Source organism: Lytechinus pictus, chromosome 5, assembly GCF_037042905.1.
Source record: "Lytechinus pictus isolate F3 Inbred chromosome 5, Lp3.0, whole genome shotgun sequence".
Taxonomy (NCBI): domain Eukaryota; kingdom Metazoa; phylum Echinodermata; class Echinoidea; order Temnopleuroida; family Toxopneustidae; genus Lytechinus; species Lytechinus pictus.
In genome coordinates, this window is record NC_087249.1 from 30546450 (window position 1) to 30617504 (window position 71055).

General features: G+C 36.0%; 3 protein-coding genes across 3 annotated transcripts; 2 read left to right on the top strand and 1 right to left on the bottom strand.

Annotated features, from left to right (window-relative positions):
- Window positions 1–25346: 25346 nt before the first annotated feature.
- Window positions 25347–44451, top strand: LOC129262124 (uncharacterized). Its single transcript, XM_064100228.1, has 10 exons — window positions 25347–25600; window positions 31870–32006; window positions 32675–32770; window positions 34276–34421; window positions 36811–36898; window positions 37321–37522; window positions 39427–39593; window positions 39866–40031; window positions 41031–41149; window positions 43374–44451. The coding sequence occupies exons 1-10, from the start codon at window positions 25408–25410 to the stop codon at window positions 43686–43688; spliced, it is 1629 nt and encodes a 542-aa protein (XP_063956298.1). The 5' UTR covers window positions 25347–25407; the 3' UTR covers window positions 43689–44451.
- Window positions 44452–47359: 2908 nt separating this feature from the next.
- LOC129262123 (uncharacterized) lies at window positions 47360–54779 on the top strand. Its single transcript, XM_064100227.1, has 2 exons — window positions 47360–48140; window positions 50994–54779. The coding sequence occupies exons 1-2, from the start codon at window positions 47375–47377 to the stop codon at window positions 52082–52084; spliced, it is 1857 nt and encodes a 618-aa protein (XP_063956297.1). The 5' UTR covers window positions 47360–47374; the 3' UTR covers window positions 52085–54779.
- A 1103-nt stretch (window positions 54780–55882) lies between these two features.
- Window positions 55883–60603, bottom strand: LOC129260302 (galanin receptor type 1-like). The gene has a single exon (XM_064100229.1). It carries the CDS (start codon window positions 59895–59897, stop codon window positions 58716–58718), a length of 1182 nt encoding a protein of 393 aa, XP_063956299.1. The 5' UTR covers window positions 59898–60603; the 3' UTR covers window positions 55883–58715.
- Between the last annotated feature and the right edge of the window lie 10452 nt (window positions 60604–71055).

The following is a 71055-nucleotide window of genomic DNA, read 5'->3' on the forward strand; positions in this document are numbered from 1 at the left end:
TTATATCATGAGAACAGGAATAAATCCTTCATATCTACTCAGAACAATTGAAACCAAATCAATGAAATCAAGTCAATCTTGCAAAACCAAAGATGAACATGTAGCCTACATTATATGCGACCCCTACTCAACTTGTATGTATGAGTAGACTTTGTTAATAGTAAAACAAATTTCTTGTTTCTTTATGTCAAAATTCAAAAGTGTTTTAGAGGGCAGTTTTCAAGAAAGTAAAGGAACTCTGAACTTATTAGGCTGAATCTCAACATGATAGATTTTTGCCAGGATGGGTTATAACCATGGATCCTATACTAGAAAAAGCCTGTTCAGACATTCTGAGTAGCAGTGTTGTAGTGCCTTGATGCTCGGCCTTGGCCTTAAGGCGCCTTAAGGCCTACTTTTTCAAAGCCTTGGCCTTGAACATTCAAGCCTTGGCCTTGAGAGGGCCTTGGCCTTGGCCTTGAGGATTTTGAGCCTTGAAATTTCAAGGCATTTTCAAGGCTTTTTCAAGGCTTTTTCAAGGCATTTTTTTTTGGTACTTTCATTTGTTTTTAAATAAGTAATTATAAATGTTACTATGATATTTGTAATTGTTCTGTATATTTAATGGCACTACTTCCAGTCAGCAGTAGTAAGTGTACTAGCAGTGCCATAAATTGTGATTATCACCATCATCAAGAATTATCATCATTATTATTCATGTATGTGACAAAGAAAACAGTAATGATGAAAAAGAGCATTATTTATTGGTACCGTGTTGTAATCATGACTAATGATGATAATGATAGTAATAATCATTATGATAAAGATTACAGTGATTTGATGACAGGAATAATTCTGACAGATCTGACAGCAAATTTTGACAACAATTTTCATAAAGAATAATAACAAGGACTTTCATTGTATTATTTCCTTTGGCCAAGAAGAATGTTTTAAGTATTAATGATATTCTGAAAAGATTTGGTAAACTTGAAGACAATCTTCAATTTTGTCATATCCAAATGGGTTATGTCAATGGCATGATGAACCAAAAGTTTTGAGAGGCCAAGCATGGCATATATATAGAGCAAAATTTCTGCCAAAAAAAAGTTGAAAGCAATTGAAGTGAGCGAGCGAGCGAGCAAAATTTTTTACCCTCTTACTATAAAAAAAGCTAATTTTTGTGATAGATTGTGACAATATGTTAAGAAAATAATATCACATTTACTCCTTTAATCCATATTTTATTGTTCGAAATAGACACCAGAAATGAAATACTCCTAAAATTTGTTTTGCTCAATTGATCGTGGGCCCGGCAGCCGCTGTGCAGCGCCAGATCGACGAGGCTCTATCTCTTTAATTATTGAACGCCAAACAGGGTAGCAGCAACTCCCATCTTTAAACGTCTTTTGGTCTGACGCGGCCGGGGTTTGAACCCCCGACCTCGCGGTTGTGAGACGGACGCTCTACCAACTGAGTCAACACACCGGTTACCTTTCCTTTTTTCCTTTTCTAAATTTATTCTTGGTGGTGGAACTTCTCTCTCTTTTTTGAGGGGGGAGAGGGGGTTCTGATATTTGTAAAGAGATGAGAAAGTGGAATATAACTTTATTTTGTTAGTATTCTTTATTCCGGTTTTTGAGGTAAAATAAGTGTAGAAGATACAAGAAATGAAAATTGAAATTTAAAAAGGGGCTGTGAGCAGGAAAAAAACATGAAAACGGACACGAGTCCTAAAAGTGACTCATTTTCAGGTCAGCATTTGAAAATTTCAACTTGTGCTCTCTTACCCCCCCCCCCCAAAAAAAAAAATCCTTGTAGGAAAAAATGCCCCTTTTCCAAAATCGGAAATACTCTTTTTTCCAAATGAAATGTGCCCTTTTAAAATAAAATACCTTTTTTTTTAAATAGTAAATTATAATACATTTTAGGTTTGAAAATCGCAAAATTTTGGATCGCGCTTGCATCATTTATTGTTTAGTACAGTATTAATCCTATTCATGGTTACAAATATGTTTAGAATTTTCAGGTTAGAATATCACAAATTTTTGGTTCGCGTTCTGCACTTGCATCAATTATTGTTAGGTACATGTAAGGTACTCAATATGTTCCTGTTTACAAAAAAATGTTTAGAATATCCAATTTTCAGGTTGGAATATCACAAATTTTTGAGCTCGCGCTCTGCGCTCGCATTATTTGATCGGTGAGTTATGTATCATATTTATGAGTCACTAAACATGCTAAATGCAGTCCTTAACAGCTTACTTTGCGGACCTGTCAGTATATTAAAAATTTCAGCTCGCGCTTAATTATTAGTTAGATGCACTCAATGTCAAAAAGTTTTTGCTTATGATTCGCGCTGGCAACATCTCGCAAGGATGTCCTTTTAAAAGTGATTAGCCCTGTAATTGACCAAACATCAAGTTTTTCAACTTCAAAATTGAATTTTTTAAAACCAATAAATCCAAATATCTGTCTTATCAATGAGAAATCACTAAAAAGGCTTTGGTCAACTTAATTTCCACAAAATACACAACTACTTCACGTAGTTGATAATCTCATTTTGAAAACATCTGTTTGCACCAAATGCCAATTTTAAAATATAAGTACCCTTTTTGGTTTTGACCCCCCCCCCCCGAACAAAATACGTTCTGCCGCCCCTGTCCCAGGGAGTGGAGAAAGACATACGTTGAAAACGGGCATGCCAGGATCAGATGACCGTGGTAATAATAATTATTGCAATGTAAATCACATAAAAAAATAATAAATTATAATAATAATTCAATAATAAAATAATAATTATATGTACAAAGGTAACTATATTATTATTTTAAATTAATCTACCATGAAATTATTTTTTTTTTCATGTACAAAAGTCAAAATTTTTGCTCGCTCAGTTCGCTCGCTCTCACCTATTAAAGTTTGAAATGCCTTGGCCTTGGCCTTGGCCTTGAGGTTTTCAGGCCTTGGCCTTGGCCTTGGGTTTCCATGCCTTGGCCTCAGCCTTGGGTATTGAAGCCTTGGCCTTGGGTATTAAAGCCTTGGCCTTGGCCTTGGCCTTGGAGGTTTATGCCTTGACTACAACACTGCTGAGTAGGATTGTGCTTCATTCAGCCAGTTCACTGAAAAAGGTTCAGTAATTAAGTACATGTACATTTATTTTAAAATATGTATGAATGTTCTTGGCAAAGGGCACTAACATGACTAAATCATAACAACTATACATTTTAGTGCCCTTTGCCAAAATGATTTATGTTTGTACATTTTTAAGTGAATATTTTGAATTGAGTACAATAAAAGTAAAAATCGGCAACGTCCCTGCTTACCCAATACACCGATATTTTAACATTTCTATTCCTTTACATGTTCCTGTATTCAAATAAATAGGCCGACACAGTAGTATAAGGGAACCCGTTTTCTTATTTTAGCAAAACTGCTGCTAAAATACTAGTTTTCCAGTTTATTGTAAACGAAATCATTTAAATCAACTTGCAAGTTTGTCAAAACTTTGCAAGCCAATGCTTTGAAACAGTCAAATAGTTCCAACTATGGCTCAAAGAAGAACTTAAAGGAATTGTCCAGGCTGGAGAAATTATGATACATGTATCAATAAATAAAGTAAAATTCACAGAGTAAAATACTGAAATTTGATCAAAATCGGATAACAAATAACAAAGTTATTGAATTTTAAAGATTTCTTTTCGATTATTCCGGTAAAACATTTCTAGGCATGTCTTCATGAATATCCGTTAGTTGGGCTTATGATGGCATATCTCCACTTGTTCTTTTGATTATGATTATGTGAAATTAGGTTTATTAAAAAGGAATTTACCAAGAACTAAAAACAATTGAATTGGCAACTAATTAAGTACATTAGTTATTTATTGCCGCAACTTATTTCATCATAATCGAGACACATTATTTACACATGTATAAAAAAAAATGAAACAATTATGATTTCATGTTATAAGAAAAAGGAAAGAGGGGATGTGACATCATTAACCCACCAAATGAACATTCATGACGATGTAAATATAACTGTTTTCACAAAATACTGATAAACTTTAAAATACAATAACTTTGTTATTTGTCATCCAATTTTGGTGAAATTTTCATCATTTTACTCTATTTATTTAGATCTGAATATTTTCAGCCCGGTCCATTCCTTTAAGGTTGATACAAACAAAAATAAATGCAGTCGGTCAAAGCTTTGAAAGCCAATGCTTTGAAACAGTCGTTCCAACTGTGGCTCAAAGAACATGCAACTTGGGGTTAAAACAAACAAAAGATAAATGCAGTTTTCTTTAACATGTATGATCTTCAATCCTTGACCTGAAAATAAAATTTAAAAAATATATCTCTTTGGAGAACTTCAATCTCTGAGTCATGGAATTCTTCCAAATAAACTGATCCTCATTAAATACCAAGAGCTTTGAAAATGAGCACCAACTTTGCATGTTTGCAGCATTAGCTGTACCAAGACAGTTCCTTTGAACCAATAAGTAGAAGCTCTCTACATGTACTTTAGACACAGCAGAAAATGTCAGCTTCTTTATGGCTTTAATATTTTCTATAAATTATATTTTGACTGGATTTGATTATGAAATAGTTAAGAATAATTTTGGTGGTGAAATGCATAATTTTAAAATTGATGTCAGTGTGAAGGGTTATATTTTGGGTGTTTGCACTTTGTTAAAAAAAATTTGTTAGAAAAAATCAGATTGAAATTTTTAAAAATCTGATTTAAATCAAATAGATCCGAGGTTTATATAAAAAAATTGCCAACATTTTCATTCAGCATACTTTTGAGTTTGAAAGTACCTGATTATCACATACATTATGGCTGGCATAAAAACACTTTTAATACAAAGGTGAACAAATGTTGCTGGGCATGACAACTTACACAAGGCTAATTAAGGCTAATTAATATCAAACTGAGCTAACATAACAGTAAAACAGGTTGAATACAGTAGCATGGAGAAGTGACTACAAATACAAGGTCCAATCAAGAAACTATGGTTAGAAGTTAATTCCAAACAGGAACAAAATAAAACATAGCTATCCTGTTTGATTAAAAGTATGATAGTTTACAAACTTACAATCGTGAAATTTAAGATTTTCATTTTGTAAACTATCATATTTAATATTTAAGTTCTGAATTTTATGAGAATGGTGTTTTTGAGTTTGATATTTTGGGTTTTAAGTACCATATGATAAATGTTTTAAGGAATACTGGTTTAATTTACAAACTTAAGCTTAGTTTGCTTCATAAAAATCTGATAACTTTATACCATTCCATGATTTTCTCTTATTTAAAATATTGCAATACCAATGTAACCTCATATGAATTGGACTCAATATTCAAAAGAAATGTTTAAGAATAATTACCTATTCTAATAGCACCATCCGCACCTTTATTTAATAAGCGAGATCTCACAATATGTATCTATAAGTTCAAGAAGAGGTAGTTGTTACCCATGTAGTTTTCAGATCTTTTTCAATGCAATAATCAAGTTCATAACCATAATACCCGTTCTTCCAATAAATTTCATTTATGATCTATTAGGTCTATAGTCACGAAGCTGAGTTATGTAGGTCCCAAACAATGGAATGAGATTCCCCAAATAATAACTAATTCACAATTTATATATTCTTTTAGAAAACAGTATTCAAATTTTCTAGTAAATTATTATTAATTCTCACACATGATATCAATGCATACTTGTAACGTATCTACCCCCCTCAACTCGTGTTTTTTTTCTCCTTTTTATATACACTATTAACTATAATGATATGATATTCTGTTTTGTATTAATGTTGTTTTGTTTTTACTATGTTTTGGCGAGCCTCACATGTTTCTTATTACCTTCATGGGAAGCCACGCAATTTATTTTTATTATCTAATCACATTATTTGATGTTTCCTTGTATTTTTATCCTATTTGCGAAATAAAGATTGAATTGAATTGAATATATATATAGAGCTATGATAAAACCATCCACTATTTTGGGCCATGGAGCAAGGTTTTGGCCATACATGCAGCTGCTCAGTGGAATGTCATATGTAAACACTGTCTGATGGCCTGAGCGAGGGTATTACATAATAACCCTGCTCATGGCTCTGTTGTTAAAGTAGGGGATTATCTATACTCCTCAGTGGTCATAAAATTTGGTTTACAGACAGATGAAGTTATCCAATGAAAGCTCTCTGAAATTTTGGGTGGGTGGGACTTATTTTGACCGTGGGAACAAGATTTCCAAAGAAGAAGCAGACTCTGAAATGGCTCGCTTCGCTCGCCCTTTCAGGCTGGTTTCGCAAACCAGCTGCAGATCCCACTTCACGAGCCATTCAGAGTCTGCATAGCAGACTAAGGTATACTGACCTAACAGAGGCATTTTAAAGGACAGTGCCATATTAAACAGATATGTATTTCACTGATCACATGATGCGAGCGCGAAGCGCGAGCTTAAATTGTTTATATTCAGATCTAAAAAGGGACGTTATAAGCAATTTTTTTGTAATCATGACACGTACCTGTCTCGCTAAACAAACAATGCGAGTGCGAAGCGCGAGATGAAATTTTTGTGTATTGACCCCAAGCAGGGACATTTTAAGGACTCTATTTTAGGAATCCATTAAAAGTATACATATCTCGCCATAGTCATCTAATGCGAGTGCCAAGCGCTTGCTGATTTTGTTAGAATCATATACATCTAAACACATGAAGCACTTGTAGTCATTGTAATCCTGATTATCATACGCATCTCACTAATCAGATATTGCGAGCGCGAGATGAAAATTGAGGAAATTCAGACCTGAAGAGGGGCATTCAAAGTCTTGTTTGTAGGAATTAACGAAGACCATGCGTATTTCACTAACCAAATGATGCGAGCGCGAAGCGCAAGCTGAAATTTTTTTATATTCAGATCAGAAAAAGGGACATTTTAAGAACTGATTTTAGGAATTCATGAAGAGCAGACATATCTCACCAATCCACTAATGCGAACGTAAGCACGGACAGGAAATGTTTTATATCAAGAACTTAAAATGGGGCAATCACTGTTAGTATTCATGAAAAAGAAGCATATGTCACTACATCAAACAATAATGAAATAAGTGCGAGGAAATATACTTGGAGTATACTGACTTGAAAACGGGAGGTTTTAGTATAACAGGATTATGTATCTCGTTAAACAGACAATGCGAGCACCAGGAACAATGAAGACATAGGCCCTGAGCAAATTAGGTTTCATGAAGTTATTAATTTTTTAATGTAATATAATATAACATAATTATAATATAATATTATAATGAACAATAATTTCTTCTTTCCCACGAGGTTTCTCTCCCTTTCTCTCTCTTTTTCTCCTTTTCCCGGTTTTTTCCCCAGCCGATTGGGCCGGGGGGGGGGGGGGGGGCACGCCCCCCCCTCCGTAGTTACGCCACTGGTGTACTGCATGGTACACATGAATCTTGAATCATCGTTGTATTGATGATTGCAATCATCGGACCTTTCACACGCTCACTCGAAACTGTGATTTGAATTCAAATTCCCGAGCGAAGGCGATATGTGTCCTTTGTGACTTGTCAATCAAAGCACTCGATATGATGAGTGCATGACAATTGTATTATCTACGAAAGTGCTTAATTAAAAGGACACGTAAGCTCCGCCCCACCCCCCCCCCCCAACAACAAAAAAGATGTTTTGGAGGTCAAGCCTTTCACACTTAGATTCGTACCGTAATTTAAGTGAAAATTATTAAATTAACTGGAATTCACTTCCGGAGTAGAATTTGAATTTGTGACTATAAGATTAGCGTTCGTAATTCTAGTTTGGTTTCACATGTGCTATAGTATAAATATTCTATTCCGAGACGCATTGTAAGTATTATTATTACCCCGACTTCGAGCTCGAGCTGCCTTTCAGCGCTCATGCATTCAAGGAATTAATCCTGCCGGGCCCCATTCACCTCACCTTCGTCGAGTGCAGCACAATGTGGATAAATTTCTTGCTGAAAGAAATTACGCCATGTGGGATTCGAACCCACGACCCTCTGTTTCAAAGTCAGAAGATCACCGAATCACTGAATAAAGAAATTAATTTAAATAAGACCGAGTTTCTAATAAGAATGCATACTCCTCTGCTATTGGAAGAAAAACTAGAAAAACTGTAATGTGCAAAACTCCACTCTAAAATAACCAGACTTTAAAAACTACAGCAGATCGCATTAATAAATTGCTTCACACAGCCACATCACTCCTGATATGGAAGACCTCCACTGGTGATAGGATCGTATAATTTTCAAAAGTCTACTTCTGGTTTATAATACCGGTATCATCAATGGGTCCGCACCCGACAACAAATCTCTATCGATCATCCCAAATATTGGACATATTCCAATCCCCCTGAGTACTGGTCTAAAAATCCCAGGAAAAATCCCGGGGCGATCGAGCGCTAGCCTTTGCTCATATGCGCGGACCAGCCCCACATGCAGTCCTGTGGAATTCACTACCACAGGAGCTGAAGGACTCAAACTCAAATTCAATTCAATTCATTTATTTTCTCTTTCAATCTTTTTACATTCACAATGATAGTTCAATATACATATTTGCAAAATATAACATTTAAATCATTTTTATAATACAATAATACCATGAAATCGTAAGAGAATTAGGAGACCAACTAAAAAGCAGAGCTTGTAGGGTGAAGGCCCCCTTTTATAAGTATATTTTATGAATAAAACATGAGTTAAAATAAATAAAAAACAATATAAACAAACAAATAAAAATAAATAATAATAAAAATAATTGATTCAGTATACACTGTATACAGAAATCATGAAACGATCAAACATATATACAAATAGAAATTAATAAACAAATTTACATATCAAGTTCTGAATTACATTACTTTGGGGAAAAACGATAATCTAATATGAATTTAGAAAATATTTTTTAAGTTTTCCTTTCAAATTTTGTATTGAATTACATTGTATAATATCCTTTGAAAAAGAATTCCATAATTTTGGACCAGTAAAAACAAATGTCTACTGTGCAAACGATGTTCTATTCAGAGGTAAATGAAAGGAACTCGCCTGGCGTGTGAAGTGCTTATGAATTATTGTATCATTTTTTTTTCAAACATATCATAAAAAGGTAACGGTAATTGTTTATTGATAAACTTGTACATTAGCTGTCCGAGTTGAAAAGAATATAAATCTGGAACCTTTAAGACTTTATTTCTCAAAAACAGAATATTTGTATGTGCCCTGAATTCTGCATGACTAATAATACAAATCACTCTTTCTTGTAATATAAAAAGTCTATAAATTTGAGAATTCGCTGCGTTAGCCCATGCAACAACTTCGTAATTCAAGTACGGTAAAATTAACGTTGAATATAATGATAACAAGATATGATTGCTCTTCTCTATACAGGCACCTTGAGCATTTAATCAAAATGGAAAAGACACTATATGGATTATTATTAAAAAGTTGCGATCGAGCGAGCGAAGCAAGCAAGCAAGCAAAAATTTCGATATTTTTATTACAAAAACAAAATCCAAGTTTGTGATAGATTTTGACATATTCAGAAAATGATAAATTTCAACCTTATCTTTTCTTTTCTTTTACCTTTTCTTTTCTCTTTTTTCCTAGTCATGAATCCTTTTTTGGGGGGGCATGCAAAACTATAGAGCCCCCCATATTCCCCCCCCCCCCCATCTGTACGCCGGTATTTGCGTGAGGCGTGGTGTTCATATCGAACGCCCCCACAATTAATTTCCACGGCCAAGTAAAAAAGGGGGAGGAATGAGAAAATGAGAAAAGGAAAAGGGTGAAATCAAATTGCAAAATCTATTCCAAAATCGATGATCTCTACGCTGGGTCCGGCACCGGCCGGCCGAACGCTTGGTCACAGCGCCGGCGCGGGCCCGGCCGGCCGGCTGGAGGTAGTTCTCGCGATCACGAGTGGTTTTGTGTGAACTGCTATCGCTAGCTAGCTCAATAAATAATGGCTGCGGATTGTCAGAAAACAAAAATACTCCTTCACTGTGCGTATGACATGTGGATAGAGCACAGGAAAGCATACGGGAGTAAACTGGATAATGCAGCAATGGAAAGTCAGAGTTTGAATGAAAAGTTCGCCTTTCATCTGCTGGAGCTTCATACACTTTGCAATTCGTGTTTCGGACCGCCAGGCGAGTCGGTCAGCAGCGGGCCGAGATTGTGCCCGGCTGCGCCGGCTCCATCAGCAGAGGTTGACTCTGATATGCGCGTACCGGCGATGAACATGGACAGGGAGCTAGATCTAGAGTCGCCAGGTTCTATTCTGGAGCCATCCATATCGTCCAAATGCAGATCAAGCATCAACCCTCATTCTGCTTCCGCATCAGTTAGACAAAGGTAATTCACTGAGGCGTATGGGGGAAAAATAATATTAAGATGGCCAAAATAGCGATCTCGTGCGCTTACTAGTACTAGTAGTAGTACTAGTAATTAGTAACCTAACCTAGGCTAGTACCTATATAAAACTAAGGCTAAGCGTCATTTTTTGTAGCGAACTGCTTGTAACTAAATGTAAGTTGTATTTGTTCTATACACCGGTAGGGCCTATATACAATTACAAAGGGGGAAATAGTACTAGTGAACTAGTTCGCTATTTTCCGGATCTCCTCTATATATATACGAGGGGGAAATTGTAGCGAACTAGTTCGCTATTTTTCGGATCTCCTCTATACATATAGTAACGAGGGGGAAATTGTAGCGAACTAGTTCGCTATTTTTCGGATCTCTAGATATATATACGAGGGGGCATTGTAGCAAACTAGTTCGCTATTTTTCAGATCTCCTCTATATACGAGGGCCGGGGGCATGGTAGCGAACTAGTTCGCTATTTTCCGGATCTCCTCCAGGCTCTACATATATAAGTGGGGGAAATTGTAGCAAATTAGTTTCGCAATTTCTCGGATCTCCTCTACACATATACGAGGGGGCATTGTAGCGAACTAGTTCGCTTTTTTTCAGATCTCTATACACTGTATTATATACACGAGGGGGAATTGTAGCGAACTACCGGTAGTTCGCTATTTTTCGGATCTCCTCTACATACTGTATACAAGAGGGAATTGTTGCGAACTAGTTCGCAATTTCTCATCTCTCTTTATATTATAGAGCGTGTCATACTGTAGCGAACTAGTTTGCTATTTTTCGGATCTCCTCTACATATATACGAGGGGGCATTGTAGCGAACTAGTTCGCAAGTTTTGTGATGTCCTCTACATATAAACGAGGGGGGAATCGTTGCAAACTAGTTCACAATTTTTTTGATCTCCTCTACATATACAAGGGGGAATTGTTGCCAACTATTTTGCTATTTACGGAGGGGAGGGGAAAGAGAAAAAGAAGGGAGAGGAGGGGAAAGGGGAAAAAGAGGAAAGGAAAAAGAAGAGAGTACTGGGGAAGAAGAGGAGGAAAGGCAACGTTCTCGCTACCACGCGTCACGGTTGGCGGGCGCCGCCAACCCTGAAAATTTTCAGGGCAAATCCGCCAACCGTGAACTTCCCCGACAACCGTGGCCGACAACTGTAAAGCAGGCCTAGATCTACACAAAAACTGAATAATATATTTAAAAATAAATCTGCTTTTCAGATCTTAAAATAAACTTGTCGATTATTTCGTCCACGATTTCTTCCCGGCATTTCTTTGACTCACTCACTACTACTAGTGCGCTAAATACGATACGACCACGACTCGAGGCCCAATCTCTTTTGTGGGAAGCGCGAAGATGTTTACTTCGCATTTGCGTATCGCATTGCTCACATTATTTACGTCTTTAAAATGGTAGTAAATACGCTCAAAAACAAGTGAGGGGAGAGGGGTATCGTGGGTTACTGGCTTGGGCAATGTAATTTAGATTATTACGAATTTCAGTTGATATTGTCACTTATTATGTCAAAAATAAAGTGTGTCAAAATTACTATCAAAATTCGATCGAAATATAGTTTCATCTCGTCCCAGGCCCCAGCCTTTATAGCTATACATCTACATGAATTCATTGAATGCATTTCTGATGACACTGCCGTAGAGCGAATTGAGAAAACTATTCAAAGATCACATTAATAATGACAAAGCCAATGGAATGGATTGATATAATGTCCAACTCATTTACTTACATCAAAATGATTTATTCACATTTAAATTCCGATTTTCGTACGTGATTCAATAGATTTCGATAGAAGTACACATTCAACAAAGTGGAATTGGCAATTCATTCACAGATATTCGTTTCAAGTACGAATTATTGAAGTTGATATGTCTGAACGTTTTAGAGGATATCGGATATGTATATCGTTTTTTCACGCCCACAATGAGTTGCTAGTATAATTTGAATATCGTTGGATGAATTTTTCAAGTTCACTTATGTCTTTATGTTTTATATCGGAATTGTGCTTTTAATATATGAGTTATATCTTGACAACGTCGTTAGCCTAATTATACTGCGAGTGGATGATATTTATGAAATGAGTTGGAATGTGAACGAGACGCCCCAAAGCCGATGGCACGTGATCTAATTAGTATTCACTTTCTGGGTTGAGCCAATCATTGTGCTTGAAAACGGGGTTCCCCGAATTCCCGCCCTTGGAATGTGTCCCACATGTGTGACCTGTTAACCTGTTGTTTGAGTGCGAATCAGCTGATTTCGTGACCTCAAAAACTCTTCATGGTGTTTACGCTGGATGGGGGCTATAAAATTAAGAAGATCTTTCTCTTTTATTCATTTTTAATAAACTGTTCGTGATTTTCAAACTACACCTATAGTGATATTGTGATGTAATTTATTGAATCACGTACCTCGATCATCCCACTCATGGTGGAAGAAAATATTTTTTAAATTCACCAAAAGATACATGTAAAGAAAGATTATTCGGCCGTCATAATCGGTAGAAGTATAGACACGTCTATAAAAATGTATTCGCTTCGAATATTGACTTCTTCACCAATCCCACACACACGATCTCAACACCCCTTTGTCATTGTCTACGCCACGACCCCTCCCCTATCGCTGTCTCCCTTCGACCATCCTACAACCCCACCCCTCTTCCTCTCTTTCACACACGCTGTATTTGTAGGCCTACATAATGTATTATGTAAAAATAGAAATCTTATTTCCTGTCAATTAACCTATACTTTCAAAACATTTTAAATCGCAGTTAAGAACAACAAATTCGTAATATTAGAGTATTATGAATGACTAAAAATATTTCTCACGCTCGTGATGAAGCACAGCACATTCATTATTTCATAGGTGAGTAACGAACAATACAAATGAACACAGCAATAATTGACAGTGATAAAAGAATCTCGATTGGAAATTATTATTATAAACATCATCAACAGAAGTCTTATGAGAGTTATAGTTTCAGTGAGTTTCGAATAAACCAAACAAAAAACCATGCAAATTATATAAGTTGGGGACCCCGTCTCATGAATACCGATGCCCATTATTTGGAAGCCTCGGAAGAAAACTTCCGAGGCTTCCAAATAATACCTCGGTCACATTTGCTCTACAGCGAGTCGAGAACAGCCGTTTTATTAATTTTTATTCAAACCACCTATATTCAGCTGGTACAAAAAATGTTAAAACGGCTGTTTTCGACTCGCCGTACGGCCGCCGTAGACATGTGACCGAGGTATAAAGTCGGAACAATCTTTGGATTTAGTAAGGGCGTGACGCAGCGCAAGCTCAAAGGGCTACGCATGCGGTCCGTAGATGAAGTCGGGCATTGTCATAAGAAACAACACGCATTCACAAAATTAATCGCACTTTCTAAGGATGTAGCGATATCGATCTGAACATTGGAAAGTATGGAGTTAATTTATCGATGTAAATAATCTATAACTGTAAGTATAAAATGAGATTAACTTCAATTTTTAAGTTATCAGTAACTAATTGCCTTTCTGCTTCAATCGCAATTCGCGCAACCGTTACGGCTGTGTGGCCGGAGAAGCATTAAATAGACATAAAATGTGGTGCATTTAGCAGCAATCTAAGCTCGTCGATATTGATATTTTCGATAGCTACCGCGCTTTGCGCGGGAGGGGGGACACCCCCCTCCCGAACCCTCCCCCCGTGCGTGCTTCGCACGCACCGAGGCCGCTGCGCGGCTAACGTCTCTTCGCGCCGCCAAGCGTCAGAGTGAACCTGGCGAGAACGTTGAGGAAAGGGGAAAGAGGAGGAAAGAGGAGGAGAGGAGAACAGGAAAAGAGGACGGGGGAGGAGAAAGAGGAAAAGAAGAGAGAGGAAGGAAGAGGAAAAGAAGAGGAAGGAGGGGAGGGGAAAGAAGTAAAGTAGGGAGAGGAGGGGGAAAGACCCGGGGAAAGAGGAAAGGGGAGGAGAGGGGATCGTGGAGGAAATGAAGGGGGAGGACGGGGAAAGACGTAAAAGAGGAAAGAGGGGAGGGGAAAGAAGGAAGAGGACTCCTATAAAGTTTTCCCCATAATATTATTACTACAAGCCATGGGCGGAAATCCCAGGGGGGACGTGTCCCCCCTACCAAAAATAGTAGGGGGGACACAATATCAAATGTCCCCCCTACTATTTTTGGTCTTTTATGATGGAAAAAAATGCATCATTCACATTCGAAATAATACATGTCTTTTGAACTAAATGACCTTACATTTTGGGTGAAAACTTTTTTTTTGCTTGTCAAATTTTCCAGAGTGAATAAAATAAGATGAGGGGAAGACTTGGAAAATAAAAAGAATCTTTCATGTCACTATATAAAATTTTCGGTCGCGCTTCGCGCTCGCATTGCCTGTTAGGTGATTGTTCAATATGGATCTTAAATATCAAGTTTGGAAGTCAATATACATTACACATTTCACCTCGGAAATCGAACTTTCATTATTTTGTGTGATTTACAAACTGATTTTTAAAAGGTGCTCTGTTAAAATTATAGCTTTATGGTCTGAATATTGAAATTTTCTGCTCGTGCTGAGCGCTTGCAAATTTCGATTTATTAAGTACCTATTATTTTGCGCTCGCATTAATGGTTAAAAAAAATATTTTAAGTGATGCATTCTATTCAGAATTACAAAAGTGCTTGAAATGTCCAGTTTTCAGGCCATAATATCATCAGATTCCCCCCCCCCCCTCATTAGGCATTAATAAATAAGATATTAATTTAATGATTAAATTGTCCCTTTTGTTTCATCTCGCGCTTAGCAAGAGGGATAGTAAGATAGTCATCATTTTCATATGACATGTCCTAAGGATGTCCCAGTCCTATGTCAAAACTCAAATAATAATGAAAAATATCAGCTCTTTATTAAGTGCGATCCATATCCACCTCACGATTTTCCTACAAAGTGCTTGAAATAAATAGCTGAAATTAACTTTTTTTTTTCAGATTGGAATATCATATAGTTTAAGCTCGCGCTTCGCGCTCGCTCTGATTTTTCATAATAAAAGATGTGTAGAATGCCTAGATTCTAGGTCTGAATATGAAACACGCCCGCGCATGTTTATTCAGATACTCAACTTGTTCTATATTTAAATCGTTATCCAGTTTCAGATCACAATATCAAAAACTCTGCTCGCGCTTTGTGCTCGCATTATTAATGTAGGAAGATCCCCTATTACTCATTCTTTTCATGATTTACAAAATATGAATAGAGTGTGCCGTTTTTAGGTCTAAATCTTGATTTTTTTTCCGCTCGCGCTTCGCGCTCGCATCAATTGTTTAATTATATACCTATCTGTTTGAATTACAAAAAGTGCTTAGAATTTTCATCCCTTAGGTAAAAATGTCAAAAAAATTCAACTCGCGCTTCGCACTCGCATTATTTAATTGTTGAAATATGTAACGTCTTCATGGCTAACTACAAGCAGTCTGTAACAGGTACCTTATCCATCAGTTCATTTCTGCTAGCGCTTCACGTTCGTAGTAATTATTCATTTACATACACATCTTTTTCAGGATAGCAAACATTGCCCAGAATGTTCAAAATTTTAGGAAAAAATACATAAAATTTCCCACACAAAAAAATTGCTCGCACTTCGCGCTCGCATTATATAAATAAGGATTATGATATTATATATGATTGATTGATTGATTGATTGATTGATTGATTGATTGATTTTATTCGTCAAGAATATCACAGGAGATTACAATGAAATTGAGGAAATACCTTGACAGGATAGCCCATGAAAGCCGAAAGGCTTATTTCCAATGGGGTCCTATAGTTAGTATAAAACATTAACATATTGTAACAAAAAATATAAACTACGACAAGTACTGGAATATTGGGGGAAAAAAATAAAATACATACAAACATATCCATCAGTCATATAATTTGCAAACATCTGAAGCAAGCAATAATCTTCCTAATATGTGAAACAAGATTATTTTTTAACATACCCTAATGTATACATTATCTACAATACTAGAAACCAACTGTACAAAATGTGTTATTTTACTGGTAATGCTGTTCTCGGGCAGCTTCCAGTTTTAGGTGATTTTTTAATGCACTCTTAAATTGACAAAATAATTTAACATCTTTTATTTTATCAGGAAGAGCATTCCAAGATTGGATGCCATTAAAATAAAAAGTGTTTCCAATATGTCCTTCACGTTTTGGTAATACGAAGTTAAAATTACTATTATGAGTATCGTACCTATGGATATTTGATACCCGGGTGAAATTATTTGCTATATAATGATCTAATTTATCCGAATAGAATATTTTATGCACGTGGTGTAATACTAATTGTTGTGACCTGTGATCTACATGAAGCAATCCTGCCTTTTCAAGTTCATTATATCCGACATGTGCTCTTGGTCCTAAAACATTTATATATCTCACAATTTTATTTTGAATTATTCTTAGCTTTTTCTTATCCGTAACACCCAGACTACCGTACCAAGCCGCATTAGCATAGTCGAATAAACATTGTATTAACGCAAAGCATAAAATACGTCTAGACTTCATATTCAAACAGGTTTGATATCTATACAAAAATTTCAAGCGTGAATTAGCCTTTTTGGCGATTGAGTCTACCAAACCCGTCCATGATAGGTTACTTGTTAAATTAATTCCCAAATATCTTACTGAATCTTTTCTTTCAATTACCTGATTATTATATGAAACTTTGAAATCGTGTGTATATCTTAACTTTCGTTTAGAACAAAATAAAATGCTTTCCGTTTTCCCAACGTGTAAACTAAGCTTGTTGTCAGACATCCATTCGATGCAATTAGCCAAATCAGCACTAAGTTTTTTATCAATTATCTTGGGATTTGTATCCGAATATAGCAAGACACTATCATCAGCATATAAAATTAATTTAGATTCGTTAATACAAGTACACATATCATTGATGTAAGACATAAAAAGAATGGGGCCTAAAATGCTTCCTTGAGGGACTCCGCATTTAATAGGCAGTGAATCAGAAAGAACCGTCTGCATGGTAACTACCTGATGACGGTTAGATAAATATTATCTAAACCATGTCACACATGCAGAGTCTAAACCCATCACTTCTAATTTCTTTAAAAGTATGCTATGATTTACAGTATCAAAGGCTTTTTGTAAGTCTAGGAGAACCATTCCAACCATGCGCCCATGTGAAATTTCATTCCTGATAAAATCTGTTAAATGTATTAAACAAGTCTCAGTGGAATATCCGTTACGAAAGCCGGACTGAAATTTATATATTAGGTTGGTTTCTTGGAAGTATTTCTCCACTTGAGCATGAACAGATTTTTCCAAAATCTTCGACACTACACTTAATACACTTATTGGCCTATAATTACTAACGTCAGTTTTATCTTTCTTTTTATGTAGCGGGGTAACTTTTGCGAATTTCATATCATCAGGAAAGGTAGAAGACATAAGAGATAAATTAATAACATAATTCAAAGGTTTGTACAAATTTCTTGCCCCATCTTTTAAAAATCTTGCAGGTATCATATCTAAACCAGTACTTTTTGATATTTTCAACCTATTTAGTTCATCTAAAACAAATTTTTCTGTAACAGGGGAAAAATGAAAACTACCTTTTGAAATACCCTTTTCTTCATAAAACTTTTGAAATTGGTCACTTTCTGCATGAAATTTGTTTGTATTTACTGGTAATTTACAAACTAACTTGTCGGCCACAGTTGTAAAATAACGATTAAACTCATTTGCAATTTTAGCCTTATCGTGACTTAATTCACCTTGCACATTAATAACTGTTTTTGATCAGATTTCCCTTTACTTTTTAGACCTAAACCTTTCAAATTCTTCCACAATTTTCTAGAGTCATGTTTGTTTTCTTCGATTTGTTCTTGAAAGTATTCGGTTTTGGCACTTCTTACCTTCCTTTGAACTAAATTCCTTAAAACTTTATATTTCCTTTCAAGGTCTAAATTGCCAATATTCCTTTTCATATTTTTGTAGGCTACATTTCTCTCTTTAATTAAAACAATAATTTCATGGTTCATCCATTTTTCAGTTGATTGCTGAATTCTTACCTCTTTCAGAGGTGCGCTCATATCTATAATTGACAAGAATATAGATTTAAAATTTGCCCAAGCCATATTTACATCTTTACATTCAGTTACCTTGGACCAGTCTGATCGGGATAAATTTAAGTTGAAATTATCTACATTATAACCTTTTAAGCTCCTGATGGACACAGTTCTGTGGTGCCCAAATACGGGCCTGACAATCTTTCTTGAACAATAAATCAATAAATGATCACTTATACCTAGGTCAATAACACCACTTTGACTAATATGCTCTTCTTTACTACATAATATGTGATCTATCAGGGAGGAAGATGTCTGAGTTGTACGTGTGGGCAGCTTTACAAGTTGGCTTAAACCACTTAAATTTATTCATAAGAATAAAGCTAAGAAACGACTATTAGGACTATCCCTTCAAAGAAACCAAAAATCATCTTCGAGCGGCCGATCGGGGAGAATATGGCCGAAAATAAAATCCGCCCCCCCCCCCCCCTATTGGCGAAGGCTGGATCCGCCCCTGCTTAACAAGTACCTTTTCGATCACTTCAAATTAAACGTATGTAAACATTTTCTGGCTGCACTTTGCACTCGCATTATTAATGTAAGGAAGACCTCCAATTACTCATCCTTTTCATGACAGAACATGCATGAATACATGTAGAGCGTTTCGTTCTTAGGTCTAAATCTCAAAATTTTCCGCTCGCGCTCCGCATCAATTGTTTAGTTATATACCTATTATGTTTAAGTTACACAAAGTGCTTATAATTTCCATTCCTTAGATAAAAATTTCAAAAAATGTTAGCTCGCGCTTCGCACTCGCATTATTTGATTGTTGAAATATGTAACGTCTTCATGGCTAACTGCAAGCAGTCTTTAACATGTACCTTTTCCATCAGATCATTTCTGCTCGCACTTCGCGTTCGTAGTACTTATTTATTTGCATACACATCTTTTTCGGGATAACAAACATTGCCCAGAATGTTAAAATTTTAGGAAAAAATACGTAAAATCCCCCCCCCCCCCTAAAAAAAAAAAAAAAAAATTTGCTCGCACTTCGCGCTCGCATTATATAAATATTGATTATGATATTATATATTTATGTTCTGATTTTTCATAATAAAAGATGTGTAGAATGCCTAGATTCTAGGTCTGAATATGAAACACGCCCGCGCATGTTTATTCAGATACTCAACTTGTTCTATATTTAAATCGTTATCCAGTTTCAGATCACAATATCAAAAACTCTGCTCGCGCTTTGTGCTCGCATTATTAATGTAGGAAGATCCCCTATTACTCATTCTTTTCATGATTTACAAAATATGAATAGAGTGTGCCGTTTTTAGGTCTAAATCTTGATTTTTTTTCCGCTCGCGCTTCGCGCTCGCATCAATTGTTTAATTATATACCTATCTGTTTGAATTACAAAAAGTGCTTAGAATTTTCATCCCTTAGGTAAAAATGTCAAAAAAATTCAACTCGCGCTTCGCACTCGCATTATTTAATTGTTGAAATATGTAACGTCTTCATGGCTAACTACAAGCAGTCTGTAACAGGTACCTTATCCATCAGTTCATTTCTGCTAGCGCTTCGCGTTCGTAGTACTTATTTATTTGCATACACATCTTTTTCGGGATAACAAACATTGCCCAGAATGTTAAAATTTTAGGAAAAAATACGTAAAATCCCCCCCCCCCCTAAAAAAAAAAAAAAAAAATTTGCTCGCACTTCGCGCTCGCATTATATAAATATTGATTATGATATTATATATTTATGTTGATTTATAAGAATAAAGCTAAAAAGTGACCACGAAGACTACCCCTTTAATGAAACAAACAAAAATCATCATCGAGCGGCCAATCGGGGATTAAAATATGGCTGAACCCCCCCCCCCCTATTGGCGAAGGCTGGATCCGCCCCTGTGGTCCCCCCTACCTTTCGGGACAGATTTCCGCCCATGCTACAAGCAGGTCCTTGAGCAATATTACCTTTAAGCTTGTTTAATTAATCAACTATACAAACATTGCTCCAAGTACGTGAAAGGTGAATTATATTTTATTTTTAAGCAATTAAATTTAAAAAAGTAGTTTAACAATTTGACACTAAACAGGCCAGACCTTTTGACTCACATCACAGATGGGGGGGGGGGGGAATTTCGGCCACGGGTCAACCAAAAACTCTGAAATTGTGTACGTACTTGGAGTTAGTTAAACGTGCTGACAAAATTGCAATGCTGAAAATGAAAGCATTCATGTAAATTATGCATATTTATGTTAATAATTGCATATTTTATTTGTCATTATAACTGATAAGTTAAGACTATTTGGAGCTTTCAAATTGTTTTGATATTGTTGTAGAAATATTCAATATAATCCTGAATAAAGAACGAAATTCTCATTTATTTCTTTGTTAGCTCATCCGGCCTGATTCAAAGGGCCCGATGAGACCAAATGGGTAAGCACTATATAGGTACCAATCCTACAGGGGGAGCTCATGAATATTCATATCTCTGTACGTGCCGGCGTGCGTAATGCCCCTTTAAATGCTTTCCCCACACACCCTCAAATGTACAGCGAGATATGCAAGAAAATAGTAAATGAAACACTATCAAATAGAAGATCAGTAAAACATTGTACAAATTTATTTATTATATAAAATACATAAACCAATATCAACATTTTTTAAACCACAATTCAGAACTGTGAGCCTCCTCATCAAGCCCATCAATGAAATGTAAACAATTAAAGTATAAAAGCATAACAGATATATCAGCAATCGAATATGGCACCAATCCAGCTAAAGATAGGCACCAAACCTGTGGATTTTCACTTTCAGCCTATCAAAATAATGTAAACATTATATATAGTACTGCATAACAGATAGGCCTATCACACAACTTAACAAATATGGCACCAATACAGCCAAAACCTGTCGATTTTCACTTTGAAGCCTTCACAATAATGTAGCTTTGGAAATAATATGGGATGTAGATCTTACACGAAAATATGGCACCAATCCTGTAGATTTTCATTTTCAGACCTTCACAATAATGTAAAATTTGGAAATATTACTGGATTTTACAGATCTTACATAAAAATATGCAAATATGGCACAAATATGGCACCAATCCAGCAATATATAGGCACCAATCCTGCAGATTTTACCTTTCAGCCCTTCACAATAGTGTAAAATTGGGAAATATTACTGGATAACAGATCTTGCATCCAAATATGGTACCAATCCAGCAATATATAGGCACCGAGCCTGTCAATTTTCACTTTCAGCCCTTCACAGAGAGTTTGGGAAAATGCGCGCGCTCGAAAGATAGTGTGAACACACATCGACGAAGTTATGAATATTCATGACTGGCTGCAGGATTGGTACCCCTATTCAGTGCGTATAAAAAAACCGGGACAGATTTGAAAAGTCTATAAAATTTGTGTTTGAAGTTATGATCTTTATATTTTGGTGTCAATAGGTGCGCTCAAGTCTTATCCTTCAAATGCCATTAAAATAATATAGTTTTGTTCATGCTTGAGCGAACACGGAATGTTTTTGTATGGGGTTTAAAAAGAGACTTGCGCCAAAATGGCATAAAGTGAGAAATATGACGGTCGGACTTCTTGCTAATCAGCAGACTTCCCCTAAACCTTTTCAATATCTGTGCCATAATTTTCGAATTATGCTGTCAAAATTCATTTCCAAATCTTCTTATTTGCTTGAATAGAGCTGTTGTTCCTTTTTAATATGTTTTCTTTTAGCTTTGAATATTCCTTCTTTAGGCAAGAAATTTTTTTAAACCGAAGTATGGGAGAGCGTGTTTTTTTTTCAATTCCTTTCACTGTGTGTTACAAAGGTTATGGTGCCTTGTACAGTGGCATACTGATGGGTGGAGGCTCGGGGTGACCCCCCCCCCCCCCAAATAAAAATAATAAAATAAATAAAAAATAAAAAATAAATAAATAAAAAATCATGACCAAGAAAAAAAAAGTGGAAAGGAAAATAACAGAAAACATAGAAATTGAAATGTGATATCATTTACTGAATATTAATTTTTATGTCAAAATCACAAAATTGGAAAAGTGGAAATTTTTGCTTGCTCACTTCCCAACTTTTTAATACATTTTACCCAATCTGCCATATCTTGCTCCTTCAAAATTGACTCAATACACCATTGCCATTGAAAGACATGAACCCTTTCCTGTTTGTCCTGTCAAGCACATAATTAAACTTGATGAAGGATTCGATAACCCCTTGAAAATATGATTCATGTCTTTTATAGGTACCATAATTTTGTTTCACATACCAGTAATAAAAGGATTTGAATAATTACAAATTCTCCCAATTAATAATGCAAATCTTCTTTACTTAGGTTGACAAAAAGTCTTCTTTTCTTACTTATGAAGGAAAATTCACAGGTAAAAGAAGTTTAAATGAAAAACAAAATAATTCAGGTAAATAGATAATTTTTTTAATTCAATTTGACAGCATAATTCGAAAAGTATGGCAAAGATAATGAAAAGATTAAGAAGAAGTCTGCTGATTAAAGCCAAAAGCCTAATCATCAAATTTATCATTTCTGCCATCTTGGCGCAAAAATAGCGAACTAGTTCGCTACAATGCCCCCTCGTATATAGAGGAGATCCGAAAAATAGCGAACTAGTTCGCTACAATTCCCCCTCGTGTATATATAGAGGAGATCTAGTCTCTAATCTTTCTTGTTAGGCCTAACCACTAAACCAGAATAGGCTAGACTCTAGCCTAACGTTAGGCTAGAAAGAAGGTCTAGACTAATTTGGCTAGAATGTCTAGACTATTGATTATTCAAAATCAGAAAGGAAAATTCATACTCCATACTCATATATATACGGCAGTGCTGTGCAGTTGGGGTCCGGGGCGAAGCCCCTGGAACTTCTTGATATCAAAGCCATTTAAACCTCGCAGATCGCCGCTATTTTAATCAAATCGCAGGTATATACAGAATTTAGCTTTACACATTTATTCAATCCAGTTGCGTAATGAACCAAAAATATTTGAGGGGGCAAAATATAGCAATGTGGGAAAATTTACATCCTACATCCACTGCATGTTGGTTCTACTCTTTCTATTTGTCATTATATTGATTTGTTTATGTATTGTTTTTTATTGTTCATATAATATTGTATATTGTACCTTTTTAAAGGACAAGTCCACCCCAACAAAAAGCTGATTTGAATAGAAAGAGAAAAATCAAACAAGCATAACACTGAAAATTTCATCAAAATCGGATGTAAAATAAGAAAGTTATGACATTTTAAAGTTTCGCTTAATTTCAGAAAACAGTTATATGCACACCCTGTTCGGTATGCAAATGAGGGAACCGATGACATCACCCACTCACTATTTCTTTTGTATTTTATTATATGAAATATGAAATATTTTGATTTTCTCGTCACTGTCATATAAAACAAAGTTTAATTCCTCCCTGAACACATGGAATTCCATTATTTTAACATTTTGTGGTTCAAGCAAGGGGGTCCTAATTGTCAAATTCATAAAAATTTAAATATTGTATAATTCAAACAATAAAAAACAAAAGAAATAGTGAGTGAGTGACATCATCGACTCTCTCATTTGGATGTAACTGGCTCGTTCATATAACTATTTTGTTAAAAATAAGCGAAACTTTAAAATGTCATAACTTTATTATTTTACATCCGATTTTGATGAAGTTTTCAGCGTTATTCATGTTTGATTTTTCTCTTTCTATTCAAATCAGCTTTTTGTTGGGGTGGACTTGTCCTTTAATGGATGTGAGTAAAGTGAATTGAATTGAATTGAATTTTGTTAAAAGTTGCCAGCGTGCAAAGCCAGCTGGAAAAAAATTGCCTATTGAATTTAAATTATAATTATGTGATAGATTTTTCCATTATATTCAGCAAATAACACATTTCATTGTTTCCATTCATTTCATTATACGTTGTCTCCTATAATTTCTTTCATTTCCTCTTGGGTGTGGAACTAAGACCCCCCCGCGCCTGTACATGTACGTCAGAGATTGAACGGGGGTGCTGGTTATTGATGAAGAGCCCCTTTTGTGTGGGGTCCGGGGCAAAGCCCCGGTAGCTTATTGGCATAAAATTTAGCAAGCTTATAGCACAATGTTGTACATGTATGCAGTCCATCTTTCTTCCCGCTCTTTATTTTTTATCCTTGGCAGCCCGGTCGTGTTATAATTTTTTTTCTTGTCCCTTTTCTTTGTTCTCTAGCTTTTGACTAATTCCATTCTACCTTCGTTTCCCGCTCTTGTTTGCCATTTTGTCATCTTTTAATTTATTTTCCATCATGCTATTGCATTACATAAGCCCATTTCGGAATGATTTGTTCTTTGTCAAATTAATGTTCTTCTTTTGTACCTTTTCTCGCTTTTTTTCCTTTTCCATTAAAAAAAAATCTTCGTTTTCTTTTCACTTTTCCCTTTCCTTTTCCTCCCCCTTTCCCTTTTTTTCTCCCTCCCTTTTTTCTTTTTCCCGTTTTTTTTATTTTCCTGGTGAAATCCACCAGGGGGGGCAGCTTGCCTTCCCTGCCCCCCGCCTGTTACGTCACTGCCACACACACACACCCACAAATACCCAACAGTACTAGCCAGGGTAAAACATACATGTACATGTAAGACCAGGGAGGGGCAAGTGAAGATGGCCTAAAAAATATGAAAAAATGAATGAAGTGGTAAAAGAGAAGAAGAATAAGCTGGCTGCATACATGTACATGTACTGATAGTTCCGAAGACCTTGTTTTTCTCTCTGCATGATAGATCATAGTGTACATGTACATGTAAGGATGTGTTAGGATACATGTAGAAAATAAAAGTTCACAGTTTTTCAATTATTTTCCCCAAATCAAATAGATTCGAAGCTTCGGTACACAGAGAGACAAGTCCTGCAATGAAGAGTAAAACACCATCGCCTGGAGGTGCTAGTCCAGGAAAGAGGATAAGACTTGATCAACCCTCTGAAAGTGATGAGCTGTACCAGGTCCTCAACATCAAGGAAGAAGAACATGAGGATTGGGCAGAAGACGCTGGAACCAATGAACAGCCAACAGACCTGGAAAGTCCCACTTCGGATCAGTACCTAGGTAAAAAAAAACAGCAGTTTACCAATCCATAACTATGAAAATATATATTTTTTGACCCACTTGATCAAGACAAAATTGACAAACGCATTATCAGCAGGCCTCGAAGTAATCGACGGCTATGACCATGGCTGCCTCTTCGTTTGGCTGACATGCCCTAGTTATAGTGTCATGGCCATAAATTTACCTTCCCTTTTCCTTCTGGCCGTCGTCGTGCCACTTTGGTCAAAGAAATCATGCTCTTTTTTTCTTTTTGCTGTCATGCCCTTTTCTCTTAATTTGATGTATTTATGATGAAATTTTCGTTCTATAATATGAAATTATGTCAGAAATGTAATTTTACCAACACTTCCATTACAAGTGAAAGTATACTTTGCCACTGTAGAGGCAGGCAGTACAGCGAGTATACGGTGCGAGAATTGGGTTTGGTAATTCCCCCAATAGATAGAGAAGAGTCGTGGGGGGGGGTTAGAGATTTGAGGGAAATTATTAGTCCATTGGCAAAATTTTACAAAAATATTAATCGTATATTTCAAACCTTGAATCATCTAGAGATGTCTTTCATATCCTTTGCAATTACTTGTGGCTATAAAAAGTGAATTTTGAGGCCGTTTTCTTGAATTATTTATTAGAAATTCCCTCTGGATTGTGGCACAGTCTGGCTGATCTTTCTCACCATGTACCAAAGACATACAATGAATTTGGCTTTGAAAGACCTGGAAAGCTCTCAATTGTCATTGAGGAAATAGTTCTGGGTGATATTCAACATTTATTAATAGTTTCACATGATTTATACTAGAGAGATGTCTTTTTGCTTTTGAAATACATGAAAAAAGTCTGACTCGGTACTTTAGCATTCAGTTTAATAGCAGGGATGGGAAGATTTGATTTATTGATCTATATCTATTCTGATAACGAAGTGCTGTAAGTTGCACCGTATAGATATACTTGTCATTTTTTAGAAAAGCCTTGGTGACCTTTGACCAAAATGAGCTGCCCTTTAAAAGTGGCCTTCATGCCCTTTAGAATGGCCTTGATGCCCCTTGAAATTTTGGGGTTTCCAAGGCCACTTGCCCCACGCTGAAAGTGAAGTGCCCTTTTTAAAAATGGCCTTGCCCCTTTGAATACTGAATTCAAGCCCTGCATTTTCAGCATGATTATACTGCTTGCTGAGAGAGAATTGGTAACACAAAATTAAATCTAACATATATTTGTTGCTGGACACAAGAACCAATGAACAGCCAAACCTTTAAAGGACGAGTCCACTCCAACAAAAAAAAATTGATTTGAATAAAAAGAGAAAAATCCAACAAGCATAACACTGAAAATTTTGTCAAAATCGGATGTAAAATAAGAAAGTTATGACATTTCAAAGTTTCGCTTATTTTTCGCAAAACAGTGATATGCACAACTCAGTGATGTGCAAATGAGACAGCCAATGATGTCCCTCACTCAATATTTCTTTTGTTTTTCTATTGTTTGAATTATACACTGTTTAATTTTTTTACAGATTTGACAAGAACGGCCAATTTGACTGAACCTTATAGTATTAAACAATGCTAATTCCTTATAAGAAATTAATGACATTTTAAAGTTTTGCTTAAATTCACAAAAAAGTTATATGCACATCCTAGTTGGTATGCAAATGAGGAGACTGATGACGTCATCCACTTACTTTTTCTTTTGTATTTTATTACATGAAATATTAAATATTCAAAGTTTCTCCTCATTGTCAAGTGAAACAGTGATTAATTCCCCCCCCCCCCTGAACATGTGGAATTAGCATTGTTTAATACTATATGATTCAGTCAAGTCGGTCCCTATGGTCAAATCTGTTAAAAATGAAATATTGTATAATTCAAACAATAAAAAACATAAGAAATATTGAGTGAGGGACATCATTGGCTGTCTCATTTGCACATCACTGAGTTGTGCATATCACTGTTTTGCGAAAAATAAGCGAAACTTTGAAATGTCATAACTCTCTTATTTTACATCCGATTTTTGATGAAATTTCCAGTGTTATGCTCATTTGATTTTTCTCTATTTATTTTAATCAACACTTGCTGGGGTGGCTTGACCTTTAAGATCTGAAATAATATGGTACCTGGGTAAAAAAAAACAGGAATCTTTAATATACTATTGACCACTCGAATGAAAACAGACCAATCGTGACAAACCTAGTTTTAACGTAATTTGTTCTAGTATTTGATTATAAAAGTGAGTGGGTAATAAGAATTACGTAAATCTGAAATCGTTACAATGCTACTATGACAAAATATATTATTGAAAATTAGTTGGCTTACGTACTTTAAGTGATGTCCATGTAACAAAAAGTGTTCACCCAAAAAGAGAACTATCAAGGGATACCCTCAGAAACACTCTTATCTTTATTCCCTGAGTATGATGTCTGTTTACATACATGTGAGTGTCCATTTTAAGAGGGTGAATCACATTCTAAACTAAGCTCCAATATAAATTTTTGGCTTAGAGAAAACCTCAACGTCTCCCTTATTTCAATGTCATTTGTTTAATACTCTTTCACCAAAATTACCCTCCAACACAGAACTTGAAATAATTAGGCCTGACATGAATCGTGTTTTAATTTGTAGTTATAAAACATTTAAAAATGAAATTCATCCCAATAATTCTTCCAAACAATACATTGGACAGGAGAATTTTTTGTATTTTCTCGCTCAATTTGTTGGTACCAGCTTTATAAATTATATGCATGATAATGGGTACATGTACGCTCTAAAGTGTGGGAAATTGATGTTTTGCCTCAACAATCCACCACAAACGACAGCAATGGCGAGAATACAGAGAATGCATTGATGCGCATGTGTCAGTGTTCCAGATGTTTTTAATGGTCTGATTCTAGGCTAGTCAGATATCATTAAAGGAGAATGAAACCCTTGAAACCAGCTGAATCCATATCAAAGAGAAAAATCAAAGAAACATATTGTTGAAAGTTTGAGGAAGATTGAATGAATAATAAGAAAGTTATGAGCATTTGAATATTGAGATCACTAATGCCATGTAGATCCTCCCACTGGCAATGCGACCAAGATCTGTGATGTCACACACGTACAACTCCCTCATTGCTTTAGTACTTATTTCACTTATATTCTCACTTTTATAGAATCTATCACAAGGTGAGGTGTTCTCTTTATGAGAGGGCAAGTGCAGAGGTTTCACAACATTATATCATTGATGAATCGTTTGTCATATGATTAGAATGAGCAAAAAGAGATGTTTTGGGGTATATTTTCAGTGTCCAAAAGGGGAGAGTTGTTCATCTGTGATATCATAGATCTTGGTTGCGTTGCCAATGGGAGGATCTCCATAGCATTAGTGATCTCGACATTCAAATGCTCATAACTGTTCTATTGCTAGTCCTATTTTACTCAAACTTTTGTTGATCTTATTCTTTGATTTTTCTGCTTTCACAAAAGCTAACTTGCTCCAAGAGTTTCATTCTCCTTTAACTCTTTGCAACAATTGGGCCTTTAACAAGTACACATGTACAGGCAGTCACGCACCTAAAAAAAGAAATAAAAGGGTGAGAAACTTACATGTACATGTGAAAGATCATGAATGCTACCATGTAGATGTTAAGTCACAGTTACCGTGTTTACACTTACATGTAATCGGCTTTTTCATAGCGTGTAAACGCGATTAACTTGCATCGGCTCGCGGTTCAGAACCGGCAATTTTGCACCACCAAAGTAGTAGGTTCAGAAACGCGAGCCGATGCAGAATCGGCTTTTTTACTCCGTGTAAACAGAAAGCCGATTCTGCATCGGCAATTGGTGCGCATTTCATTTACTTTACTATTGTGACGTAATTGTAAGCGCACGGATCCAGCGTTAATTGTCTTTATTATGACGTATATTGTTGGTGTGCGTATCATTTCAGGTTTTTGCATTGGCGTGTAAACGCAGTGCAAGATAAACCAAATGCCAATTCTGCATCGGCTTTTGGTTCAGAACCAAAAGCCGATCAAGTGTAAACACGGTATGTAAAACATGGCTAAAGCCCATGTAAAAGGTGTTAAATGGGAGCCTGACATGGTAAAGCAGAATGTTGCAGAGCTCTATGTATTGTTGGTAGATAATTTTGATCCTTTAAAATCAACCCATCGGCATTTTGTATAAATTACCAAAGAAATTACACAATAAAGAAAGGCCAAGTGCGACAATGTTAATTTAGCAATGAAGGCGTTCTGAGAATCTGGACTGGAAAGATCGATCTGCCCTTCATGCAAAATGGTAAGTAAAATTTGTGTAACTTATTATCTCTTATGTGAAATACATTTAGTTGTACCTGAAGAATATTTTGTCTCCTTGTCTTTGTGATGGACAGCATTTTATATTACAATACAGTGGCAAGAACTGTTTGTGATTTACCATGCTATGCATGATGGTCAGAGATCTATTGTAGTGGACATGTACATCTAGTTTGTGCACCATTCTATGAGAAATGTTTTTTGTAATACAGGAATTCTGGGGGGTGTTTCACAAAGATTTAAGTATGACGTAGAGTCGCACTTCAATTCCAAGTTGCGTATGGTATGAAAGGCTTGACCGCATCGGTCAGATCGTGTCATGAGGACGCGCACTACTGTGTATCTATCAATAAGTTTGCGCGTTGCATATCGTGTACGTGTCGGCATTCAAGTGCGACTTAAGTCATACTTAAATCTTTGTAAAACAACCCCTGGTTTATCAAATGATGAAAAAGGGACAATAGGATGAAAAAAAAGATTTCTATTAGAATTAGAACACTATTCAAGATTGTCCAAATTGATGCATAACATTTTACACATTTCATATCTTTTTTCATCTTCAGATTGAATCGAAAGAACAATTTGTTATGATCAACCAACCCAAGTCATGTCCACATTTTCTGCAACTACATGTACATGTCCAGCTCTATGTAGATGTCACAAATTGGACCAACTGATTCAGACCATTAGCAATAGTTACAAGCACTTTACAGTAGTATATTAGTAGTATTTTTCATATAGATTCTAGTTGAATGCATCAGATATTGAATAATGTCATAACTACAGAACTGAATCAGGGGTAAAAATAAGTATTGCATTATATCAGTCTTGTTCAAAATTAGTAAATAATGTTTATGATGAGTCATCATTAATACACATGGGCTGCAGAGTAATATTTTTTTGGGGGGGGAGGGGGTGGCTTTGGGGCTGAAAATGCATAAAATCACAATTTGATGGTCATTACATACTGTTTTTGTACAGTATATGTTTGGTTCCGCTGCCCTGATATAAGTAACCATGTGTGCTTGCCATTGTGGGATACTAATTTTTTATCTAGTTTTCATCATATTGACTTTGTGATAATGTAAAAACTTACGAGATCAACATGTAGGACTATGATTTACTGTATTATACCAATTCACCATGGTCTCAGAGACTCCTTAAATATTATTGCTTACTCTGATGTTGGCTTTGAATTGTGGCAAAAAAATGTTTGTTTTTTACCAGAATCCCTTAGCTTAAATTATTATCTTCTGAAAGATATTATTAAGTCTTTATTTCATTCATATGCTTTTCAAGAGTGAAAATCTGAGTACCTGAGAACTATGAAGATGCCAAAAATCATAAATAGTAGTTACTGCATTTATTGTACGGTTCATGTTGTACACACTTAAATTTATGTAGACATGAATGAAATAAATGCACCACATATAAAGTGCAATGTAGAAAACAGTGTACCCTACGAATTTGAAGGTAAAACAGTGAACAGTGTAGACTGATCTGTATAATATTAAGATGTATGCCTATTGTTTGCATATTCATCTTTTGAGACATTGAAAAAGTCTTTGTAAGAATATACATGTAGTTTTGCCGCTTGTCTAATTATTTCTTTAGAATTTGATATCATTGAAATAAAAGCTGTTTAGTATTCCTTCCAACACGAATATCGCCTGCAGTGTTCTACTTTGTTCTTTTACTTGTATAGGATGCTGGGAGAAGGGGTTGGTACTTTAGAATATTAAGTTTAATATTGACCTAAAAACAAAATTAAGAAAGCATCTATGAGACATTCAAACATGCTACTTGTGAAATATAGGTAGTTGAGCAGATTTTTTTTCTTATTTGATTAAAAAAGAAACACCTGCCATTAAAGAATAAGATTATACAGGGAATTGAGTTTTTTTTTCTTTTTAAATAGCCAGTTCTATGATTGTTCTTGAATGAAAAAAATAATAACTGAGCACTGTATTTTTGTGAACTGCAGACGATGACATCAATCAAGATGACTATCTCCAAATGGTTGCAGAATCAGTGTACGTTGGCTCGCATATGGGGTCTATGCCAAACAACAAAAGAAAACAAGCTCTACAACGGAGTAGATATTCAACCCTAACAAAACAGGTGGGTGTTATATACATTGCTCTTTGTCATTGAAGTACTCTTGAATTAATACAGATGATGGCAAGCCAAATTGAGATTCTTTACTTGTTATGAAATGTCAGCTAAATTTTGAATGTGCATTGATTTTGCATATGAAGTTACACATGGATTTATGGAATACTTGTACATCTGTATATATGGCAAGCCAAATGGAAATGCTTCATAATTAAGGGCACACTTTTTTTTCTTCCCATCTTTAGTACAAGAAATTGAGTTCTTCACGTGAAAGAGCCACAGTGAAACAAAATGGGCAAAGACGGGTGGTGTGTATTTTAACAATACAAGTGAGAACTTAATATGTATACACTGTATATGTTTGTCATTTTGTCATTTTGCCTCCGACGAAGATTCTGCTAGGATCGAAAGCTTAGGCCCCTTTTGACTTTCTAATTTACTCCATTGGCTCTCTTTTATTAGATTAAAGCAGTTTTCAGCAGCTTCTTTTTGCCATTCATCTTTAGTACAGTATAAAAGAATTTGTACAGTGTATACATATTAAGTTCTCACTTGTATTGTTGAAATACACACCACTCCTGTCTGCCCATTTTGTTTCATTGTGGCTCTTTCACATGAAGAACTCAATTTCTTGTAATATCCTATCTTTTCTTTGTATTATACACATGTACCAGATGGATTTACAAGTGTCAGATGTAGATTCTAATCAAGAACTACTTCAGGTTCAACAGAAGAGAATGAAACAAGCAACAATACACAATCTTTCATTTGTAAGTATTTTCTTTCCAGTATAAACCTTGTTTCTAATATTACTCAACTTTCCATCCCAAATTAGTATTGGTGCAGCACTGGTATGATCTTGAGTCTATACACTCTGTGCCAAAGGGATAGTATCTTCTCGCTTCTTGCATATTCTCTGACTACTCCTTGAGTGTATCTGCAGCACTAAAATTTAGATGTACATTACTGTTTTATTTTTTTCATTTCGTACAAGTTAAGGAGTTTAGGCAAAGTCGGAAATCGATTATACACTCCAAAAATTAAAAATCTATTGAGAATTGTAAAGCCATTGTCTGTAATTAGCACACAATTTTAGGCAAGACAGATAATTAAGAATACATTTTAAAAAAAAATCACAAAATATGTCACATTCTTCAGGAATTGTTAAGCCATTGTTTATTTATCACACTATTTTTAGTTAAAGGACAAGTCCACCCCAACTAAAAGTTGATTTGAATGAAGAGAAAAATCCAACAAGCAAAACACTGAAAATTTCATCAAAATCGCATGTAAAATAAGAAAGTTATGACTTTTTAAAGTTTCACTTAATTTCACAAAACAGTTATATGCATATCCTGGTTGGTATGCAAATGAGGAGACTGATGACTTTATCCACTCACTATTTCTTTTGTATTTTATTACATGTATATGAAATATAATTTTCTCCTCATTGTCAAGTGAAACAAAGATTAATTCCTCCCTAAACACCTGGAATGAGCATTATTCTAATACTATATAGTTCAGTCAAGTTGGCTCTATTTGTCAAATCCGTAAAAAAAAGAAATATTGTAAAATTCAAACAAGAAATAGTGAGTTAGGGACATCACTGACTGTCTCTTTTGCATGTCACTGAGTTATGCATATAACTGTTTTGTGGAAAATAAGCGAAAATTTAAAATGTCATAACTTTCTTATTTTATATTTGATGAAATTTTCAGCATTATGCTAGTTTAATTTTTCTCTATTCAAATCAACATTTTTCTGGGGTGGACTTGACCTTTAAATTAATGCTGAACACTAATTCATTCTCATACACTCTGTCAATTAGTACACCATAAAATATTTGTTTTAATTTTTAAATGCATACTTTACCCTTGATCAATGAGTAGTTAATAGGGTATTAAATTAAACAGCTTTTCTTCCTTGGAAAAACTTATTTTATGTAAAAGTTCATAAATTCTATCATTTTGTTTATCACAAAAATTTAAATGAGTTGTTCCCAAATGATTTCATTCCCATATACACTTACAATTTGGTGGTGAAATCTATAGAAATTATAATTATTGGTTTGTACATTTCAAACCTGACCCCCAGCTTGCAAAATAGAAGAGAGAGAAAAAATATCCTTAAATAGGCATTTCATGCTCTCTGTATTAATTATTTTGGTAAAATTTCAAAATGAACAGCTGCTACCATACATGTATGTTATTCATTTGCTCAGTGTATTTCATGTTCCTTTTATTATTTTTTTTACCTGAATTTTTTCAAATTTCAGGATGTCGAGCATATTCTGCGAACAAACGCACTAGGTGGTGCAGCCCTAGTAGATAAAATGAAGAGGCAGCGAACCATTGACCGGTCTGGGAATCGATTGTTTGTTCAAACCCTCGTCAGCAATCTCATTGCAAATTATGGATATAAGTAAGTGACTTCACCTGCAAGGAAGTACTACAAGGGTCCAGGAATCAGTGTCACTAGTAGATAATTATGATAGGAATGAATCTAATAGAATTTGTTTGTCTCGTCTGCATAGCAGAGCTAGACTACATGTACAGGACCGCTTTTCCGACGGCGGCAGCGTCATCAACATTGAAAGGTTTAGTTTTTGAAATGTCACCATAACTTAAAAAGTATATAGACCTGGTTCATAAAACTTGGACATAAGGGTAATCAAGTATTTTTTTTAACATTCTGCCTGAGTTTCAGGTCACATGACCATGGTCAAAGGTCATGTAGGGTTCATAAACTTAGACCATGTTGGAGGAATCAACATCAAAATCTTAACCTAAGGTCAAGTTTTTGAAATGTCATCTTGACTAGAATATGGACCTAAGGTCAAATGGACCTAGTTCATGAAACTTGAACATAAGGGTAATCAAGTATTACTGAACATCCTGCCGGAGTTGAATTTGTTAAATTGCCATCATACATTTGAAAGTTTATGGATCTAGGTCATGAAACTTGGACATAAGAGTAATCAGGTATCACTGAACATCCCTTGCGAGTTTCAGGTCACATGTCCAAGGTCAAAGGTCATTTAGAGTCAATGAACTTACATAATGTTGTGGGAATCAAAACAAAATCTTAACCAAGGTTAATTTTTGAAATGTTACAAGTTTGAAAGAACATGGATCTAGTTCATGAAACTTGAGCTAGATTAATCAAGTGGCGTTTAACATCATGCATGAATTTCATGTCTCATGACGAAGGTCAAAGGTCATTTAAGGTCAATGAACTTTGGCCATATTGGGGGTATTTGTTGAATTGTCATCAAAACTTTGAAAGTAAATGGATATAGTTCTTGAAATGTGGACAGGTATCACTGATGATCTTGCACAAGTTTTAGGTCACATGATCAAGGTCAAATGTCATTTAGAGTCGATGAACATAGTATTCTATTATCATATGAATGGTGTTTTTTGTGAATAATTATTCTTTAGTCAGCACTGCTGCTATTCTGAATCGTGTAATGCAGGCGAGACTGCCAGAGGTGCTCCACTTCTTTGAAATGTTTAACATTTGAATTGAATTTATGATTGTTTTGAATTGGTAAAAAAAATAAAAAGTAAAGTATTACAGCATTAAACAAAAAATATTGAATATCCAAAATTTGCGAGATAGATATGTTTGTGAACCAGTTGGGTTCTTTCGTATTCATCAAGGTGAAGATACATATCTGTATTCTGTACTCACAAAACTACCGGGGTTACATTCTCTGACACCAGATAATGTAACCAACTATTAAAAGGTAGTTTTGTAAATATAGCTATAGGATGCTCTTCACAAGATGCATACATGTATGAAGGATAAACAAAAATATTAATCTTGATTTCAGTGCATCTGTGCTTATAGAATATCTATTTTGAAATCTATCTCTTTGAAAATATCATTTTTCAATAAAGCTTATTATGATCAGGGCCTCACAAACCATCACAAATTAGAAATGGGCAAACAAGATTATTGTTGTATGGGCATTTGTTGAATGGACTAACCCCCAAAAAAGTGCAGTTGATCTCAAACACTATTGTTATGATGGTCTGGGGGTGTTTCACAATAATTAAGCGTGACCTAATATTTGTGTGCGCATTATTAAGACACATCAACACATTGGTCAGAGCATGCGCAGGGGGCATATACTACTGTGTGTTAGTTCACAATAATAATAATAATATAGGATTTGTATAGAGCACGTATCCACCTTGCTAGGTGTTCAAGGCGCTCCTATAACAGCCCGGCTATAAAGCTAGTCTACCGATTCCGGTGTGCACAGCTTTTTGAGGAATTTCTTCTTGCTGGTGCCCATTTACCTCACCTGGGTTGAGTGCAGCACAATGTGGGTAAATTTAATGAGATTCTGCGTTAAATATCATGTGCATGCTGGCACTTATGGATGACTTAAAGTCACACTATCCAACTCCTTTTGAAACCAATCCGATGGGCCATTTCATAAAGCTGTTTGTAGCTATGCATGACTGGTTACCCTTTCTTGTGCAAAAAGATACAGTATATTCCTATGTAACTGTACAAATAGCTTTATGAAACACTACCCAAGTGGGTTTTTCATAAGGCTGTTCATAAGTTACGCGCGACTTTACGAAGGACTGGTGATCCTTTCCTGTGGTAAATGGTACCAGATTTAAGTTGGTGTTGATTTTGTTCGTAAAAACTTGTCACAAGTCGTTCATAAAGTCGCTTTTAACTTATGAATAGCTTTGTGAAACACCCTCTTCATCTGTTGGTCTTGTAAATGGAATCTTCTTAGCTATATTTGAATATTTTACAATAATTGCCAATTCTGTCCCACTTCCAGCCCATCCCCTGATATCAAGGCAGCATTGGCTCAGAGTATCATCGACCAGTTTGAATTTCTTGGTGATAAGAACGGGGTCACAGGATATGTAAGTTGAATTTCATTGCGTAACATTGTATATACAGTATATGATGATGATAGCACAGTCAACTGGCTTTTGATAGTGACCACCTGTAAATACCACAATTTCTTTTAAATTTCCTTTAATTTCCTTTAAATGAAATACTCCCAGAGGGGGGGGGGCACAATGGCCTCCCTTGTGATAAATCTGCCGTGCAACATTTTCTGACCATGCCGCTTGTGACTTTTTCTTTCAAACTTAATCGACATGGAGCCGTTTGTAGAAATCTATGTGTTTAAACTCAAGTTACATAATTAAGCACAAGTTCCAAATTGTGAGCTTATATTGGTTGGAAATCAAGTTGTGTTTGACTGCAACTCTTTCTGAAATGTGCCCCCGCTAGATATCCTGTGCAGATAATAATGTTTATCAACGATCATATGTTCTAGGAGCAATGGTTTGTGAGAGGAAAGAGGAATCTTCCTGCCACTGGGAGTTTGGAGGCAAGACTGAGGTACATCCGTAGAGTGCACTTTCCAAGGGAGACCAAGAGGAAGCCAGCAGATCATCAGAGGGAGTATTCTGTATCTTCTAAAGCTAAGAAGACTCGAGTAGATCCCACCATTCTTCCTGAGGTGCACGAAGATGAAGGTACCTTTAAATAGCAACTCGTAATTTTCAATGAATTGATGATAGCTGTTACGTATCAAGGGTTTTTGCTTCAGCCTTTGGGGGTACCTTACGTTCGATGTTGGTGCTGGTGTTGGTGTTAGAAGCACAAATTAAATTGCCTTCATAGCCTCAACGCCTAATCTGGGTTCATAAATATGGCCCACATCACATTGATTGCTCAACAACACCAAGAGAGAGGATTGTATTAAGAACATTCTTTTATTTATTTCTGTGATGTGCTGATGCAAAGATTGGCCCAACACAACACCAAACTTGGCAGAACCAGTCCGGGAAGTTTTCAGTTTTCTATTTCGGATCCAGCTTTGTCCAATTTATAGAAACATACATGAAAATAGCCGTGGGGCTATTAAGAAATTCAGAATGAAACACAAACCGCTAAGTTTTTCATGAATGTAGTCTTTTTAACTTGAAGATTTGCTGGATAACATAACTCTAGGCTCTCTTATTATAAGACTTAAAATGTTTGTTTTTTTCTAATACAGGAACAAATATATATACTAAAAAATACAGAAAATGTGCTAGTTACTGAAATTAAAAACTTAAATAGGAAAAAAGAGCAATAGTCTATTTCACTATTGATGTTTTCTACAAATAATGTAACTCCTTGTGGGAAGGATGAAAATAATCATTGTTAGCATCCAAGCCCTTTTCATGTTATCTATTCTTGGACGACCTCACGCTAAAGCTATGACCCATATTCCTGTAATGTTTGGGAGAACATTTGTGTGTAGTCCAATTGATACATCAATATGTATTATGGATGTAACTCTTGGCCATACACTAATGTTTGGGTGCATTGTAAAAATAATTTTTACTTTTAATTTCCAGTTTCCTCCATGATTTAATCCCTTGACCAGGGGCCTGTTTTATTAGAATTGTTATAAAAATAATTATAATTATAATACAGGGTATTTGTATATTGTACAACGCCTACTTAGCTTGTTGTACGTGAGCAAATGGGAGGCTGAATGTCAAACATTTGTACCGTTGCACACGTACCGTCCATGATGTACCGTTGCACGGGTCAGGAAAAGGTGACGTCACTATGAAAATATGATTCAACGCATTGCTTGTGCTTATAGTAAATGCAGGTGCAATATGCGTAGGGCCGCGCTTACTGGCTGAAATGCGCATTGCTGCTGCAAATCAGATGCGCGTTTAAAAGGATTTTCCTTTTGCTTTCAAAATTTTTGTTCTTATTTTCATAGATTTATGTAGGAAAAAACTTCTTATTGTTCGTATTTTCTCTAATTTCCGAGGCGTTGTACAACACAAATAGCGAATATTCTTATTTGTGCCATGGTGCGACATTTCGCATTCGGTGAAAGAAAGAGACACTCTATTCAACTCGGCTAACGCCTCGTTGAATAGAGCATCTTTCTTTCACCTCATGCAAAATCTCATACCATCGCACTCATGCCTATTCTCTATCTGTTTAATGTACATATCCACCTTGATAGGTGCTCAAGGCGATCCTATATTTTAATAATACCTTGGCTAGGCTACTGATTCCAGTGCTAACAGCTTTTTTGAGGAGTTAATTTCTGCTAGTACCCATTTCCCTCACCTGGGTCAAGTATGGCACATTGCAATCAATTTCTTGCTGAAGGAAATTACGCCATGGCTGGGATTCAAACCCACGACCATCTGTTACAAAGTCCGGAGACTAGTCCTCTGGGCCACAACGCTCTATGTATAATGACCAAAATTGCATTAACAGTTTGAATCTCCTGAGATCATTCAAATTGATTGGCTGATTGTAAACTTATTACAGAAATTGGGCATTTGTCATTTTAACAATTCTTTATGAAACATGACCTAGAACTGAAGTCTATCTTTGAAATAAATTCATATTTTTTTAGTGAAGGAAGCTACGATGTGGATGAAGCAAAATAGAGAACCCAAAGCCAAGGTAGAAGAATACATGAGAACGACTTGCAAACATCGGTATGACTGGATTAGAGCAGAAAACCCTCCGACAATCGCAGAAGTTCTAGATCGGTATCCACGCCTTCTAGATCCTGGAATTGTAAGTATATTTTGCTTAACTGGACTAAAAACATGACAAGACTAGTATTAATTACTATCTGAATTCATTATTTTTTAATGAGTTTAAAGAGGATGTGATTAAAAATTATTAAGTCTTATTATTAGTCTTATTGCCATGGTTACTATTTTCTTGATTTTCATTTTTACTAGAACCAAAACAGTCTTTGTCACAAGTGCCCTCTATGAATTTATACTATGAAGTGTTCATAACAAGAATATCATTTATAAACCTCTTCTGTGTGCTAATTGCAGATTGATGCTGACTATCGGCAAGCAATATCGGAGAAGACTGCCGACAACCTGTATGCCAATTGGCCGAGGATTGCGCCAAGGATTTTACAATATGCAGATTTACAGGAGGTTAAGTGGAGGAAGGAATTGGGAATGGAAAATTCTAACAGCAGTGAGCTTTGTGAAGGTACAGCTTAGTCTTCGCAATCAAGCTTTCATAAGTTAAATAATGGCTCAAGTCAAAGTAATCTTGAGACGATCTTATGCAATAATGTGTTATTTGCCTCTTCTACAGAATTGTAAGTAAAGTTAAAAAGATTTCTTTATTCCCAAGATATTTGACTTTGGCAGTTTCACTTGTATTGTACAACTTCTACAGTACTATTTAGCTTTTTTATTTTATTTCTCTGACTCTTAAAACACAACAATAGTAACTGATTCTTTTGTGCTGGGTTTCCTTAAAATGCTCGTACATTAGCTGGTGACAGAACTTTTACGGTGTCGGCTTCAAAATCCTGGAACGACCTGCCACTAATAATTAGACAGTCTCCAACATTAGCAATTTTAAAAAAGTCATTAAAAACTCATCTCTTTCGTACTTTGTAGTTTTTAAAATATTACATTTAATTAATTCATTGTAAGCGCTTTGGGCCTAATGGGAAAAGCGCAGTACAAATAATAAGTAATAATAATAATAATAATAATAAATGCTTTATACAACACCTACAATACCAGCTAATATTCTTTGACTCTCTGACACCCTGAAAATACAGCAAAATAGGTCCACAGAAGTATCCCGATTGTTCTGCGATTTTATATTGTTGGGGTGGATCAAGGAATGTGAGCAGGTATTAAACTGCAAATCAATGTCAGTGGTTTTCTTGAAGCTGTTACTGAAAGCTTTGCATCCGATTTTAGAGATGATTAAATTTTGTTTGTGAAAATCTCTGACCATATCATCACTGGGGTGTTTTAACTTAGTATCTCAAAATGTAAAAAAGACAATAATGCCAGCTCAGGAAAAGCTTGATTTTAGAGTTTTGACCTCAGTGGCAACTTTCAATCCCTAGATAGAGTTCTCTTCAGGAATCAGGATACTGTTTTCAGACAATTGGTATTATGGTATGGCCGCTGTTTTGTTTTGACTTTGTTTTGACAAATTTCTTTTTGTCTTTGTTTCAACCAGAAGAGCAACAAATGCTAGCTTTCAGTATACTGCCTTTTCTGTTTATGGGAAGATGCAAAGATAAGAGTGGAAGGTGCTCGGCTGTGAACTCACTCAAGGCATTTATTGATCATATATCTGTAAGTGTATTTATATTTATCCAGGGTTCCCAGCCCATCAGGGAAATTATTTTACTTTTTTCCAGTTAGGGAAAAATCAGGGAATTTGCTAAAAAATACCTCAAATCAGGGAAAATGCCTGAAATGAGGGAAAAATCAGGGAATGTTGATCGGCCTAAAAGTCGAAAGCATGGTAGTCAGTCAGACTCTGTTATATTTTGTTGTATATCAAAACAACATCCATTGTATGACTGGTTATGGTGGTACTAAGTAGGTTTACGTTATTGTTTTTATACTGAAAATACATTTAATTCACTGCAACAACTTGCGAAAACATGCGAAACTGGGAATTGGTTTAAATAATTATCAGGGAATTTTCAAACTTCATCGGGGAAAAATCAGGGAATTTTGTTTTCTTGAAAAGCTGGGAACCCTGTTATCTCTTTTTTAATTTTATGAAATTTCATTTGACAAAACTAACATGTAATGATTTAATTCCAGCACGGTACATTTGCATATTTTTCCTCAACGTAGAAATAGTCCTTTGCCATATCTAATCCGACTATTGAATTCTCACTGTAATTAATATATTTTCAACCACATGTTGTGAATCAGCTTGCAGTGCATGCGTCTTTCTAATTCTCTCATCCTTATTTACGTTTGCATTCCTTTAGTCTTTTTTTTTATCCACTTAATAAGTTTTCATCTTCTCTCTTAATTCAGTCTACATTTCTGTCTGTTCTTCGTTTTTTTTTTCTTTTGGTTTCCTATTTCATTCTTTTCTTTCCCTCTCTTCTTCCAGTTTTCATTAACTTAATTCTTTTAATAATTACTAATTTTTTTCTTCTCTCTGTTTTTTTTTCGTTTCTCTCTCTCCTCCATTTTCTCTTTCTTTCTTTCTTTCCTTTTTTTCTTTCTTTCTATCCCTCTTTCATTCTTTCCTTCTTAAGCTCCCTTTCTTTCTTTCTTTGTTTCTTTCCTTTCTCTCTCTTCCTAGCTCCATTTCTTGCTTTACCCTTCTCCATTTTATCCCTTAGATACTTAGCCTTTTATCTATCTATCTATCTCTACTTTCTATGCCTCTTTTTAATTTTTATATATGACGTTTTGCTAAGAATTCATATGTTAAGACTGTTTTACGTTCTTTTGTCTTGCCCTTGGTTACAGGATCCATTTCACAGGCCTCTGTAGCTGTACATTAGGTTCATTTACATGACTGGAGTTACGTTTTTTTGTTTTGTAAATTCTCAAATTTTATATAGGAAGTGCAATCAATCAATAACGTATCCATCTGTTGTACACTCGCAATCTCTCTTTATGACAATCTGTCTTTTTTTACTATCTCAATTCACCTCGTTGCTTTTCTCCTTTCTCTCTCCCTCTTTCCCCTCATTTCTCTCTCTTTGATTTTCGCTCAATTTCTCTTTCTAATTTCCATTGTAATTCTCTCTGTCCTTTGCTTTGAGTAAACAACTATTATTTCATTATAACATTTTTTAATCAGGATTATTACGGGAAAGAAAACAAACGAGTCTTGCCATTCAGATGTTAATTTTTAATTAATCTGTACGATTTTTTAACAACATTTTACAACAAATGCATGTACTATCAGTATCAGTATCAATTTATTATTTAATTTAATTTATATCGTGATATAAGTGTATTTAAGATGTAGAATTCGTGTAAATTCAGTTGTTCTTTGTTTGATTTTGATTGTATTTTTTATGTAAATGATTGTAAAGGGTAATGCAATTCGGCTTTTCAGCCGCTATAGACACCCTTGTTGAATTAAACCGTTTTAAATAAAAAAAAAAAAACGTGCTTGATAAACATTTCCTTACCCCAATTCCTATGCCTAATGTAACTCGTGGTAGGGTCTGTAGGGAATGTGTATTATATTGAAGAAAAAAATCTTGTTCATCTTGTTTAAGAGATGCATGCACATATTGAGGGAATTGATATTTTCAAACCATATGTTGAACTGCCACACTATATACATGTACACTCTAAGCCCCTTTGCCACATATGTGAATTCTTACCACCTTAATATGTTTCTTTTTTTCTCAAAGAGAAATGAATATATATGAATTATCAGTAAAAGGATGTATTTCTTTGGTGATGTCAATGCATTTGCGACCTCACCCCCCACCAACTTTACTTTCTTGCTTGAATGGAAGGTGTCCGTTCCCACAACCACACAAATAATCATAAGTAATTTTCAATTATTTTCTGATGTTATGCACAGGAGAGCACAGACATGCCACAGTACTTGACTGAAACCGGGGTAACGGAAAGACCTCCTGTTTGTATTCTCACACACGGAGGAACCCGTTGGAAACCTCAACAAACGTTCGTAATCCTAGAGCATCGCCCTGTACCGTGCTCGTCTCTCATCCAAGCAGTGGACGTTTGCTTCAAAGCTATTTACATTCTAGACATTGAATACCACCCTCATACTTGTTCTGTGATGGAATTCCTCCAGCACATAATCTACGGCATTCCACCAGGTAGCCTCGTAAGAAGGGCACTGATTAGCTTCCGAACTTGGTTCAATAACTGAAGCAACGCTTAAACATTGAAGTGCAAGGTCCCTTTGATTGGTCTCTATCATGGGAACTTTAATCTAAACCTTTTTTTTTATGGTACTTCGGCTGCGTTTATGCGACCTCAAGCCAGAATCATGATTTGAATCATTTAAAACACAAACATGAATCACAATTAATACCATGGAATCAGCGTTTAGACAACCTTCATTCCAATGCTGTTTCTCCTCGGATTCGGGCCGATCCATTGTGCATCACAGTGCGCAGTTTGACAGAGCTTCGCCAACTTTTTCGCACGTTTCGGTTCACGAAAAATTGATCTTTTGCTTCCAGAATTCAGTCTATTATACCTCATTTTGTTTACTTCGATTAATCTTGTCGGTTTATCGAAAATGGTGTTCGGAAGTGATTTTCAGCGTAAATCGAAATTAATAATTTTGACACTGTTAACTCGGTAAACAACAACTGAGATCATTGTCCTGTAAGTTCATTTACTAGAACTTGAAGACGTAAAAAAAATGAAAAGCAGTGGACGATGCGATGACCAACACAGAACTTGGAGTTAAATTCATGTGAAAAGAAATGCATGCATAGCACATTATGTACATACACTGAGCATAGCGTGCACCTAATTGAGCTTGGCAAGAGTGAAACCGAAAGAAGCCTGACACGGTGATGTCGTAGAATCATGATTCAAATTACGATTGAATCACATTTGTGTTTATACGACCTTTTTCGTTTGTGATATTACAGAAACATCTTTCCAAACGCCCCTTTTTTCCGTGTTTCATGTTTGTGATTTGAAAAACGTTTATTTTCTCTTTTTACTAAACGCAATCGTGATTCTGCAGAGTCATGATTCTTGGGTAAAAAAAGTGGCGCATAAACACACCCTCAATGAAAAGCTTTTTTGGAATAGCCTTTGATCATGGTAAAATGATTAAATCAGGGTAAAATGATTTAGTCACAGTAAAATGATTTGATCATCGTAAAGTGATTTGATAATGGTAAAATGATTTGATAATGGTAAAATGATTTGATCATCGTAAAGTGATTTGATCATAGTAAAATGATTTGATAATGGTAAAATGATTTGATCATCGTAAAGTGATTTGATCATAGTAAAATGATTTGATAATGGTAAAATGATTTGATCATCGTAAAGTGATTTGATCATGAATAGTAAAATGATTTGATAATGGTAAAATGATTTGATCACGGTATGATTTGACCATGGTAAAATCATCTGATCACTGTAAAATGATTGATTACTCAGAAAATGCATAAATCTTGCCGCTGATGGTAATGTTGATTTGCCATCGATAGTAGCTTCTAATTTTGATTTTGATTGAATTTAGATCACTCTTAATACGGGTACTCTTTCAAAGCTGCCTCCAACAGGTTTGATTTGGTTTTATTTGGTAAATGATTGTGGTGAAGGAAACCTTATTTAAAAATGATTTGCCATGGCCAAATTTAAGGAAACTTGTTACTGTTATTAACTGTTGTTAACTTATTTGGATACTGTATTGCTATTGAGGGGAACAAATATCTTGAAATACCAAAATACAGAGTAATTACATGTACCATATCGAAGTTGGGATTACAATGATATATTTATACTGTCTCAATATTCTCATATATGGTCTTTGTCTTCATTTTTTTTTATTAGACTGCATGTACTCAATCCTGCCGTCTTTGATATACATGTGGGTAACATACCAGAGCATTAAATTTACTATTTTGGTTTCTTTGCAATCCAATGCTAACTGCATACGTGGAATCCTTGAATTTGATTGGCTGTTTGATTGACATATTAATCATGATAGTTACCATAGGATGGGAAAATTTTTTACATTATAACCTTTAAGCAATGGGACCACAGTGGGTATTTTTTTAAATTTGAATATGTTTGGAACTAGTTGTGACCAGTTGAAACTATACATGCATTTCACGCTGTCTTTGTGAGTAGAAATTGGTACTACTGTCCTGTTAAGAAATGTATATGTTTTTGTTTTCAAATTCTTGAAAAAAATGTGCAATGTGCCCAGTATGTCCATTTGAGACCAAGAGAGACCAAGAATGTGTTAAAAGCACATTTTTTCTACAAATTGATGTAAAATTTTATAACTTATTCATTTACATGAAGAATGCAAGAAAATTGTAATCTACATGGAGCATTGTTTAACAAACTGCGATGAATAAGACACTATATTTCATCGAAAACTGGTGTGTGACAGTAGATTATCACTTTCTATGTAATGGTATTATACATTATAGGAATTTTTTTTCTTTCCTTTTTACAGACATTTCTGTCATTGTTGCTGATAAGCTGTATGTAATTTTATACACTGTCGATTGATGTACTGTAGTCAACATTGCTTGGCATATTAATGTATTCTTCTTTTTTTAGAATAAATTGGTTTTCTTTAACGCTTTTAGACATTGTTTTCCTCTCATTGTCAACTCTTCTCGTGCTAAAATTTCAAAGGGAGTGGGTATAAAGCTCTTGGATAATAGGCGCCTGATAATTATGAATATTTTCAGAATCTGTGAAGACTTTGAGATGTGATTTTGACTGTATTAAGTTCTACCTTTTTAGATTTGCACAGATCGGTTGTGAGTTATACAGAATTTTGGATCAAGAAACATTTTCTAGCAAGGTGCTAAAAGTCTAATATGCTGCTTTTCTAGAAATTAAATATGTACATGTATATGAATACTATACAATAGGTGACATTCTTGATACAGTTCAATGTTGTTTTCATGGTAATATCACTCATTTAAATTCATGAATGCCTTCAGGCTATAAATCAACAAATCATACATGTACATTGCAAAATGTCAGCCATTCATTTGTGTTATCCATTCATTTGTGTTATCCAGCATCACGAAAAAAATTATATGACCAGCTGTCCCAGTCTAACTTTCATGTACATTAATAATGCAAAGAATTGTCAGAATTCAATCAATAAAAATTAGGTTTGTTACGATTTAATTAATTGAAATTTCTTATTAATGCCTTAAGGTTTTATTAGGCATGTTAGACCAGTTGTATTGTTTTTGAAATCCAACCCTGTGGTTTTGATAAAGGAAAAGAAATTTTCAAAAGAGTACATTGTTTCTTCAATATGTTTTGCAGTTGTATTTGAAGGCACCTGAGAATGATTAGTGTTGTGCTTCTCAGTGATTGATAAGTAACTTTATTGTATTATTACTTAGCTTGTATTAATATGATGAAGGACCTTGGGTGCACGCAAGCAATGTTGTTTTGTTACATGCATGATAAGCGGGATAGTAATTGTAATTTAAAGTTATGTAAAGTACTTTTATTTGATTCGTTATTGTTTTTCATATGAAATAAAGGTTCTTTTTTATTCTCTGGAATAAAAAGGAAAGAAAGAAAAAAAGTAATTGTAATTTAATTATTTCCTTGTTTCTCATATCCTTATGACATGTAGCACACATAAATCTGTTTGAATTGAAAACGTTCTAAGTATGAAAATATCACCTCAATTTAGGACACTTGTGGTTAGGTAACTTGAGGTCATGTCTTGGGTGTATATTTCCATTGCTGCACATGTATAGTATATTTCATGGTAATTTCAATTGTTATTTTGAAATGTTTAGGGAATTATCGATGAAATTACGCAAGAATCTTTTCTTTTTTTTCTTATCGATGTTGATGTTATAATGATCATTCATGTTGTTATTTCTCCCATTCTTATCAGATGGAAATTCAAGCCTGGCGAGCAACAGCCTCGATGTTAAATTGCCTCCTGAATCTCCAGAACAGAGCAGACTGGAGGATGATCCAAGCCAGTCAGCCCAGGGGATCGGTGAAGCGATAGAAAAGGGAGATACTGAACCTGTTCATGAAAGTGAGTTGGTACCTTCATGTTCTGAAGAGAGAGTGCAGGAGGGGGATGAGTTAGATTTTTCAGAAATTCAAAAGAAGTTTAAACAGGAACCGACTTTTGCTGAAGACGAAGAAGAATCAGAGGATCTGGATGATGATCATTCTGAAGATGAGTTCCAAAGGGCCAACCATGGGGACGCTCAGTTAGAGCGTTCCACTTGCAATGAGCAACTCCCTGGAAGTAGCGATCTGAGAAGACATATGAATATCCACGAGCAAGAAAGGCCACACGAGTGTCCTTACTGTGACCAGAGATATGCGGAAATGCAAGATCTTACGGAACACATCAGAAAGCATGTTTGTTGTTCAAACTGTAGTAAAGTGTTTCCCAGTATAGCCCATCTAAATGAGCATTCGTGTGTAAGGGATGAGCAAACGGGCGAGATGGTCTATCGTTGCACCCGCTGCCAAGAAGAATTCTCGACGCAGAGTGCCCTTCAGGAACACATGCAAAGTCATACAGATCAGGGAAGTGTGTTCAAGTGTTCTCACTGCGACAGAACCTTTGCAAAGAGACGTGTCCTCAACCAACATCTGATGACCCATACAGGTGAGAAGCCGCATAAGTGCTCCGTGTGTGGCAAGGCGTTCATCAAGAGGAGTAACCTCGAGAGACACCTGAGATCGCACAGGGGGGAGAAACCTTACGAGTGCTCCGTCTGCGGCAAGAGATTTACGGAAAAAAGAACCAGTATCCAACACATGAGAATACACTCGGGAGAAAAACCGCATTGTTGTCCGGTCTGCGACAGGAGATTCGCAGAGAAGAGATATCTTACTTCTCATATGAGACAGCATAGCGGAGAGATGCCCTATGTGTGTCCTATTTGTACGAGAGCGTTTGCCTATAGAAGTGGCAGACATCAGCACATGAAAAGCCATTTATGAGAGAACCATAACTGACATGCATAATTGCTGGGATCGTGAGAAACAATTCCTGCACATCTGTTCTAAACATTGGAATGTACTACCCTACTCCAACTTTCTAGGAGTCTTTCTCTGACATTGCTGTTTTGGTCACATGTTTCCCTACACCTACTGTAAATACTGAACATTTCTAATGTACACTTGTGTGTAACATTTGAACTTGACATGACATATTAAACATAGCTAGTGTTGAGTAAATCCTGCAACACATTTAAAAAATCTTAACATAATTATTAAGGAGAATGAAATCTGTGGAACAGGTTAGCTTGTACATGAAAACAGAAAATTCATAGAATAAGATCAAGAAAAAATCAGAACAATCGGACAAACAAATGGAAAATGATGAGCATTTGAATGTCAAAATCACTATTACAAGGGACATTGGCAATGTAATAAAGATTTGACTTCTCCTGAAGTTTTTAAGTGTATCCAAAAGTTCTGTATGATATAAATATGCTGCCCAAATTTATTTCACTCATTTTCCAGGGCAGTGGTGCCTTCTTTCCTTAGGTTTACCAAATATTTTATCTTAGTTCTGCATTTGGACTTTGGAGCTCTCCATGATGCACACTCAGTACAGAAATAACAACAATCATCTTTGTGTTGTTCGTAGTCTAAGCCTTGCCAATACAATCTATCCTGGGCTATTTTAACCGTTCTGAAGAATCTGCCCATTCACTCTACCGTATCATGACCGTGTAAAGTTGGAGGTTTAAGGGGGTAGTCTGGCCTGGCTGAAAATAAAATGATTTGAACAGATAAATATAAGCAGACAAACAAAACGCTGAAAATTTGATGGCAATCTAATAAGGAATAGGGAAGTTATGACACTTGACAGATTTGCATTATTTCCGTGAAACGGTTCTTTATGCATGTCTTCATGAATGTTCAGTGAGCATGCTGGTGATGTCACATTCCCACTTATTCTTTTGTTCACAGTTCACAGCATGTTTTAAAATGAATCCGAGACCTCTCTAGTGTTGCTTGATTGTTTAATTAAACCAAAGCCTCCCTTAGACATTACCTATCATAGTGAATAGCTGTAGATTAATGCCATCTTCCAGTGTTGTCACTGACAACATGTATGTCCTTCTGTATGGCATCTAGGACTTCTACTTGTGAAAAATCGTTTGTTGTCATTCGTCACTCCTTACTTTTTCGGGATAAATCCGCCGCGCAAAATTTTTTACTTTCAAGTCTCGCGCAACAAGACCAAAATTGCAACCCCCAGGTAGTAGGTACGCGGTCCTGAATGCATGCAGACCCAAAATTGCTCAAAAACGTGAATTCTTGTACAAATTCAATGCAAATAGTGTTTTTAGCCAAATTTCATAAAATGTATCATTATTTTACCTTTTACTGATTAAAATCAATTAATTTCATCTTGTTTATGATCAAAGTAAAGTCCCTGACACTTAATATTGAAAAAAACAAAAGAGTCGAAAAACAAAGAAAAACAATAAAATACATAAGAAAATAAATGTGATGTTGAAATTTTTAAAAAGTACATTTGATCATATTCCTATTAAGAGTCTGTGAACCAAAAACTAGCATTTTATGGCCATTATTCAGTTAGTTAGAACAAACTTTTGATTTTACACATAAATTAGCATAATTAATTAGTAATGAGATTTTTCACACAATTTGATCTTATAGATTTGTAGTTTATGCCATGGGTAAAGCGTATGCCATTTTCCGCGGGTGCCAATTTTCATTGCGATCGACGGCCAAGATCATATGGGGGGCCATCTTCTTAGGCGTTGAAATAACCCAGTCTTTTTAGGGTTAAATGTGAGTGATCCATCTGAACCTAGTTCAGGCTTGAGTTGCTCTCATCTCCAAAGTCCAGCCCTTATTTCCACTGCCTTATTGTTATCTCTTTCAACTTGGGAGTCAAGAGAAGTATCCTCATGTGTGATAAAATGTGTTATTTGGTACCTTAATCCTTTCAAATCAGTTGTGAAATCTGGGCTACCCTGTGTTTTGAAGTCTTTGTCCATTACGATCTATGCTACTGTTCCATAGTTTTGAAGAATCATCTGAATCAACTTAGTCTTACCAACAGGTTTTTACAACTGATCCTTTTAACAATATCAATACACAACTCATCTCCAACCATTTGTTGGAACATACAAAAAATGAAAACAAAAGATATGACTACCAGCCAGTAGGATCATTAGTCAATTCATTGAAAACATTAGAAAATGGTACATTTGTCTAATTTGATTCCTCAGATAGAATTGAATTGGAAAATAAACTTCAATTATTATGCAGAACATATTGTTACCATTGTTTTGGTGTTTATTTTTATGATTAGTCATGTGCATGTAGTGATCATCTGTTCATGAGCTGATTTTTCTTCCAATTCTGATGATGAAATTGATGCCTAAGCAAGAATCTGTGATTCAGTTATCTTTGACTCCTTTTGGATAAGATTCCTAATTCATTACTTGTGTGATTCCATCCACCATGGCAGCTCGGACACCATACAAGCGTATCTCTGATGATGACAGACGGCGTGTGGTTGAAGCCTTTGAGGGAAATGAACAAGACTATCTAGAAACGGCAGATGATCTTGGAATAAAGAGGTCCACAGCTCGTTCTATCGTGCGCACTTATCTGGAAACGGGTAGAGCCGAAAAGCGTCCAAGAGGCGGAGCCCGTAACTCCAAGATCGATGAAGAGGTAAGAAACTACCTTCGGGCTGCTGTTGAATCCAACCCAAGGCTTACACTCTCCCAGATGAAGGATAAACTGCAGGAAGATCTTCCTCAGAAGCCAGACGTGTCAATGTCGACAATTGCGAGAGCTCTTGACGGGATGCTTGTCTCTTTGACGCTACCAGAGGATGCACATGGTTCAAGGAACAGCCCAAGGGTTCTCCAACAACGAAGGGAGTACGCGGAGTGGTTCGTCCAACGAAGTGTTGTTGCTCACTGTGTTTTCATTGACGAGTATGGTTATAATATATGGACACGTCGCACTCAAGGAAAGAACCTACAGGGTACCACAGCTAGGAGGATAGTACATGGGCAAAGGGGTCATAACTGTAATGTAATGCTTGCAGTTTCCGCAACTGTTGGTCTTGTGCATCGTGAGATAGACTTTGGTACGGTCACCCATGAGAGGTTTGAGCGTTTCCTTGAAGCAACATCCACAGAATGCACCAAGCTGTTTCCTGAGAATGCCCAAATTGTCTTGATCTATGACGGTGCCAAGCCTCATCTGAGAGCTAACCTTCCAGTCGATGTCCGTGCTGTCATGGAAACGAAAATCCTTCCACCCTTCTCACCATTCTTAAATATTGCCGAAGTGGCGCATTGTTCATTCAAGAACGCAGTGATGACATGTTTAGCGCAGCCTGCATGGCAGTGTAGGATTGGAGATAAGATGGGGGCTGAGCAATCTGGAGTCAACCTTCAACAATGGCGATCTAACCTCCTGAAAGAGATTGCAGAGCAGTGTATTGACACCATTACCCCTGCTAAATGCACCCAGTGGTTTAACCACTCCAAGACGTATCTGCCAATGTGCCTAAATAGTCAGGAAATCACAGACATACTCTGAGAATAAAGTGCAATTTAGAGAAAACTCCCTGATTAGTATGAAAAAATGAGATGAATAATAAGTCTATGAATTAGTTACCTAATCTCTACCTTATGCTCACAGTCGCTGACTTATACCCTCAAGCTGTTTTTTTTTTCATCTTTATTTGGAAAGTGGGTGATGAAAAAAGATGAAAGAGTCTCACCAAACCATTTAGTTTTAGGATAAAAATAGAATTAGTCTACATTTAATTTACAAAGGTATTTAATGAGAACATATAAAGTGTAAGACAAGAAATTTGAAAAAGAAAAGATTAATTTTGATTGAAAATGTACATGTATTTAATAAGTGATTTAGGATTATAAGAATAGTGAGTGGTAAATACATGCATACCTCAACTGAAACTAATGTTCAAACAACAGAGAGCTGAAAACTATTAGAAACAGTCAAATTTTTTAACTGAGTTTAATTTTTCATTTATCTAAGTGCAAAACCTGTTGCCTGCATGTACAATATTAAAGAGGAATTATTGACCTATATCTGTGACAAAAGGAAGCAACTCTGTGAAATGAGTTCTCGAGTAAATTAGGAAACATGTCATTGTTAGAAATATATTGAGTTTACTTGTTTTTTTTAATCAATTTATCTAAGTGCAAAACCTGTTGCCTGCATGTACAATATTAAAGAGGAATTATTGACCTATATCTGTGACAAAAAGGAAGCAACTCTGTGAAATGAGTTTCCTAGTATTTATTAGGAAACATGTCATTGTTTTATGTTAGAAATATATTGAGTTTACCTGATTTTTTTAAATCAATTTATCTAAGTGCAAAACCTGTTGCCTGCATGTACAATATTAAAGAGGAATATTGACCTATATCTGTGACAAAAGGAAGCAACTCTGTGAAATGAGTTCCCTAGTATTTATTAGGAAACATGTCATTGTTTTATGTTAGAAATATATTGAGTTTACTTGCTTGTGAATTGTCTACATGTCAGCAATTACGGGCAATGTGACTCCAATGCTTGGCATTAATACAAGCATACAGAAAGTATTCAAAATCAAGAAAAAAGTCTCTTTTTTTAAAAGTCAGTTGCTTCCTTTTGTCATTGGATAGTAGTGTTATCCTTCTTCCATGTCATACATTTCAAAGTTGAATGATACCTCTTGCAATATTCAATAGAAGTGTGTCATACTTCTTTGCATTCAATGGAAATGCAATGTTTAAAAAAAATGATTGAAGAACTCTAAGGTTGAAAAAAAAATGAAAGAATGATGGAAGATTGGTTGCTTAAAATTTATATATATATTTTTTAATTGATTTTTAGAGTCAACTTTGGCTAGAGAAACTAATTTGAGTTTGTTGTTTATACTAGACAAGCAAATCATTACCTATTCTTCTGAAAGAAAAAAAAAACATTTCCTCTTCATTTACGTCTCTTCTTACATGGAAACAGTCAACTTAATCTGATGAAAATTATAAAGTTATCAAGTTTAGTGATGGACATTTTGACTGGTTTCAAATATACTTTGCACTAAATTTACATTTGTGTTTCATTCTCTGTGGTTTAACAAACTGGAAAAAGTAATGTGAAAGGGATTTGTACAAAAAATATTTATTATTTTCAAGAAATCATGGTTATTTTCATTCAGTTACATTTGTTTTTCAAGAAACCAAGAAATGGTGTTCCAACTCAAACATGTTCTTTCTTTGAAATGTTATTATCTTTTTATATTTTTCGATGCACCTTTTGCATTTACTAGCAATGGATTTGGCAATACATGTAATGAATTTTATGTATCATAATGATTTCATGTACATGTGTATTAGTCAGTGGCCTAGTGAGCAAAGGAATGTAATGATGCTGAAATATTGTTTCTGATACAGTCCATGGTTTCTATAAATGAATATGAACAAAACAAGCAAAATAAGGATTGTCTTTTAAAATAATTCATTTCTCTCATAAAAATGTTAGCTATTTTTATCTTACTTTCTCTTGTTCTGACAAACACATTAGGGAAAGAGACGTTTTGAAGTAATAAATAGTTATTTCTGTCAAAGATTTTATTATTTTTCCCCCATAAGAAGTGAAAGAGCAAATATATGACATATTTGAAGAAGGAATGTTTGCTACTCGACGTGGTCGGTCATTTGTTTTGATAAGTTCTCTTCTGAGATTTGAAAAAAAGAAAGATAAGATACTAGACTATGATGTTCGATTTGCCAAGAATTTAAGTAAGTTTGAAAGTATGATGTTAAAAAATAATACAATGATTTAACTGACACAATTAGATATGGGATGGAGATCACAACTCCATTTCATGTCATTGATTTTAGAACATTGATTTTTTTATTTAAGAGACTAGAATACAATTTTAAATAGGATGGCATGCTGAAATTGTTATAGAAAGAAGCAAAAGTGTTTGAGTCTTGTTTTTTAAATTGTAACAGTCATTTTACTTAGCTCTTTTAATGTCAATAATTTTATTGTAATTTTCAGTATTAACTTGCAATAAAAGACATGATAATGAACAATGTGACTATTCTCACTAATATGTCAGTATATCCTTTAAAATTTTCCCCGATATGTTCTTGCGCATTTTCTAATCATGGTCTTGATTGTTGTTTTGTTATATCTTAAACTCGATATACTGTGTTTGTTGATATATTTTTTTTGTTTTACATTATTAAACAAGTGTAATGATAATCATGAATCTGCAATCATGATCGATTTTATTATTGTTACTTTGCAAGTTTATAAATGCAATAGGGTCATACATTTAATTCAGACAAGAGTCAAATGGTTTATCACCATATGTTTTAATACTAGAAGTTCTAAGTCCCAGAAAATATTCCCATATAATCGTTCATAATGCTCTAATTGCTCTTCAATCCAGTGATCAATTGATTTGATACTAATATGTCAGTGGCCTTGTAAACAAAAAAAATGTGATGATGCTAGAATACTGTTTCTGATACAGTCCATGGTTTCTATAAAAAATAAGGACAAAACAAGCAAAATAAGGATTTTCTTTTTAAACAATTTATTTCTCTCAGAAATTTTGTTAATTCCCCCCCTAAGAAGTGAAAGAGCAAAGATATGTGACATGTTTTAATGTAATGTCTTTAAAATTTTCCCTGGTATGTAAAGTAATATGGGGGCATCATGGACTAGTGGTTAAGACACCCATCTGTCAATCTGAAGGACATGGGTTTGATTCCAAGCCATTGCGTGTTTTCCTTCAGCAAGAAATATACCCACATTGTGCTGCACTCAACCCAGGTGAGGTAAATGGGTACCGGCAGGAAGTACATGTAATTCCTCAAAAAGCTGTGTGCACCAGAATCGATAGACCAGCATAGCCAAGGTAATAATAGGAGCGCCTTGAGCACCTAGCAAGGTGGATACGTGCGCTATACAAATCCTATATTATTTATTTATTATTTTTATACCCTTTTTTAACCACTCGTTTTTAATTCTAGCCAAGTGGAATTATCTATACATTTTGTCTACATACTTTTCCTTCATTTCGTCTACCATTTGGTCCATTACCTGTTTAGCTTTAAATCAGATATAGCCCATTTATAAAGTTGTATTTGGCTAGATGGCAATTAGACCAGAATAGTAGACTAAATGGATGTAGACACGGTGGTATTAGACCAACTGGCAAATCAAGGAGACTGCTGAAAATACAAGATACAAAATAATAATTTTACCATTACTAGACATTGTGAGTGATGTAAACATGTCATGTCTGGGAAAGCAATGGCACGCGCACACACAAAAAAGAGCCAAATCAAATTGTGAATTGTGAAGAAGCTTAATGAACCTTTTATTGAATCTTTTATTATCAATTCTAATCAAGTTAAGATTCCAATTACAGTATTTACATGAACGTCATGTAATTTGGATGTGATTGTGAGGTAAACGTTATATATACACACTGTGTTAGTCACACAAAAAAACACACTTGACACCTCACAAATCCCAAATTTAGGGACAAGATATGTCATGATCACGTAATCATTATACATGGCCTGAAAGAGTATCCTCTCTCTAAATAATTGGAAACCATATTAATGTGGTATGGATAATCAGGCTTGGATAATCAGGAGGTATTTCGGTGAATTTAGAAGATGTACGATAAAAATCCCACCCCTTAACCCTAAAAGGCCCGGGGGCGGATTCCCCCCTACATTTTTAACGATAAATCCGCCGCGCGAAAATTATCAACCGCGCCACTCGCTGACTTTTTACTGTCTAATCTCGCACAACTTTTGAGACCAAATTTGAGAGGCCCGGGTACGCGGTTATGAAATTACGCAACATTTAAATATGTAAGTGCATGTCAGACTCAAAACTGTTCAAAAACGTGAATTCATGTACAAATTCAATGCAAATTGTGTATATTTAGCCATAATTCAGAAATGTATTATTTATTTATATTTTTACTGATTAAGCTTAATCAATTCTGTCTTGTTTATGATCAGAATTAAGTCTGCAACGATTTCCATCGAAAAAACAATAAAAAACATATTAAAAAAACTAAGAAGTACATAAGAAATTTAAAAAACAAAATACATAAGAAAAAAAATTACGATACCAAATTTTTTGGAAAGTACATTTAATCAGGATCCTACAAAGTGTGTGAATAGAGAATTAGCAGTTTTGGGCCAGTATGAAAGTTGGTTAGAGCAAATGTTTGATTCATGCATATTTTTTCAGAAAAACTAATGAATTATATGAAAAAATTTATTACTAAAAAAAAAATTCCATACAGCCTTGTCGATTTTATCGCACACTACCACTGTGCAAATTTTCGCGGCGATCGAAGGCCGAGATCTCTCAGGGGGTGGGGCGGGGATGGGCGGATTCCGCCCCCCCCCCCCGGCTCGGCTGTGAGAGGGGTTCAAATAACCCGGCTCTTTTAGGGTTAAAACATAGTCCTTCCGGCGCTCCTAGTCTTATAACCCTGTTCCATAACCGTTCGCAGCGTCCACGTAAAGTGTCCACCAAATCCTTTACTTTTCAACTATAAAGGCCTTCGTGGTAAGCTTGATCGCTTCTCTATTCCTTTCCCCACACCCAATTCTCAGAACGGTCATACCCTGCCCCTTCCCACACCTCCATTTTGTCCATTACAACAAAGGCCTATCTCCCCCTTTAGAAAGTCCAGCATCCGCCTCTAAGGGATTTGGAATGTACAATGGGAGGAGCGGATATCTTCTTATTGTCGACAAGAAGTCCTCCGAGTTGTCGGGGAAGGAGGGGGGGGGGGTACCCGCCGAGGCGAGGGACCCAAGGGAGATTTATCACGCAGGGGACTGAATCCGAAGAGGTGTCCTGATCTGTGAATTCGTTAAGTAAAGTAAATTATACAGCTGTCACTACCCGAGAACCTAGATGTGATGTATAACAGAACTTTTTTGGGTATTTTATTTTCATTTGTCCATTAAATATTGGAAGCCTAGAATTTGTTGCCAATCAGTGGCGTAACTAGCCGAAAGAAAAAGAATGATGGGCCAGACAGGCTTATGGGGCAAACTTCCGAGCGAGCGAAAATGTTGACTTTTTAATCAGAAAATGATTCACATCTTCCCATTTTCTTTCATTTGTCTCCCTTTTTCATGATTGAAAACGTTAGGGGACAAAAGCTCCCCCATCTGTACGCTAGTGATGCCAATATAAGCCGGCCTACATCACTCGCTGTTCATTAGATAGTGGACTCAGAATGACTACTAAAAATGCATCGAGATTATTAAGTGTCCATAGAATCTGGTTTTTTGTTTTCAAAGGTGGTGCTGTAACCTATTCGCAAGTACAACCAACTGAAACGAATACATGAAGTCCTGTATATAATTATGTTAAGAACTCTATTGATAAATCCATAAACTAATATACAATGTCTGATTCGTTACGTAAAAGAAACATACATCATAATAAAACAACAGGTTTGCTTGCACAAAGATTCATATATATAGATACAAAAAATAATAACAAAATAAATAGAAAATTACATGCCGTATCATGTATACCAAATAAATGAAAATAGAATCAAAGCGATTAGAACAAAGGATTATGTAAAAAGACCCCCCCCCCCGTTAACTGCCCTTACTAAATTCCCTTCCCTCCCCAAGGCTAGTCTGCTGGGCAAACCCTTCACTCGAGTTAAGGGTCTGAATGTGCAGCCTACTCATGCCTTGTGTACTGAAGGCTCTCTCGCTCAGGTATTGGAACAGCAAGTTTTGTATGTGCTAGTCTTTGCGTGGAGGCACACTTATTGATCAAATTTCCAATCAGGGTCTGTGCCTGCAGACTACCCCAAGGCGGCCAGATAGCGTGGCCTGCTTCCCACTATCCCCTAAAACACCACCCTCTCTCTTATAATCTGCAGACTGTTGCATCATTACCGATATATCATTAATGATATCACCATTAATATACATTCATAATAATGTATAAAGGCACTCTCCAAATGAGGGGCAACAGGTAGGCATATCCATGAAGGATCCACGTAACCAATCATATTGGGTAATGTTTGAGTGTAAAATTGACGTGCCTGTTCCTGGAAGGAATTCAGATAAAGTGATATAAACCACGATTGATCTGGTTAAATCTATGGTTAACAGAAGATTTACCTTAAGTGTCCTTAAAGTGTCTTCCTTCTCCATCCATCCTCGGTAAACTGCAGTGCGAACAGGTTTTGTAGATTGATTCGAGAATCGGTTCGAGAGCCCGGAAACGACCTGGTGGAAATGGGTGTGTCCGGACAACGATGGTCAACATAGTGTTGCTGACCCCTGGGTGGTTTGGCTGGGTTAGATTGCGGACTCTTGTTCTTCTTGAACCCGTTTCTGATTGATTTTATGTTTGAGGATCGGCTAGGGATCAGGTCGGTGACCATGTTGCGAATCTCGCTGTTGAAAAAGATGCACAGCATTGGCTTGACGCAGCTGTACGCGTAGACAAAACATGTGATGGTGAAGAAGGATTCTGCAGACTTCTTTGGCACCAGGTTTTCGGTGTAAATTTCCCTGTAGAAAGGTGTGATAAAATACGGAGCACATAGCCCGCCACCGGTGAGGACAAGAGCAATGATCAAGTTGACCAACTCTTTGGTTTTCTTGACACTATCTGCCGAGGTTGGTCTCCAGAGTTTCCCACTCGAGTTGATGAAAATGCCAGTGATGCAGCATAATGATGTCACCAGGGGCAACCCCATCGCGAACACCAGCCCATAGACTGGAAACGAGATGGGAAAGTGGTCCGGCCATGAGACGGTGCAGATGTTGCCACGAAATGCAGTTGGGCGTACACGAGAGAACACCCATACTGGCAGCGTCAATGCAATAGCCACTGCCCAGATCCCCACGATGCATCCTCCGACCGTTCTTGCGTTTCTCTTCTGTTGATACTTCTGCGGATCTGCCACGGCAAAGCATGTGTCGATACATATGAAGCAAATACTGTAAAAAGACACCACCATGTTGGTGAAATCCAGAGGGCGCACGACTGAACACAGGGCTTGGCCGAAGGTCCAACTCTCTCCCGCGAACTCTGCTGCAAAGATGGGACAGACGAAAACTAGTAGAGCCAGGTCACTCGCTGTAACGTTTTGTATCACCCAGTGGAGGAGACATGGAGGGGTGTCCACCCTATTCTTGGCGGCCAGGAGACCGAGGATAATGAAGATGTTTCCCACGACACCGATGAGGATCACGAGTCCGACAACGCATGGTGCGACGAACCGGACAGCATCACTTGTCTGAACAATGACAGCTGGTCTTTGGGTAGGGAAAGAGTTTGAAACGTTTGAAAGCAGCACCGACATGGCTGTGATTGTGGTGGCTAAAAGACGTCACCCAGAAGTAGTACAGTCTAGTATTTTCCAATTTGTTCTGTTTTTTTTTCTTTGTCAATGCGTCAACTGTCTTTTCTGATATCACCCTCTTGAATCGTTTCCTCCCCTCTCCTGGTAATCTACGTTGAAACACACAGATGATGCATCACATAAAAGTGACTGAAAATACATTAACAATACAATATGAAGTTCAAACCTAAGCTCCCCCTTCAGATCAGGTCTCCTTTGTCAAACTGAGATCTAATATCTCTATCTCACGGATTCCTTTAGTGTTTCAGTTTCGATTGTAGGATTTACCACGCTAGTTTTCACTCCATCCTTTTGTGAGACATCAATGGATCTGTCACTCATCTGTCTTCCTAATTTTCGACAACTATGTTGTGATAAACAACCGGTTATTTAAAGTATTTCCTTTGTTGAATTACAAATATTGACAACTTCTTCCCAACTCGAATGTTGTATTTGTGTGTGGTGATTCTGGTTCTGTCCCAAAAGAGAAGATGTTAAACCAAAGACAAGGGGTACACTGTTTTTCCACTCTTCGACTGGTAGGTACAACGTATATAGGAGAACAAGATATGATACCTTACTCATCAATGCCAATCTGTAAGCTGAAATACAAATCGAATTTACACTGTCGTGATTAAATGACTGCCATATGTCCATATGTTTTCATGTATATGATTGTCGAGTATGCTAATTGTCCCCTTCTGTTTATGCCGAGAAATCGATTTTAGTTTTGTCAGCGTAATAACATATAACCCATAGTGTGTTTATTCCTCGATGGCTTCAAATGTGATGGAATTGTAATAAATCATTGGATAAAATTGTCAGACAATGATCACTCTTTCTTACTTTTTTAAAGTTGCATTCAGGAATTCAAAACAAAATGTTACTGATTTTGAAAGAAACTTGGTGCCTCAATAATGCTTTCTGTCCGAGCAATTTTCCCAGTTGCAACATAGATGCAGTGCTTAGTTCGTCAGGCGAGACAGATCAATGTTTAGGGCTAATTCGCCAGGCTGCCAATACGAGATTACATAACAAGTTTTCTATCCTCTCATCCGTCATCTGTGTCTCATTCAACTTTTCTATAACAATTCTCCTACATTATGATTTCCTATTTTATCTTGTCCATATCAATTCCCCTTTTCTTGCTTCTATCCTTTCATCATCTATCTCATCTTACTCTTTTACTCTCAACATTTTCTCCCTTTGATATTGTCAATGACGTAGAAAAGTCTTCTTTTTTTTTTGGGGGGGGGGTGATTACACATAAACTCCTCGAAAAAGTTTGGAAATCTGACTTTGATCGATAATCCCTCCTCGGTTTTAGTAAATATCAATGTTTAATTAATATCAATGAATAGATCATTTAATTTTCTTAAAATGATACCCTACATGATATGATTATGGTTCACATTGAGGTGCAGTGCCTTGAAATGTGGGGCAAGGTCAAAATTCTTAAGTTGCAAAATGACACAATATTGAAAGTCACTGTTCTTTTTTCCATGGTGATGAGTGAGTTTCTCAGCGGTTTCTTTTGTTTTCATGCACCTAAACATCAACATTAACATGGAATCAAACACACCTCTGCACAAGCAAACAAATAACAAACAAACAAACCATCACTACATAAACCACAGCAAAACATAAAAAATGAAAAAGCAGGGGCTTGATTTGAATGGATTTTCATCTCTATATTGCCACAGGCAAAATAATCATTTTCTGTATTGACCCTTCATGACCATTTCTGCTCGTTTTGCAGCTTTTCAATTTAGACCTCGTCCAACCCTTTTGAATCCTGCTCTTTTCGTGATGGCATGATCATAAGTATCATTTTAAAGAAAATTAAATGATCTTTTGAATGATATCAAATATGCATTGTGTAAAATTGGGAGTTGGGAGAAATTAATGCCCAAACTCAGATTTCCAAACTTTTTTAGGGGTTTAGTACACGTGCAAATTTGATTATGTAAAGAAAGATTTCTGAGTCGTTTTTCATTAATAAAGCAAATATGGAAGATCTTTCCCGATATTCTGGTAATAGCCCTTTGTCAAGGAACGATAAATTTCATTAAAAAAAAGATTACAGCAAAAGACAAAATGCATCAATAACAATCATAATGATATTGATATACTTGGACCCACGTCACCCTCATTTGGGTTCTGGGACCGATCATAAAAAAAAAACATATCACCAAATCATTCTTTTTGGCAATTCAAAATTAATAAATTGCAAACAAAAAGCCAGATAATTACAGAGAAGTGAAATAAGTCCAAATAATGGGCAATAAAATAATTTTTCAATAACTGTTGCGGCAGAAATTGCTCTCATAGCATAATCACAGTCATAATAGCCAAGTTCGAAAACATAATCTTAATATCAAAAATTTATACCATCCAAATCAAAGTTAAAGACCCTCTGTGGCTCGGATTCCATGTCATCATTGGGGGCGTCGTGGTCTAGTGGTTAAGACTCTCGTCTTTCAATCTGAGGGGCGTGGGTTCGATTCCCCACCATGGCATATTTTTCTTCAACAAGAAATTTACCCACAACCCATGCAGGTGAGGTAAATGGGTACCGGCAGGAATTACTCCAAAAAAAAAGCTGTAAGCACCGGAATAGGTATAGGCTATAGGGTATGGAATCCACGAAAACACGTTTTTTAATGAAATTAAGGAAATACAAGCATTATTGCAAGGAGAAAGAATGTTGATATTTCGTAACCATTTTATGTTGTTGCGGCATCACAAATTTTTTACAAAATATCTTTTTTCGAAATTCAGATACCACCAGCCAAGTGACTTTTTGATACTCTAGCTTTCTTCGAGTTGTTTTTTTCTCAGTATGCGTGAATTAGGAATCATCTAAGAGCTCGGTTAAAGAGGAGACCCTATAAGCTTTACAATGATGGGTCCTTTGCGTATTTCATTTGATATAAGATTATGATAAAATCATCAATAATTCTCGTTTCGTTTTTGTGAGACTATACTGTACATACCGAAATAACAAATGGGCAGAACGACTTGAATATTTCATCACATTCATTTTCCAAAACTTTGCTTCTTTGTTTGGCAAGTAGATCACTGTATACTTTCCAGTAGGGAATATAGGTCTGATACCCCTTTCCTTTTTTTAAAATTTGCTTCTTGCAAACTGGGGGAATTAAGGGGCAGGTCACCTTAACCACCTGACCCCCCACTCAGGCCCACGATTAGATGGTTAGCTCTGGATGGTGGTTTGTGGCAAATTTTGATATCTTGGTATCCATTCTCTTGAGAACTAGGAACTCGTTTGCATTTGAAACATGGAAAGAACCCCCGTTTTTATAGCAAATTTTATCAGGGGCTTGGTCTGTGCACAACCCCCATCCTAAACTTCCTATATAGTTCCGGGCTTGGACCAAACTGTAGTTAGGCCAAATTGACAGTAAACGAGAGTGCGTTTAACAAATAATTGTTTTAGACGATCTGAAGATTTTACCATTTGCTATAGTGAAACCGTTATTGGAGATGAATTTGCTTCTCGATAATACCGTTGCCGCCACGAGTATAGGTAATAACATCGGGGTATATGCAAATCAACTTTTATTGATTTTCGTAACTCGTCCCATCTTTTCAATGAATGGTAATGAACCGGGGTAATGAATATTGATCAGAATGATCATAATCAGGATTGATACATTATGAACGTAACTTTCATGTCGCACAACCTAAATAGAACGATTAAACAAATGTTTCTATCGTTTTGGGCATGCGATCGATGAGAAACGACAAATAACATGATAAACCTGCACTGATCCCCCCCCCCCTCTCTCCCTCTCTCTCAATCCCATGTCTTTCATGCACGCATAATTATCAACATACATAATCTACTATATTTTTTTCTTCAATTACCGGTAATGTCTCCCTGATCTACGGTAGTATATCATGTCTGAGCTCAGTTTTTATTTTACCTCTGACAGTCGGTTGGCGACTGAAGACAAATTCGCCGTGTGCGTCATCGGCACAATGACTGTTATTGTCATCCAATACCCGTCAATGATTCCCTTCTGTGAATAAAAATACAACTGCTTTCATTGCGCCTGATATGATCAAAGGTAAATTGGATTGATTTATTTGGGTTGCTGTAAAACTGTTTTAGATTGCTGATGAGCAGATCGTCGAAGTTCAATAGGAGTAGCGGAGATACCCGTGTTGTGCTGGTGAAGGAATTCGATTCCAGGTAACGTAGACCCCAAAAAAATATTAAAAACGTGTATGTTTTTTCGTCTTAAAACAACAGTATAAATTTGTTTCAGTTTCTTTGTTACTTTTAACGATATTGTTGCTCACAGTTCTTGCATAGCTAGTATAAAACTTTAATGGAGATGAAAAGGAAAAAAAAATCATTATTGTTGGCGCCCGGGGGGGGGGGCACTCAGTATATAATGCATAGTGGGTATGTGCCGCGGAGGGGACCCCCATTTTTACACTCAAATTTCCGTTCCGAGGCATAGCATTTTTGTCTTATTGAGAAAAAGAACAAAGAAAACCGCTCCAGAGCATAGCATTTTCTTCTTCTCGAGAAAAAAGAAGAAAAAAATCCGCTCCAGGGCTTCGCATATTTTCCGTTACGCCGTTCCGGTCGCAATTTTGGTGAAAAGCGGCCGCAGCTCGCTGTCCGACCATCGCCTCTGCGCTAGCGCGCCCGTCAGTCGTGCCGTCGGGCTAGCTGCATGTACGTTCCATAGGGATGCATACGCACTCGCACGCAGGCGACCCGTTCCAAGGACCCCCGTTTTCACAAACATTTGTAGTTCCGAAGCCCGTTCCGAGGACTCTCCTTTTTACAATGAGCCCGCTCCAAGGCCCCTGTTTTTTGTCTCGCCTGCGGCACACCCCTACCACTTTTTTGGTCGAGTGCCCCCCCCCCGGGTGTTGGCGTATATCAGATGGAACGTGCTTCCTGGAGGAGGGGGGGGGGTGCAGGGCACAGTGGAATTGTGTTTGGAGTGCATACAAGTCCGCAGAGTGTGTAACGCGGGAGAGTGGAAGTATCCCCAAGTTCTCTGCGTTTTCTGTCCCGCATTGGCCTCCTTATTTTGACGAAATGATACTTTTAAAACGTTACATAATCATATAAGGTGCCAGGTAAAAATGACAGGGGTAAAACCTTTTACCTTTGCCATTATTTCCTCTGCCATTTTTACCTATGCCATTTTTACCTCTGCCATTTTTACCTCTGCCATTTTTACCTCTGCCATTATTACATCTGCCATTTTTACCTTTGCCATTATTACCTCTAGTCAATACAAATGACCCCCTGGCAATGGCAGTGGATGCACTTTTAAATTAAATAACCATATCTGATCATTGGCCCTGGTGTTAGATGGCGCATTTTTTTCTTCCCCCCATTCGTGCCATTAAATAGAAACGTTCCCGCTAATAAAAGTGGCATTACGCTTAAAATATTGAAATTACAGTCCTGCATATGCATGTACGTAATTTTGTTTTCCTGTTTAATGCTGATAATATTCGAGTAGGGTATGTTAAAGGAGAATGAAACCCTTGAAACCAGCTGAATCCATATCAAAGAAAAAAATCAAAGAAACATATTGTTGAAAGTTTGAGGAAGATTGAATGAATAATAAGAAAGTTATGAGCATTTGAATATTGAGATCACTAATGCCATGTAGATCCTCCCATTGGCAATGCGACCAAGATCTGTGATGTCACACACGTACAACTCCATCATGGCTTTAGTACTTATTTCACTTATATTCTAGAATCTATCACAAGGTGAGGTGTTCTCTTTATGAGAGGACAAGTACAGAGGTTTCACAACATTATATCATTGATGAATCGTTTGTCATATGATTAGAATGAGCAAAAAGAGATGTTTTGGGGTATATTTTCAGTGTCCAAAAGGGGAGAGTTGTTCATCTGTGATATCATAGATCTTGGTTGCGTTGCCAATGGGAGGATCTCCATAGCATTAGTGATCTCGACATTCAAATGCTCATAACTCTTCTATTGCTAGTCCTATTTTACTCAAACTTTTGTTGATCTTATTCTTTGATTTTTCTGCTTTCACAAAAGCTAACTTGCTCCAAGAGTTTCATTCTCCTTTAATATAGACGTGGGTAGGGGGTGGGGCTAATGACCGATTAGTCAGATTCCTTATCTTAGTATTTTATTTTTATATCAGTATGTATAATTTATATTCGTGTACTTTTATTGAGGAACCCTCAGTCGACCAGCAGCGCCACGATTGATGCTGCTGAGTAGGGCCATCCTCCCGTTTTCATTTATCAATTTCACATGCATTATTTTATATGTATTATTATTCTATTTAAATGGAAAAAAAAATTCAGTTCAATTCAATACAAGTAGATAAAAGTACTGTCCGAATTTAATATAACAATAACACATTGTGGTGCCGTCTTAAACCATTAAAAGTCGCGTCCCCTCAAATGATTGAAGCTCTAGGGACGGGACGATATGCTTCATTGACCATACCATTATCCTTCAGTTAGTATGTATGTAACAAAATGTTAATTAATTTGCTTGAGAGGTTAAGCAACGATGCGGCTGAATGGTTGTTCATTCACTTTTCATGACCATGAGATAGATTTAAATCATCTACGAATACCGACTTATCAATATAAACAGATAACAGGGAGGCTACATAAAGATAAAGAAAGCGAAAGCCTTAATTCTCTAAACGAAATGCCGTCTTCACTTTGTTTCAACCGTTCGAAGGGTGATGAAATGATCATGAAATAAAACAATAAATGCATAATAAGAGTAGTAAAGGTAAATTGATCGAGCTATATTCATGAAAGTACACACATCCGTTTTCTTTTTAATCAATTTAATTTCTTATTTCGTTATCTTCTTTTTTTATATTCATGTTGATCCTAACTTGAAACCGCTTCGGCATGGGCGTCGATCCATTTTTTAGATTGGGGGGCAAAATCATGAAACAACGTTCCAAAGGCGCTCGATCACACAAAACAAACAAACTCACCCACACCCCCCCCCCCCCACACACACATTGGCCTACATACATATCATGAGAAAGAGACATATATCTCACCAACAAATTAATGCGAGCGCGAAGCGCGAGCTGAAATTGTTTGTTTTCTGACCTGAAAACAGGAAAAGGTACGTACCTGTTTAGGACTGTTTGTAGTGACTCATGAGGAGGATACATATCTCACTACACAGATAATGCGAGTGCTGAGCTGAAATTTCTTTATATTTTGACCTGAAAGCTTGATATTCTCAGCATTTTTTGAAACAATGATTTAGATGGGTATCTAAAAGAACAATAGATGCGAGCGCGCGAGCTAAATATTTTGATATTTCGATCTGAAAGAAATTGACAGTTTAATGGACGTGTTTAATAAAGATGTTTGTGTTTTATGTATTATTCATGTATACTAAGATTGGATGCCTTTTACTTTGTAAATTTTATTCATGGTACGGATCCGATACAAATCAGACCCTGTATCTGTTTGGGTTTTTTACCGTGTGAAAATAAAATTTATCTATCTATCTATCTAAGATATATATCCAATAAACGATTATTGCAAATCGAAGCGGGACTTCTGAGGTTTAGAACTGAAAACGGGACATTCTATTCACCTATTTAATCATGAAAAGTATGGGTTTATGCTAAAGAAATGATGCGAGCGCGAAGCGCGAGCTGAAAATGTTTATATTCCAATCTGAAAAGCGGACATTTTGAGCACGATTTTAAGTAAAGAACGAGTTGTTTATCTCAATCTCGCTTGCCGATTTCTGTGTAACATTACAATCTTATTTTATTTTTGCACATCCGGAATTATTGGGGGGGGGGGGGCGAAACGATATGTTTGCCCCCCCCCAATATTTTAATTGGTGGGGCGATCGTCCCCCTCCCCCTGCCCCCCAGGATCGACGCCTCTGCGCATCGGTTATAAGGATATGATTATATTGGCGTTTTTAGTTTTTTAATTGATCGTATCGTGTACTTTTAAGCAATATATATATATTTCACTTTCTTCGAAAGTATGTTCATTGATATTTTATGTATCTGTTGTCGTCGAGAGAATTCCACTCATTCTATTATATTTATTATGTAGTTTGTTTTGCGATAAACTGAAAACTTCATTTAAAGTATTATGAATGCATAAACCTTGTTCACGGACTGTAAACATGGTAAACAAGCCTGTGAATTATAATGACACGATGATACTCTGTTGACTTAATACATTGTAACAAGAAATACAAAAGATTAAACGTTAATTATGATGCTACATTAACATTTTGAATATTGAAAATTTATTTAGATGAATAAAGAAAAGTGGTTTTGATCTATTTAGATACTTTTATTCCACAATATTTGCGCTTATTAATCACTATTCATTTCAATGATATGTATTCCATTTTTAATGTATTGATTCATTTTAATTTATATGTAAATGCATCACAATTCGGCTTGGCCGCCATGATGTATGATTTTTATCAAATGAACCATTGAAAATATCTATCTATCTATCTAGTAGAGCCTGATCCAAATTCTATCATACGTGATAATCGTTTTTATTCCACTAACACGACAAAAAGGAAAATACATTTGTATTGCAAAATAAAGTGAGAATAATTTAAACTAGCATTGTTTTTAAAATCTAAAAATGACATGTTTCATTGTTCGACAAGATAAACATTCTTCAAGAATGATATGGTTATAAGACACCAACCTGACATAATGTACATAATAGATAGGGATTGTATTTTTACCGTCTGAAGAGCGCTAATTACATGAATAGGGGCTGTCGACTTCCGTTCCCTTCCTGCTCTCACTCCGAATGAGTAGTATCAATAAAATATTGCTTTCCTTCAATACATTCATAATCAAATACCAACTATTATATACCCAACATTAGTAATAAATCGATTCATTCTTTGAACATAAAAAGTAAAATTTTCCATTATTATGTATTCTTCATAGACAGTATTATTCATTATGAATAGTATGTAGTCACAGAATCGCTGACCAGAGTATTCACATCCCAAGCAGATGATTAAATTTTTGTACTTCAAATTCATTATAGATCTGTGCAATTTTATAGTCATGGCGGTGATCGGTAGACGTGGAGACAGTCACGTCCATCGCAACAATACAACAACAACAAAAAAGGAATTTCAATCATGATAATGATCACGATAATAAAAATGCTTGAATTCCATGTTCGTTATTTTCTCTTGGCCACATGCTATAGAAAATAATTTATGATTTGGATGGATTCGCGCAAATGCAAAGTATTGAAACTGAAAACTAAATCGGATAGGCAATAGTCCTACATTCCTTACCTCTTAAAACTGCAAATCTGTACAGCAATAATGAATGAAGGTTTAAAAAATGTTCCTATGTTTTAGATTAAATGTACATTGATTAAAATTACTTTCACGAGGTTCCTCACTCGACCGACACACCTCCTCGCATTCGTGGAATCGATGGGTTTTTCAGGTGGGGTTACGCACACATCTAGACTCCTGCAATAGTTACTAATTTATAGGTTCAAAACGCTAGGTTGTAAATATGATTTACGATGAACGCATCCACCACAAAGGCAAATAATTTGAACTTATTTTCAGGGGTTGCATCACAAAACACCCCTCCCCAGCACTCCACTTGCAAGTCTGTTCAATGTCCTTATGTCATGAAAAGAAACCGGACGCCAACTGCCACCTTTTATTCTGATTTCCATGTTTCTAGGATTTCCATTTTCTCCTGCAGGGGCACTGACATTATGAGATAGACACCACAAAAGCACGTTTAAATTGGTTATTTTTTCACGATCGGTTCATGTACGGGGTACAGTGAACACGGCTACAAAATTGCCAAAATGAATAAGGGAAAGCTTCTTGTGCGCACGTTACAGGGTATATTTTTAACTTATCATGAAATACAATATTTGAGACATTGGGGCAATGTGGCAAAATACTTGTTTAGAGTATACTCTGAAATCGAAGCAAGATTTGTCTTGTTTAACATGTTTAAGGCCTTTTTTTTTTAATCCATTGACGAGCAAAGTATAATGGAGCCAACCTTGCAATGGCAGTTTCCCACCTAGTGGGATATTCTTGATAATGTAATCGAAAAACACCCAGTAATTTGTTTTAATGAGCAGGCGATTAAAAGTTTCAACAGCCTTTATCTTTCAATAATGAAGTTCCCAAGGTATAATGAGAGCACTAATCATAGGTATTTGACTCTATGACCCGTATTCGGAAGTCAGGTTTAACTTAGACCACAGTCTAACTCCGTGCTAAAATTATGGGGAGCCACAAATCCAAAAAAATATTCTGTTTATATATTGTATATTTCTTATGTTTACTATTTTGTTTCATTTTGCTTTCATAACGAAGAAAAATACTTCAGCTACCATTCCCAGACAATTATGAACAATTTGGGTGTCAAATGAGTTACTAAATTGAATGTGTATTGTAAGGGATTTATGCTCCAATTGGCTCTCCATACTTAAACCACAACTTTAAACCAGGGTTTAATTTAAACCTGAGTTCAGAATACGGGCGCGCGCCGGGACGGGCCTATGGCACTAATTCGAACGACGCACACCGGTACCCAACCATTGATTCAACGAGAGTATGAAGCGCACGACCGCGCAGACCTTTAAAACAACCGCATCAACTATCCATTTGGGGATGAGTATCGGGAAGTTGCCATCGCTGGAGGTTTAGTTGCACAAAATACCGGCGCTGAATAATACAATATCTTTAGAGGATATCCATTCTCTTATGTTATCGTCATCAGATTGCTAAAGAAAACTGATACAGGTCGGCTGACAGGTATGATATTATTATTTTGTGCACTTTGTTTGTGATCCGGTAATTAATTTGCATGGCACTGTCATGAACTTGTATCTGTGTATATAGTGATAGTGCTATGTGTAAAAGCTATTATGCCCGGGTATCATATTTTGATTTAGCTCATCATTGCTTGATATCTATTAGTCATATGTGTAGTGGCCCAGTTATATCAGTCGCATTGCTATGCACTACGGAGTTTTATTTAAATTATATATCCTGGTGGGTTGGACAGTGGGTTTTATATGCAGAATTCATAAGTAAA

Coding starts and splice junctions, on each gene's coding strand:
- LOC129262124 (XM_064100228.1), top strand. CDS start 25,408: ATGAAGAGTAAAACACCATCGCCTGGAGGTGCTAGTCCAGGAAAGAGG. Junction 32,771..34,275: donor CAATACACAATCTTTCATTT/GTAAGTATTTTC, acceptor TTCAAATTTCAG/GATGTCGAGCATATTCTGCG. Junction 36,899..37,320: donor AGAACGGGGTCACAGGATAT/GTAAGTTGAATT, acceptor CATATGTTCTAG/GAGCAATGGTTTGTGAGAGG.
- LOC129262123 (XM_064100227.1), top strand. CDS start 47,375: ATGTTGTTATTTCTCCCATTCTTATCAGATGGAAATTCAAGCCTGGCG. Junction 48,141..50,993: donor ACATCTGATGACCCATACAG/GTGAGAAGCCGC, acceptor CCACCATGGCAG/CTCGGACACCATACAAGCGT.
- LOC129260302 (XM_064100229.1), bottom strand. CDS start 59,897: ATGTCGGTGCTGCTTTCAAACGTTTCAAACTCTTTCCCTACCCAAAGA.